This window comes from Heterocephalus glaber, unplaced genomic scaffold, assembly GCF_053883595.1.
Source record: "Heterocephalus glaber isolate CG9 unplaced genomic scaffold, H.glaber_assembly_v1.0 deba00000738, whole genome shotgun sequence".
NCBI classification, from domain to species: domain Eukaryota; kingdom Metazoa; phylum Chordata; class Mammalia; order Rodentia; family Bathyergidae; genus Heterocephalus; species Heterocephalus glaber.
In genome coordinates, this window is record NW_028258161.1 from 8,774,351 (window position 1) to 8,846,439 (window position 72,089).

Genomic DNA, 72,089 nt, shown 5'->3' on the forward strand with positions numbered 1-72,089 from the left:
ATAAGTACTAGACTCGCTAAAAGACAAAGTAATAATATTAAAGGTAATAATGATAATATTCACACTGATAATAACACAGTGTCTCATTTAATCTTTTCAACTATTGTTTGGAGTAAATATCGTTAAGCCATATTACAGAGCAGGAAACCAAGGCATAGAGAAGTTAAGCAATATACCAAGCAAGGTTCATCCAAGGCAGAATGGGAATTCAAGCCTATACTTGTAGGACTGCAAAGCTTGTGTTTTTAATCACTATGCTCTATGCTCTGCTTCTTCTCCACAATGATGCAAAGGCAGAGGGATGGTCTCCTCGTGGTGGCTGGGATGGGGTGGGTGGAATAAATGAAGACTGGAGGGATTAAGACACAGACAGGGCTGACCTCCGTTAAAACAGAGCCTGTTCTTGATTTCTGAGTAACAGAGATGGCCTGGAAACCAAACGTATCTCATGCTTTTCTCCAATGATTTAATATATAGTGTGTGATCTAGTCATAAGTTCTTACTTAAGATTAAGAACTCAGTCTATAATAATATTTACGAAAGAATGTTTACCCTTCAGTTGCTGGGCTCTCATTCCATGGACCTGTGGAAACAGAAGGCAGAGGATTGACCATAGTTGCATCTAAGTGCTTTACAGTTCCAAAAGAACTTGAGTTTTAGTTATAGTCTCATATGAAAAAGACACATTCAGGAAGAAACTCTTAAAAGAGATTTCCTGGACGACAAATGTTCCCTCTTTTGGATAGTTATGACCTTCACCCTCACTTTGAATTCTAATTTTTCAGAGCAAACAAGAAGATATAATCAACTCATGGTCCAAACCTGCAAACCATGCATATGTAGATTTATGTAAATATTCATGCAAATCAGGCACCTTTCCTGGGCTCCTGGGAAGTTGCAAATGGAGCCCTTGGTACAGAAGAGGTCAAATATCCTTGGCTTAGAGATCAATTCTACATGCAGAATTCACAGGACAATGGCAGCCCCTGAACACAGCAGTCTTTAAATGCTGTGATAATTCCATGCTTGAGTAGTTTTCTGTCATAATTAGGAAGGGGTGACCTGGCTCAGAGAAAAATGAAGAGCAGAATGAAACTGAGCTCTCATATTCAGGTTATCTCAAAGACAGCTGGTAGCAATGGGTTCTACTTTACATCACTATTTATTATTTTCCCATCCATGGTTTCCTAAGTTTTTCATATGTCCATTAAGGGATTTCAGCTGGTATGAAAAATGGGTTTTGTATTTTCCTTTGGCTTTGCTTGAAAGCTGAATTTCCCAATTTACCTAAAAAATGAGATAGTCCAGGACCACTGGCCTTGGGACTGCCTCGATGTCAAGTAGCCTTGAGCCCTGAAATGTGAGCACCTTGCCTGAAATGCTGCAAGAACAATGCCAACAAGGTTAACAAAGCCTGCAGCAACAAAGGAATCTGCAATGGCAGCTGCCACTGGTATCATTAAGATACCAGAGATATGAGATCTTAACTCCAGGGTGATCCGTGGAGACAGGATTACTCACAGAGACCATTAGACTTTTCAATACCCTTGTGGGAGCTTACTGGGGAATCTGGGATGTGGGGGACAGACTGGTCCCTCTGTCTTGTGGCAGACAGGGAAGGAACTGTGGAGTGTGCAAACTGACCACACCAAACCCAAGATAGACATGAAGAGATGACACGAGCCAAAAATATTCACAGCTATCCATGGGTGTGCCTTGGCTATTGAGATCATGGGGAAGGGCTTCATCCTCGTCTCCTGCTACTGCAAGTTCAATTCGTTGTACTGAGTAGTCAGACTCTGAATATCGCCAGCACTTCCTGCCCACCAACAAATCTCAGGCAGGAAAATGTTAACAGTTTCCAATGCTGGCCACATTAAAGCTACTGCCATACAGAGCAGCCTCATTGTCCCCCTAAGCATTTCATCCTGTAGCCTGACAAAGTGCGGATGTTCCTGTTCCCTTAACACATTTCCAGGACTGTGGCCAATGGCAGGCACCAGGTCATTAAACACATTCACAGCTGAATGACTACAGAGAGGACATGGTAGTTTTAATTAATTCTTTGCACTTGAGCCTTGTGTTCCTTGGATAAGATGATTATTTCTGTGTTCCTCTGACTCCTCATCTACAAAACTGAATTCAAAATGCCATTTTCCTTCAATGAAATGGTTTAGATAATAAGAACAAGAAATATCTGAAAGCACTTACAAATATCTATTTTCAAGTAGAGTAAAGAAAATTGGAGAGTTTAAAATTAGCCAAATTCTATGAGGAAACACTTAAGGACGAACATGTGAAAATGAAATTAAAAGAGGCTGAGTGAGCATCTCAAAAGTAGGATGACATTTTCTCCAGTTAGTACAGAGAGCCAAGGACTGGGGGACAAGGATAAACTGGGGTGGGGGAGCCTTAGATGAGACAAGAAAAGCAAACAACTTAGGCCATCAATAGGGGAATGGGTCAAAATCCAGCTTTTAGCTGAACAGATCCATACTTTCATTTAAACTATAAATAATTCTCACCTGCAGTTAGGTATAAGCCAGGTAAGTAGTACCAATATTTGAAAGAGAAAATTGTTCTTGCTTCTAATTAAAAGATATTATATTCTCAGTCGGCTGTGTTGTCCAAGAATCTATTAATCAAAGAAACCATTATATCTCTACTTACATTAATTCCATTATTGTATCACGTGAGTTATGTTCAAACATTTATTGCCCAATAATTTTCAGAGAAAAATGTAATAACTCGGGTGGAGATATCATTAATGTGAAGAGAGTTTTGGCACAGGAGTTAATGAAGTGCATGAACTAACCCTCCAACCCCAATTATAATGAACTTTCCCAAATTCCAAAGCTAATGGGTAAATTCTAAATGCCGTAAATGAGATGGCTAGATTATGGCAGCACTCGGTGAATGTTGATTTAGCCCTAGACTTTTGCAAGGATAATATCAGAAAAACCGAATCAGGACATCTTTCTCATCCCCCAAGAACATTCAAAGCTATTTCTTACATGCCCATTAATTTTTCAGCAATGGCTTCCATTAAACCTTTATATAAAAGGAAATGTTTATATGAAAAAATTGCATTCTAAAACAGGCAATAGGTTGTTCCTTTTATAACATCTCATACAGTAAAACAATATCATTACAAAAATAATTCTAACAAGACTTTATAGGTGATTATAAGACAGTTTATCATGTGTTGCCTTTTATCACTGTGCTTGTCAAACCACAGGATTAGGAGATAAATGGTAATGGTAGCCACGTAATATTTGCTTTAGGAAATCTGAGCAGTTGGAAAAGGACACTGTATTTCCATTTAACACCTTTGGTATAGACTCTTCAGATGCCAGAGGTTTACTGCAGGTCTGAGGTAGGAAAGTGGAGCTGCTTATGAGAAATTTGGATTTAGGAGCAGTCAATCACTGCATCTTCATGAGTGCCAGGAACTCAGGAGTTATTTAGACCAGACAGGTTTTTCCAGTCAGCTAAGAAGTGTATCCTGAAGCCGGGCGTCCAATTACCCAGCCATAAGAACAAGTAGGGATCTGTTGTATGGGAGCCCTGCAGGTCAACACTGAGGAGTCTTCAGTCATTAGAACGGAGTATAGGTGAAGTACAATAACACATGACACCCAATATATAAGACACAGAGAATGGAGGTGCATGGGCTGAAGGCAGAGGTGGTGTAGATGCATCCCATCATCTGTCCCTACTTCCCAGCTGAGTTTCTTGGTGGGGAGTTGTTAGACAGTTAGCTCTCTGGCCATGGCATGGGTTAGGACTTTCCAGTGGCAAAATAAAAAATTTGATCTGAGTGAGAATGAACCTCAGTAAAGTCACGATGATGATGTTAACAACACTGTCCCAAACCCAGAGGGACAACATAAGGGGGGGACTAGAACTGGGAGGGTGGTCTTTAGGTCTTTCCGCCTTTAAACACGCAGACAGACACACGGACACGCAGACAGAGACATGGACTCACACTTCTCAATCCCGTGGGGAGAGACTGGTCCAGCTTGAGGAGGGCCCAGCAATGATTAGGGGCAGGGGCAGTGGTGGGGGGAGAAAGGAGAGGCGCAGCTGGCTGTGAGTGGAGCACCAGTTCCTGCAGGGAAAGTGCTGGCTGTGCACAGACGCATGTACTGAGATGGGGCGGGACTTGGAGACCCCTGAGCTGCAGGAAACACAACTGACCAGGCCGGGCTTGTGAGTTCAGCACTGAGAACCATGACTCCGGGGTTTAGTGAGGCTACTGTGCTGCTTTGCCATCTAGAAATGATCCCGGGCATGGGTCCTTTGACTTAGTGATAACAGAAATTAAAACCCAGCCAAGAAGTGTAAGAGAGCAGGCAAAGCTGTCAATGGAGAAGGAAGAGAAAATGGGGAAGGGACTTCAGCTTGAGGGAAGAGCCGAAGGGGCAGAGCTCTGATGGAGAAAATTAGTCTGGCCCATTAACAAAGGAAAGGGGCCAGCTTGCATTTGGTTGCTAGGGTGGGCTAGGGCCCGAAGTGGCCCTGAAGTCCTTATCACTTGAGGGTGGCCCGGGTCCCTTGAGACAACCACTTCTGCTTAGGAGGGCCACCCCCTCAGGGGGGCTCTGTCTACCAGGCTCCGCTGGAATCCAAGATGACTTCAGGTTCCAGGCAATGACTGGAGACGAGGCAATTCTGGAGTTCCTTGCAAATCTTGCAAATACCTTTCTTGCTCTTACGTTGGTGTCCCCTGCCTTGAAGGGGGATAAGATAGGTAAGGTAAATTCAGGGCTCATAAGCCAGGTTTCAGACAGACACTCCATAAGTGATTAATGTGCCTCCATGCAGCTCTCAGCAGGAATCTAAAATAAAGTTTAAGGTAATAAAGGAGACAAGTAGAAAATGAGGGTGGAGATGTCAAGCTTTGTTCTGCATTTAATTACCCACTGGGCATCTGCATTCCCGGCTTCTAAATCCCTCACCACCTGCGGAAGTCCACAGGGTTTGGTAGTCGGTCTCCAAGAGGTCAGGCAGGGCCAGCAATGAAAACCTGAGGCAAGCAGCGCAGGAATGCAGGCAGTCAGCCACAGAGAACTTTGGAAGCAGGTTCCTGGGCCCTGGTTTCCAGCTAAGTCTGGGTCCAGGCTCCAGGTACTGCAAGCAAGAGGACAGCAGGGGCCCATCCTGGAAGAACCAGAAGCTTGGAAAACAGCCAGCAGTACAAGTCAGCAGTCCAGCCCTTGGCCTAATGGAACTCTGGGGTCAGCCGACAGGGGTAGCATGGGCCACTGACACAGGTCCTACCACTCCCTGCCTGGTGCAGGATCCATCCCAAGGGCGGGGACTAGAGGAGCCTGCAGGAACAGGTGAAGTTTTAGGAACGTGGGCTCTGGGAGATGAGAATCAAAAGGGTCAGGAGAACTTCCCACTTGCTCCGAGTGACGTCTGTGGAGAGGGGACAGCTTGGTGTCTCCTGATTGGCAGTAGTGTATCTCTCTGGACTCTCCCTAATATAGTGAATTGATCCACAAGAAGAGAAAACCATCTGGTTCCAGCAACAAATATTTGAGCCCAAATAAGCAGTGAGGTGTTGAAAATACATGTTCTCTGAAAATGAACTAACACAATGGCTAAAACTTTTAAGAGTTCTAAAGAGAGATCCCAGGAAATAATTTCAAGAGATCCTTATATGCATCACCTTGTGACACTGTCAAGCATCGAAGGAATAATAAATTAAGCCTTCATCTCATTGTGGTACATGTTTTACTCATTTGTTTAATTTGCAAAAGATTTTCATGTCACGTGGCTGCCAGAAGAAAGACATGGAAACATTTAGAAGTAGGACTCAGGGTATTAACTTCAAACACCCACTCCTGATACTCCTGCCAAGAAATAACAAAATATTTGTCTCTGAGATAGTTAACCTCTCTTCAATGCACAATCCACAGCACATTGCTTTGGCAGGCTTCGTGCGATTCCCAGCTCTCCACGGAGGATGGTAATTTTTCTGCTTAGGATCTCAGCTTTTCCCACAAAGATGAGAAACACCAGGAACACGCACCATTTTCCAACATATTAGCTTGTCTTGAGACTATTTTTCATCAAATTTAAGGCTAAATGTCAGAGACCGTTTCACTATATTGGAATGAAGAAGCTAAAATTCCAAAGGTAGAGAAGAAATACAGTTTGTAACTCTTATGGCTACAGGGTCTTTATCTGCCCTGATTCTCTTCCAGTCCCTGGGATGCAGGCCTCGGAGGGAGAACAGACACCTTTGTGCGGAACCCTAGGGTGACAGGGTTGAGCATCTTCTTTTGTTTTTCAAACCCCCCAAAGGACTCTGGGCCTATTGCATATAAAACCAACCCCTGGTTTTTCTGACACATTTTGCCCCAGTTGGAGTTATACACATGCGCCAGTCACCAGTAAAAGGTGATTACTTATTCAGTAGAAAGAAGCTTTGAAGAACAGCAGGACACAGTTCCATATAAATGACACATTTTATCTGTTTTTCAAATAATTCATGGAAAATACTGACATAAAGTGCCAATTATTTTTTCCCCATGAATAGGGCTGGCAGTCTTATTGTATACTTTAAAAGTCACTTACGATTTGCTCATATTTTTTTAATTCCCCAGGGAAAAGGATGTATTTTCTTCGCTCTGATGATTAAAGTTCAATTTGACTTCTGATTTTGTGAAAGGGTCTCTTAAAGACATCACATTCTCATATCCTCTCAGATATCATTACAAGGGGTGAGTTTGGTGATTAATGTCTCTTCGGATAGCCTCCAGAGGTTGTGTGCCAGTTAAAATAACAAAATACTGCTCCTCCTCTCCAGGCATTCAAGAACATCGCAGGTGGCCCTTGTTTACCATGCTCAAGTGAGCCACTCGGTTTGATACAGCTCATTTTGGACCCGAGCTGCATGCCCTGCCTGAGCAATTCTACTAACAAAGCCTCCAACAGACTCATTCTCATTGTTTTACTCGAATGAGAATTAGCTGCGGCTGCGTGCAAGCCCAAGACCCTCTATTAGAAAATGGTTCTCTAGACATTCTTATTGAAGCCTGGTGGCTGTGGAATTTGGGGGAGCGTGGATGATCTCGAATGGACACACTTTTGTTCCTTACCAAACTGTTGTACCTTACACTGGAGCAGACATGGCGGGGAGATGAAGGAAAGGCAAGGTGGCAACATCCCTTGGCTGCTGTCAGGGGCAGCTGCATCACTCAGACACCCAGGGGAGGATGCAGGCTCTGAAAAAGCAGTGGGTGAAGGTGCAAGAGACTCTCCACAGGCCACCAGCGCCACTGGCATTCAGCATCTTCCAAAGAGCTCAGGGCAGCACCCGCACAGAGCATGGTGGCTGCACTTTCGATTTTGAGGGCCAAGAAGAACATAAGAAATACACAAAGCTGGGATTTGTGAGACACTGCTCCCCAAATAAGTCTTCTTGACACATTTGCACAGGACTGTTTAGGATAGGCAGCTAACTGTACCCTGAACACTTCCCAAATCCAGCTGTGTGCGATGTAGAATACTGTAGCTTCTGTGCCTTTATGGTTTCTTAACCTTTCGGCTAAGATCAAGTGGATATGTGCTCTATAGAGTTGTCACCGGGCAGGGTCTCAGGAGGTTCCTGAAGCGGACGTGAAGAACCTAACCCACTCTTTGGCAGAATAAGTTTATGGGTTCTCAGACTCCCACTGTGGAAGAAGAATTTTTAGGATGCATCAGTAAGAGGCACGGGAAGGTTTTATTAGGCAGAGCTTTAGGATATGCTCAAGAGAGTACAGGTGCTCATTGAAATGAGGCGCATCATTTCCTGGAACAAGGGACATTTGTGCTTCTCTTGGAGGGGTAGAAACCCCAGGAGAAGGCGCTGGAAGGGTAGTGGCCCATTCTCCAGGTATGCACTCAGTTGTTTTGCTTGTTTGAATAGGTAATTTGAACATTCTTTGGATTTTCTCAACCGGTTCCTTTATCTTAGGCTCAGACTCCTACTCTTTACTTTCTCAATTAAGCCAATTTATGGTTTCTGTATTCCTGAGGAACTTTGGGTGTCATGGGTCTGGAAGAGGAGGAGTCTAAATTTAACCATAAGAATGCTGATATGAGCAGTCTTGGGTAACTTCAGCTGGGTCCTGGAAGCTACAGTCTTCTTAAAAGTACAATTTTTAGTTATGATTTCCTTGTCTCCTTTTTACTCATCTTTTATTTCCTGTATCCTCTGTCAGTGTGATCTGGAGAATCTGAGTTCCATGCACAGTGTCTGAGCACTGCGGAACAAACCCAGCCAGTCCCGGTGTAAGCTACAAGGCAGAATCAAGAACCAAATCACCTGCATCTGAGCAGCAGCTCCTCTCCAAAAGGGCTGGACTCCTTGTACAGATAGCAATTTGTGGTGATATTCAGGATCTCTGTTCAGGAAACGGCCAATGTCAATTTTTTCTTTAAAGAAGGTGGACCTTTAACTAAGATCAAATGAGCATCATAGAGTTCAGGCAGGTACAAAAATTATGAGAGTAACAAGACATTACAGCTGTCGGTATTGTTACTAGGGGAAAAAACAGATGCCGTGGCACTGGTCACTATGATCATCCTTATTTGCTTGTTAATTCATTATCACTTCAGTGTTTTCCCATTGGTTAATTTAATCCAGCCTGGAAAACATCTATACTTTGTTTCTCATGGTGGTGATTTGTTCATTCAATGATGTTTTTCTTTTTTTTTTTAAACAATAATGTTGGGTATTTTCAAGGTTTGAGTTGGACAAGCTCAGTTTTCTCCAAGATTTTCTCTTCTGCCTGGAAAGATGCATTTTCTCACATTGTTCAGCACATGGGAAGCCCACCTACTTCCTTTAGGAAACCTGCTGGAGGTTCCTTGCCATCCAGGGCAAATGGCCTTACTTCTGCTGTCAGACAGTATTGTCCAATCCTTTTCCAACCTGATGACTGTCCTTGAGATTCTTACAGTCACCATGTAAAGGGCACACAAATTCTTCCAAGTTGGTGGCAGTTTGGGGTAATGGATTGAAAAATCCCTTATATTTTCTGGAAACATTGTATTGTGTTTCACAGATGTCACTTTTTGCAGAGTCTGTCTAACTTGGGAAAACGAAAACAATTTCTGAGTCTCAGCTGAGAACAACATGAAGATGATCTTCCTAAAGAAAATGCAATATATACAATAACAACAGAAAAGGCATTTTTCTCCCCCCTCTCCCAAAGAAAGTAGCTACTTATTCTTTCTCAGCAAAGTCTCTGACTTCTGAACTCTCTGGCTACTTCCACAAAGTTTAATGTAGTTCTTTTTCCATTGTTGTTGATATAATTGTGAACCCTGGATAACAGTGTGCCTCAGACCAGAGGAAGTAAGAGCCTGAAATTTGTCAAAACAGAGCCTTTAGAGAGCTATGCAGTCTTAATAAGAGAGAAGTCAGCAGTCAGAATGCAAGGGTAATAGCATGAGAAAAGATAGAAGCTCAGTAGCCAGGAAAAAACTAAGAAGTCCAATCCCATAGGTTGAAAGGTCAAAGAAAACAGAGGGTTAGAAACCTGTTGGACATGTAGAATTCCACTCATGAGACAGTGGGGCAAAGCTTGCAACTCTGACTTTGCAAAATGCCCTTTCCATGGTTTCTGCTGGGGAAGGAGTCCCTTTCACAGTATATCGAGCCCAAGACCTGAAAGCGAAGGCTGATGATAAAGAGGTTAAAATGCAGTGTTAAATGGCTCTATTGGATAAGAATTTTTCTCACAATCCCCATTACCTAATATAGACCCCCTTCCTGTTATTTGTTCATTTTTAAATGCCTAGAATAGATTATTGCATGGTTTCCAACTTCTCAGGCCATCTGGAAGCTTTGGATATAAGACATCTCTAATCTTAAAGCACATCATCTATATTAACATATCAAGTTCTGAAAAATGGCTACTCCCTGCCTAGAGCTTTTCCTGGCAGTGAGTAGTATGAGAACAGCCCTTCCTCTTTAAAGAGATAGCTGAGAGAGGAAAGAGGGTGAGATGGAACCTGAAGGCAAGAAGTAGGTGCAGATGGACAGCTAAAGTTTCACTAGCATAAAAGCAGAGAAAAATTAAAATGGACAATAATACATGCATGTACTTATTCAAACACTTGTAATTCACAAGCTTTCGAGCACTGCATATGTTCACAAAGGGATCCAGTGAGAGAAACAGTGGTGGTTTCTAACCCTCTTCGCTCTGAGGAAGCAGAAGAGTTTGGGCAGAAACCAAGAATTCTAGCAGAGGACCCTGGCAGTTTGGACAGCATCATTTCTGCCACTTCTTTCAGGAAGTGTATGTGCAAACACAAGACCACGAGATGGGGGTCTGGGTTTCAGTTTTACTTTAGCATTTGGAGCAAGTCTCTAAATTTCGCTGGCTGTCGATTTCCACCACCACAGGACAAGAGACTTTGTGATCCCAGCTCGGTGGGAAGGACTTCATTATCCTGTAGGCTGCTGGGGACTGTTATGGAGGGCAGAGGGGTGGCTCAGAAGGCAAAAAAGGCAGATCAGGCTAGGGGAGAGATTGGAGCAGCTCCACAAACTTTTGAGGTGGGCTTTGAACAATGAATGTAAATTTTCAGGCAAACAGGGATGGTGAATAGGTCTTTCTAGCAGAGGGCAAAGGAATTAGCATTTTTCAAGATCTTGAAGAATCAGTCTGTCTACTTATCTATCCACTCAATAAACATTTAGTGAGAGTTTATTACAACTATTAGTTGTTATATTATTAGTTATTTTTAAGTAAACACAGCAGTCAGTCTCTGCACCTTCAAAGTCTACAGTCTAGTGGGAATGAAAGAGAATAGAGGAAGTAAGAAAGCATCATTATCATAAAATAATAACATGATATAATAAAATACGATCCTAATAATGTTAAGTGCTACAAGAAAAGTAAATCAGGACAAAAGAGTATATACCGTGGGGAAAGGTAGTATATATTTTGGATTGGGTCATTATGGGCCTCTACAAGAAGATAACATTGGAACAAAAATCTAGGGGCCAGGCAGATGGACATTAGCTTGTATAGAGACACTGAGTTGGATACAGCAGGAACAGGCTGAGCTAGGGGAAGATTAGGTGGAGGTGAACTCAGAAAGTCAAGGGCCACATCTTATGGGGTCTTGTAAACATAATGAGTATCAATTTTATCTGCAAGTCAAGAGACAGCCAATGGAGAGTTTCAGCCGGTGAATCATACGAGATGATTAATAGATCATTTACAAAGTGTAGATGTGTACTGGAAGGCTGGGTTAGAGAGTGGAGAGGGTGAGAATAGAACTAATTAGGACAATGTCATCCTAATAGTCTAGGTCAGAAACAATGGTGACTTTCATTATAATGTCAATTGTGGAGATAGTAAGAAATAGAAGATTATCTGAAATATAGTTTTCTATGGAGTCAATTGAGATGTAGAAAGTGAGAAACAGAGGAAAAGGAAAACATGACCCTATGTCTTGGCCTAAAAAAATAATGGTCCCTCTTTCTAAAATAAAAAAGCCTCTGAGTAGACAATGTTTTAGGGAGATAAAGGCAAGTTCTGTTTGGGGATATGTTGAGTTTGAGATGTGAAACAGTTGGAGATGCCTCATGGGCTTATATAAAAGCAGACATGTTCCTTGGACAGTAACCTGTGCATGGAGAGGAGCCGTACAAGTCCAGGTGGGAGTCTGGCCCAGGTGGGTTGAGGAGAGATTTGTATAACACACATGAGTTCGGTTTTATCCTTTAGGTAAAGAGAACCTCCAAGGACCCTACCTGGAAGCTTGTATTGTCAGTTCTCAGGTACAGAACATTCACTTGCCTACAGCCAGGATGGCTTGAAGGCTGCAGGACTCCAAGAAAAAGTTATTATTTTTAATTCAAGAGAGTGCAGACAAACCGGCAGGAAGGCAGTTTAACAGTGGGAAGGCAAAAAGGTTTTGGATATTTGGGGCTTAATGTGATCCTTACAAGATAGAGACTCTAAAAGCCAGCTTGAGTCAAAAGCCTGAGCTTGTGATGTTGGTTTGGAAGTCTTCAATGTTCGGGTAGATGCAGGAGTAGGTATGAATGCTGTGGATGGATTTGCAGAGTTAGATAAGGAAAGCACTAAGAAGAGGTTCTTCAAACAACCAATCTTAAGGGCTGATGGCAGATGAGAAACATGGGAAGGAGAATGCACAGGGTGAGATTGCTTATAAGTTGACTGTCAGCTTCTGTGCTCTACAATTAACTCTAACTTCAAGCAGAAATAACAAATCAGGCATTGAGGAATGCAGATAACAAGAATACAAGAATATGGGTGTTCAACCCTGTGGGATGGAGGCATAGAATTCTGCAGGAGCATAACTGCTGAGCCCGAGTTCATCAGAAAATCAGAGCCTGACAAGAAGCTCATTTGCCTTTCCTTCATCAGAGAATGCACTCCCAAGTTGCAGAGGAGAAGAAAGGGGGTGAAACAGAGAAAGAGGTACCTTGGGATATAACACAACTGGTCACCACCAGCTGGGACTGGCTGCATTCAGGACAATATAGCTGGGGGAATATTATCCACCATCTCCATCTCCTTCTCATCTCATCTCATCTCATCTCATCTCATCTCATCTCATCTCATCTCATCTCATCTCATCTCCGTCCCATCTCCATCTCCTTCTCCAACCTGTCAGGGCTGTGCCTTAGGGTGCATTAACCCTTGCACTCTTTAGGGTGCATATGTGTGGAACCTGGGCGAGGGACCCAGTATCAACAGGGAAGCCCCAGGGTAGAAGGTGAGAGACACAGGACAAGAAAAAGGAAGGTGAGATCAGGTTGTGCAATGTGAGTCTGAAACTGTGAAGAAAAGGAAGATGCTCTGTTGATGGCTGAAAGCATAAGCAGGTGAGAGTGAGATTCAAAGGAGTGATCCTTAAGAGGTGTCTGATTTAGCAAATAAACACAAAGGTAGTAAGAGGTTCTGGGGGTTTCTATTTATTCATTTACACATGCTTATTTAGCACTTGATGTTCCCGACACTCTTCTGTTCTTGGCATACATACTTCTGAGACAATCTTGTAAGAATTACTACACTGTTGTTTTAAAACATTTGCAAAAGAAACTGATGCTGACAGAGCCAAGTACCTTGGCTAAGGTCATACACTAGTAGGGGGTAGGTCTGTATCTGAGACCTAACTCCAAAATCCTTTCTCATTCCTACATTGGAAACTCACACTAGTCTGTATTCTGTATCAGAATGTATTGGGAGGAGCTCATAGACCAGATTTTTGTTTTAAAAGTACCCAAGTAGTTGTAATAAGGGTCTAGGCTTGGGAATAACTGCTCTATTTAAATAAAATAAAACAGACTTCGGGATTACCCAATGATTTAAAATATAAGTGGGCATTGATTAGTGCCTGCTTATTTCACTAGTGTAAAGACTTCCTTGGATGCTAGAGCTGATAGGAAAATGGTTCTGTGAAGTTTCGATATTTAAGCAGCAGTCAGTATGCAGGCAGCATGCTCATTAACCTCCTAACATTCAGCGCCCGCTGGAGATCCCATCATTCCATTTGATAACACTGTCTTTCATTGTTCTTTTATTGCAACGTGATCTCTTGAACTGAGTTCCTCCAACTTCAAATAAAAAGACATGTCTCTGGATTCTCTCTGGTAAAATATAAATCTTAAAAAAATAATCAAACCTCAACTAGAGAAATCTGGTTTGGATCAAAGTAACTAAATCATTAATCTGGATCTTTCTCCAAAACTGGAACCAGCCCAAATCTAAGCCATGATATATATGTAAGAGGCCAGCTATTTAGAGGGATATTAATTTTTCCTTGTTGTTGATGTGTTCATGCTGACAAGCGGAGACAGAGACCAATGGCAGAATACCGAAAGGGCCATGTTTGGGTATTTTTAGCCTGATTAAAATAAGATATGATTTAAAACTATTTCAAAGCATTATTCCCATAGAGTCCTCCAAAGTGTCCAGTCCGATTTCTGGACTGGAGCAACTTGGCTGAGGGTGTGGATATTGGGGATTGAGCCTCCAGCGTGCAGAAATTTCACCCTTAATGTCCAAACCACATTTTTTTTGTGATAGAAAACCAGACCAGAGTTGGGACTTGTATTTTAGTATCTTGAACAGGAAACCCTAAGAGTTCTCATGAACCACTTGAAGACTTTAAAAATCACACTACAGGACCAGGGGATAGCTCAGTGGTAGAGTACTTTCCCAGCACATAGGAGGCCCTGGGTTCCATCCCCAGTATTTCAAAAATAAAAAAATCACACTGAAGTTTATGATGTGCTTATTTGCCTGCTCAGGAAACTCCCAGTGACAGCAATCATGGGCAGGCTCAGAGTCCCAGGCAATGCTATGTACACCAAGCTTGCACCTTCAAGAAAGCTGATTTCCCTTTCCCCAAGCCCTCTTTACCAAAGGATGGCTATTCTAATCCCAGAGCCAGGGCAGAGGAGGGGTGAGGCTGCCCAGGAGCTTGGTTAGCTAAGAGTTCTGCCTCCTTAACACAAACCCACACCTTCTCCCCTGGATTCATGGGGAAGCTGGGCTGGTGAGAATTTCAATGCTGATGAGGCAGAAAACCAATCACCCTGCTGCACCCCTTGTATTTTTCAGGATCACCTGGACAGCCTACTCATTTTCCTCTACCTGAAGGTGAAACAAGGACTCCATGGGCAAAGGGTTTACCTCTCATACACAATGAATCTGGTAGTTCTTCAGATCCTGGGAAACTTTTTTAGTGACAAACCCTGAGATCAGTTCTTGGCTTCAGGTGGAGTCTGAGTTTTATGTCAGTGATTTGGTTAAATGTCTTATGTGAAAAAGAGAATCCAGATAACTTGAACACACACACACACAAGCAGGCACACACACCCTACATGGTTGAACAAGATCTCTCCTAACCCAGGAAGCAGCCCACAGTACTGTGATACTGCATACACCAAACTCATCTTATTTAATACTTATTAACAGCTGTGGCCTGCTAATATTTGCACACTTGGCCAGGCAGATGGAGAGCTGAGCAGATTGCTGCAAAAAGAGACCAGCTTCGTCCAGACCTGTGCCTCAGCTCGAAGAGAGGCTGTCTCTAACCGAGTCAGCTCATGGCCCAGGAACCGGAAGGCTGATCCCATACTTCCTTTGGCTGTGAATTCATACATTTGGTTTAATGCTGACACAGTAGTGATTCCCAAGGGCTGAATTCAATGAAATTTTCTCCTTTCTAATGGATATCCTTTCCTGAAAACTTGTATGTTAATCTCCCACATTTAACCTTCTCTCTCTTTAGTCATTTCTTCTGAATCAATTTGCAACTTTCCTTGGGGACAGGAAAATCTGACCAAAGATTGTAGTTGGGGTGTTTAAAATATCACTTGTGGGTACATTTGGAACAGTCAGGCATCCCATCGGCTGTGCTTAGAGTGGCACGATGAGGCATACAGATTGAGGAGTGAGACTCCAGTCTTCAAGTCTTAGCTTCACTAGGTTATATCTGTTTGCAAATTTGTTAAGCTCTCCAAACATCAGCCTCTTTACTTAAAAAACAATGATAAAGACCGTTGGGAAGATTGGACGAGATCAACTCTGCCAAGTGGCTAGAATCCTGTGCACCACACTTGGTAAACTTGGTTCAACGACGATTAGCACACATTCTATCCCACGTGCTTACTCTTGACAGGATGTTGCAAAACTCAGCGGCATTTCCAGGGTTGATTTAGATTTTAAAAGGAAACTTCTCAATTCTCATTGTGACATTTAGGATTGTTTTTCTGAGGCTTTGGGAAGGCCTCCCAGTTTCCTAAAACAAACTAGATCATTTTTATTTTGCCTCGACCACCAAAGGATAAGAACTGGGGTTCTTTACTGTTCTGGAGTCTGCATGGGTAACGACAAGAATTTTGAACTGGGACAAGGGAGCTAGTAAGGGTGCTCCACAGCCTACAGCTGTATTTTCAGGGTCCAGGCCCCTGTGATCTGCACAGTGTCTGTTGGCTGCAGATAAACCAAGAGGTGGCTCATGGGCCACATCAATTGTGTCCTCCTACTTCTGTCCTAAGGTTGCCCAGGGGATTCTGGATGCAGAAACTCTCAGTTTCACAGCTAATGGATATAACTGAACTGAATTGATTTTGTCCAAGTTACGGGAAGGTGAAGAGTCAAGAATGGGTTGGTAGAAAGAGGAAACTTTAGGCTATCAAAAGGAGATAAGAAATCTAAAGACTTCCATTGTTCACCAAATGATACTTGAGTTAGAGTCACCTCTTAAAACACACACACACACACACACACACACACACACAACAAAACAAAATTAGAGGGCCAAAGGACAAATCTCACTGAAGACAAGTAAGCTAAGGCATGTTGTATTTGAAACACTTGATTCTTTCTTGGCAAGAGATGACTCTCATCTCACCATTGTCTCCTCCTCCCTCTCAGCTCTCTTTTATTATAAACAAAGATTGCCCCAGACCTGAATCTGTTTCGTCAGGATACTCCCTCTAAAACATGTTGCCCCTTTCCATATCTTCTGTTGTCTTTAGTTTTGTAAACCACAGGTATGTAATGGAAATTTTATTCTTGAAAGTAACTGATTTATTCGTGCTGACATCATCGAAATGCCTCAACATGAATTTGATTTCGTGTGCAAGACGATTAAAAATACATATTTCTTACCCTTAAAAACAGAAAGTCATGTTTTTCTTTTAGTAAAGGAACTCACCCCTGAAAGACTTGAGCTCTGCTCAAAATTCCCAACATGATTTTGAGGATCATCCAAAATGGTTTGTTCTTTCCTTTCACCATAATGTTCCCATGGTAAATGCACTAAAAACAAAAATGCAGGGTAGAAGGAAAACCCTGCAGATTTGACTCATATTCTAAACATCTCTATGTATTACAAAACTTCTGTACTAAGGTTTATGCCCCCTCTTTCTTGAAAAAAAGAAAAGAAAGAAAAAACACCCCCACTCATTCATTTACGTCCTTACATCTTAAACAAAATGAATTGATGGCTTTTAAACCCTTTACACTAAGAAAGGAAAGTGCTTCCCGCTTGACAACTTAAATGATAAATTGCAGCCCAACGTGTTTTGAAATGGACCAAACATAAATCCGTCTTCAATGGGACGTTTAATTGGAAGACACACTGACCCTTCGGTCCAGTGTTGCTGCCACACAGCTTGTGATAATGAAGACTGATAAGTTGTCTTAGCTGGATGGAGCCTCTCAGTATGCTCCATTCACCTCCTGGGCCTCACCAGGCATCAGGAAGGAGATGTTCCCAGGTTAGAAAGAGCGCTGGCTGGACCTGCTGTGTGGTGGAAACAAGTGTCCCATGGAAGGAAAGAGGGCTGGAAGAAGCAGAGCTTATCTGAGCAGCGGAGGCCCAGGAAATACCTCTGAAATTAGGATGCAGGAGGAGGAGTAGGTGGGAAGAAATGAAACCATTTTATAGAGAATTCTATCTGCTTGTGGCCTGTTTGGGAACTAAGTTATAGAATCTTCCTAGAGCTAGTGTAGGAGGGGGCTGCAAACCTCATGTGGAGCTCTCATGATTTTTTTGTTCCTGAAGAAAATCAAACCAGAAAACAACAGGAGTTTCTAGCTTAGGGTATGGTGTTGAGCAGAGATTGCGCTATTGAGACCATTCCAGGAGAGGAAGTTTTAAGGCCAAAATTAAAATAGCACATTTGTTCCTTGCAATTTGACTTCAGAATCCCCCAAGGCTCCTTCCCTGAGAAGCCTTATTTTTCATTTGAGAGATGTTGTGCACCATATGGATTCCTCTTCTTCATCTTTTTTTTTTTCTGGTTTACAGTTTGCATTTGCCAAGAATGTCTTATGAGACACAGCACCTCATTTTCCATGGGCATCCCAAGAGGTAACAGGTACCTTCAGCGCTCTCTGTATCTGCTCTGCTAAATGTAAACATGCAGAACAAAACAACACTATTTAGCAAATAAAATGATACTCTCATAACTTTTAAGCTGTGCAAATCATAATTACAGCAATCGCAATAATTATTATCACTTAATGTTTAAAGAGCACTAACCTTCATTTAGAAGCAAACTAAAATTGGAATTCAGCCTTGACATTAGTCTGTTACAACTCTAAGCCTCAACCAAAGACAAGCCCGTTTGAACAGTTTGACTTAATTTATAGGTGAATTCAATCAATGTGCCAATGCCCCTTCAACTTCCAAGTTGATTGACTGAACTGATTGAACCAATTGATCTACTGTGTTGTTATATATGGACTTGGCTGCCACAAAAATATGGAATTGGGGCTCAGCGATGGGTCAGACAGGAGGAGAAACAGGAAAATTGAGGGTCATGTTATTCTCTTTGCAGTTCACCACATTTGTTGCTGGTATATTTTTGGATATATTGGCAGTGCTCAAGGGAAAGACTGATCCACTACCGTGCAGTTGAAATGGAGTTGTAGGAGTGTTGAATTTAAGGGGAAAGTACTCCCCCTACACAGTGATGAGCTCCTCTAGACATCCCTGGCTGTACTTCTATATTGCTGGCAGTCCTGGAATAACAGACTGTCTCATGATCTTTCAGCATCTTCTCTCTGGCTCACAGGCTTACTGGATATTGCAGTTTGAATCTGGAAGACTCTGAGTTGTCTGAGTCTTGGTTAACTAAGAAGTCGTCTTCTCTTCACTTCCTAAACAGTCTTAAAGTTGAGAACAATTACTGGTCCTGTCTGATTTCATCTGCTGATTCATGGAAATCTCATCCAGTGCTCACCACACACCCATAAATGACAGAATATGGAGACAGTACGGGGATCCCCTTTGAAGATCTTGCATTTTGTTCAATAGGGTTTTTGTTTGTTTGATTTTATAACTTATAGGGTACTCTTGTCCACATGATCCCTGAATAATATTTCAGGGAATATCAAATATATGTAAATATCCATGTGTAAATATGTCTCTGCAAACATGCAAAAATTATCTATATAAATAAAAATATAAATTGTCTGATAGTAGCCACAGTAAGTTGTCAAAGCACTCCAAAAGCTTTTGCATTTAGCACAACTCCAGGAAAAGGAATGGGCACCATTCACACCAACATCACTAATAGCTGTAGAAGCAGTGGCTCAGCCAAAGCGAAATGCTGACCCTACCAAGTCTTGCAGGAGCTGTCTCCCAGTGCAGTACAGTAGTGCTCTTGGGACATGCCCCATCTATTTCTAACAAGTTGGCTTTTGTAACTATTTGTTTCATTAACCTCAGAAAGGGTAGTCATATGGACAAACACCAAGCAAAAAGAGCATCTCAAATGAAAGGAGTAAATAAACGGTGGCATTCTAAAACATAATCATAGTAATTGTCACCTATTGAGTGCTAATTAGGCACCAGATGTCATAGCAAGGGCTTTACATGTTTTGCCTCAATTAATCCTCTCTGTAGAGCCTAGCTTCTGGGGGTCAGGCAGAGATGCATTCATATCTTAACTTTGTCATTTCACAGGCCGAGTGAACATGGAAAAGTTACTTAAATCTCTCAAATTTCTGTTCAGTCCTAATCAGAGGCTGAGTCTCAGCTGATGATTTCTGAAAGGTGATGTTACTAATGAGCAGTGAGGTGTGTGGAATTTTCAAGTATGATGTTGTAGTGTTTGTGAAGATCGCTTACCACCGAGGCAGGCCTTGGCCTTCCCAGCTATCTTTCTATCACCCAGATACTCCCAGTTTCTCTGGTCTTTTCTTGCGAAGCTAATTTCCCAGCACTGAATCCCCTTCACTGTTCTTTCTGAATCATGTCCAAATACCCCAGAATTCATTTTGGTTCTGCTCTAAGCAAAACACAGCTCCTTCATGAGGGCCTGCCTGAAGTTGAGTTAAAGAGAGGGATTAGCATGTGATTCTTGCATGTCATATGCCTATGCTTTAATCCCTAACATATCCCATAAAACAATTTCAAAGACAGAAGCAGAGGCACGGAGGCGATAACACCTTGTGGCAACATCACCCAAAACCCAGTGGCAATTTGGCTTTCCCTTCTCCAGCTCAGTCCACATTCAACCCTAATAGGCCTTCTCTTACTTATTTTCCCAATGAAACAATAGCAACATGCTCTTTGAAAGATCGGAATGAGTAAGATGCTGGCTTTTTGTTTTACAAGTACATAAATGGTGTTTGACTTTTTATGTAGTGAGGGCTAAGCCAGCCTCGGGCAATGTATTGTAAGTGTAGTGATTAGAACCACATTATAGCGAAAAGAAAGCACAAATGGGTTTTTGCGAGGGAAACTTCTCAGTTCAGGTTTTTTGGTGAGGACTGTTTTCTGGTTCACTTGGGACTCTTAAATGAATAGAATCAAAACTGAAAAAAGAAGAAAGGAAATTAATTCTTTCACTGTGCTGTGTTATGCTGTGGGCCATGTAGGTTGAATAAAGAAAGACGAAAGGGAGCAGGGGTTCTGGAAGATTCTCTGTATGCAGTTCCTCCATGATTCGCAGTGTCTGTCCTCTTCATCCCAGTGTTGCTCATTCTGGTGTGAAATGTCCCCTCGTGGGCAACTTACCTAGTAAAACCTTCCGTTCATATTAGAGTTTATTTTTGAACAAGGAAAATGAAAATAAAAGGCATCCCGTGTCATCCACATCTCACCTATTAGCAGAGGCTCTGGTCTTTTCCCTGATCATGCCAACATTCTGAGCGCGAAGCCATGCCCCGAAGACAATGATTTCACTGAGATTTTGAAGAAAAAAGCTCCCCTCTGGCCAGCTTTCTTCTCTGTCTTTGCTGTTATTGTCTCCCACCATCCACTGTAGCCCTCGCTTCTGCCTTTGGTATCTGGCTTCTCCTCCCTCCCAAGGCATTGCTCCCCAAAGGCTGTGTCCAGATGCTGCCCACTGTGAGAGAGAAGGCAGCGGTTTCTGATTGTAGAAGACATTTCTAAGGTTTCATCAAATCTGTCAAAGACAAAGCCCTGGAGGTGAAACCCTTCCTCCCCCGGCAAGCAAACTAGTATCTCCCCATCTCTGGCATCTCAAGCTTCCATTGGAAGATAATAGAACTCAGTTCCTAGAGAAACATGCTTGTCCTCAGAGAAGCCCAGAGTGCTTTCGGGGTCAGGAGAAAGGCTGAAAGTTCGGCCTCCAGCTCCTCTGAGCACTTTGCCCTTGTGTCGAGCCTCTCAACTACAGTGACAGTTAACAGCCGGATTCTTGGTGACGTGGAAACTTGATCACCACATCAGTACATGGGCCATCAAGTCTGTGACCCCAGGGTGAAAGTCTCCATGTTGGGTTACCTCCCCGCAGCCAGGCCAGCCTCCCAGAGCACCGCTTCTCAATTTATATTTTTACCCTCCCCCTCCTTCCTGCTCCTTCACACGAGGCAGCTGACAATGGTAATAAATGTGGCCCTCCTCAAGGATGGGGCTGTGACAGGCTCAATAAGGAGCGGACTGATTTGTTGCTTTGGGGTTGAAAGCTCAGACTTTCATGAAACAAAAATATTATATTCAGGGTAATGATTTATGGCCTTGACTCCTGTTTGATTGTAGACCATAAATACTAGCAAACGGTACTTACAGCCTCTCTAGGGGACATTAGGAACATACTCAAGTTTATTTTATTCGGCAATTACAGATTCAGCAGTAGCATGGACATTATTTGAAAGACGTTATTTGCCCCCAAAGAAGTCTTTGTAGATGATGGTGTTCAACAGTGATTCTCTGACGCTGCAGCCTTCCTCCCATGACTCCCAAGAGCTGGAAAACATCCGATGACAGACCAACTCTTGAGGGAGAAGCTGTTGCTGATCGATACTCTGACAAGGATGTCATCTTTTTTTTTCTTTCTTTCTTAATCCTGTAATGAGCTTCTCAGCCTCAAAAGCATGGCAAATGACTGACTTTATCCCCTCAGAGTTCAGAAACTACTAAGTCATCTCATCCTGAACTTACTGACTGATATCGTGATGGTGATGTGAACCTCATTCAAATGTTTTTCATTTCCTCATGCCTAACTGCTTAGGCTGTAAAGCAGACACTCCTTCTTCCATAGCAGTTTTAGCCTAAGTCCCTTCCTCCTTTCTTCTTTGCTTTCTTCTTTCCTCCCTTCTTTCCACCCTTTCCCACACCTTTTTCTTCCTTCTTCCCTTCCCTTCTCCTTCCTTCCTTCCTTCCTCCCTTGCTTCATCCCTTCTTGTTCTGGGGATTGAACCCAAGGCCTCAGGCATGCTAAGCACAAGCTCTACCTCTGAACTACAATCCTCAGCCACATCATTTCATGTTGCCTCTCCTGATACAATCTTGTTACCATATTCTCACCCTAGAAGATGTCCTCATTTGTCTTGCCCATCTGACTACCCTAAAGTTTTGTAGCCACATGACTGAGACACCATTATCCCTTATAACAGATGCCTGTGCCTGCCAGAATGGGGAGGATAGCCTTGTGAGTACAATGCTTCACTTACATTACAAAAAACATTTCAATCCTCGGAGGAATTTATTTATGCTTTCTATGCTTAGTGGTCAATTAATCAATTTGAGGCAGTGAAATATGTTTTTTCATGATACCAAATTGATCCCCACATAGAAAAGAAAGGGACTTCTCTGAAAGCTTCCATTGAGTTGCAGGAGTTGGGTCCCAAGGATGTTCTTTGATACGGCATTGCAGGCAAGCCTGACTGCAGGTAGGATATGGCTGAGCCGCTGCTTTGTGCTCCTTATTACAGTCAGCAGCCCCCACCCATGTTTTTCCAGACTTCCCAGAAGATAGAAACCAATTAACTCTTTCTTTTGGCAGCGATCATTCTAGGTATTCTTTTAATGGGCATTATTCTTGCTAAATTATAGATGAGCTTGATAGTAAGACAAGTGCCATTATCTGAGTTATTTATTCATGGGATGTCGTCTGTAACATACTCACACTAGTTTTTCTCGAAGTTTGGTATTGATCAATTGCTTTAATCAGTTGTACCAAGGGATGCTAAAAGACTCAGCAATCATAGCTCTGAGAATCAGCATCTCTCGCTGGATCTCTGCCAGGCTGGGAGTGAAACTGTGTCTATTTTCAAACTCCGGGTACCAGGACCACAGTCTAGCAGAGGATGGACGGCTTCTTCCATTCAGATGGGTGAATATACGTCATTCCTCTCACTTCACTCACACAGACAGCACTTGGACAGGATGGTTGTGTTTCTATTCAGGCATTTTGTTCAGTTAGAGAGGACCCCAGACACTCAGCTTCCCCCCTTCAGTTAATGATAGCCACATATCTTTTCTGACTTTGCTTTCAAAGCAGGGAGCAACTCTGTTGGCTCCCCAGAAACACATGGCCAAGGCTTCAGTACATAATCAGCATTCTGTCTAGAGGCAATTAAAGATGATATAGTTGGGGCTCTGTTTTTATTTATACTGTGTAATGAGGCTCCAAATTAAAAAAGTTATATCCTAATCTCCATTAATGTAAAGAGTTGCAGTCTTGCAAGTGCAGTGGTCCGTGTGAGGTGACAGATTTGTCATTTTTACAATTTCTTTCTGTGCCAAGATTCAGCATTTCCTGAGGACAAGTGCTGATGCAAATAGCAGGAGCTCTACTCCCTCTCTCCTCATCCTACTGTGGAAGTGGGTTTTATCTGAGCAGTAAGACATGACAGACCATGCATTTGTGAGCAATTACAGCACACCTTGGGTGGTATTAGAAAGCATAAGTTCAGAGGATGGGGGCTTTAACTTCCTAAGAAGTGCAATAATGACCCTGAAATAGACAACTTTGGCCCCTTATTACAATTGTAAGATGGAATACATTAAAATAAAGAAAACAAGGAACAAAGACAGAGTGGAAATTAGTAGATGGGGCTATGAAATCAATGTCAGATGATCACTGGGCTCTGTATTTCTAAAGGTGTTTCCAAAGGGTTATCCCTTTGCGAAACTACCACTTTCTCTCGCACAATCAAAGACTGGTCATCTCCAAAGAGCTTCTGCCCATTTTCTCTACAGTTTTAAATGATGCTGCTAAGTGCGGGAAAAAGTCACTTGGTTTTGTTGGAGAAGATTACTTTCTTAAAGCTGGTGGTTGGCCAGAGTCTGAACTGATTTGAGAACTGGGCCAGTAGTCTAAAGGGGGCAGGAGCACTTGGGGAGAGGCAGGACCCCTTAGGGTAAATAAGATTTCTACTGAGTAATGGCTGAGAAATTCGACAATCTGTACTTTCAGCCCTGTGTTGGGCTGAAAATGGCTTCCTAAAAAGATGCTCACAGCCTAAAACTCGGAACTTTCTATGGCAAAAATTAAATAAATAAAAGCAAAGCGATTAAATTGAAACCATTGGGAAGGAGGGACGATCCTGGCTTGTCCACATGAGCTTTTAATGCGATCATATGTTCCCTGATAAGAGGAAGCCACAGAGATTGACATAGACTCACAGATATGGCCAAGGAGGAGGCAGGGACCAGCGTGGTGCAGCCCCAAGTCACAGACCCCAGCAGCCTCCAGAAGCTGGAAGAAGCAAGAATGAGTTTTCCCTGACATCTCTGGGGAGAACCTGGCCAGGTGCCATCTTGATCTTGACCTGGCTATGCTGATGGTAGGCTTCTGGCCTCTGGAACTATGAGAGAATGAAATTCTGTTATTTGCAGCCTCTCACATTGAGGCCATTTATTTTAGTGGGCACAGGAAATGAATTCAAGTCCCAGTGGGTCAAGGGCTTCCAGCCTCTCAGGCCCTCTCTCTTCCACTTCCATGAGTTCTCTTCAGGGTACTATTACAGAGTTATTTCTCTGTAACATGCAGGTTTTCAAAGAACCCCAAAGGACAAACTGCCTTGACTGCCACTCAGCAGCTCTTGTGCCTCATTTTCTGAGGAAATCAAAGGCTTCCACAGGCTCCTCTGCTAACCTCACACCTCTCCTCCCCCTCATCCCCTGCCCCAAAGAGACAAAATGCTACTTCTCTTCATAGGCCAACTTCTCTTAGAGATCCCTTGGGGCTCCTGTCTGGGACCCCTCCCCTCTTAGGCCATCTACCATTTTAAGCCTCTGTGCTATTTGTCACAGAGACACCTGGTACCGCAGCCACCTACCTGGCTAGAACAAAACTCCCACGGAGGAAACAGCCTTTGTGTTTGTGGGGACCCAGCAATGCCATCCATCTGCTGGTGTAAATTTCTCTGCAGAGATTTCCCTTGATTGAAGGACATCGGAGTTCTCTATTGTAGAGACCCTGACCCTGTGCTTCTGCCCAAAACCAGAGTCCCATGTCATGGGGAAGTGGGACCTAGACAGCTCCGCAGGCCAGAACTGGAAACATGAAGCTCCTATACTCTCACCAGATTCCTGGGGAGAAGCTAAGGATCAAGAGGAGGTAGAAGCTAAAGGAATAAAGAAAGGTACATTGAAGAGGGTTATGACTCTGTGACAAGAGGTAGAGAACCCATTTGTGTGACTGGAACAGGCCATTTAACTGGGGTCCTGAGATCCATGTGTGTATATTACGTCAGCAAGCACCAGCATGCTCCTGTGCACCCCTGGAGGTCATCACACTTTCTTCCATCCCACCACCAGTGTCACATCTACCTAGAAAGGGACAGTCACCAGCCACAGCGCCCTTTAGTCACTGCCCTCATCTGGGGCTTAGCGATCAAATCTGCACGTGGTGTATCGAGGGCTGCCTGCAGGCCTCTGTCCATCTCAGATCCCTCGTCACACAAATCTCTTAATTGTTTTATTCACAACTGTAAGGGGAAAATGACCTTTCTTTACACTGAAACTGAACATGGAACACTTCTGTAACCATATGTGTCAGGTTTTCTCCAGGCACCAAGCACATCTTCTGGGGACACCAGCTGAGTCTTCTATGACTCGATTCAATTTGGATTCTATCTACATAGAAATAGGCCAAGGGCTCAGTCTCGTAGGACAGACCAAATTGCAGTCGGCAGTTGCAAGAAGTGAGTTGTCATCTATACTTCTGAGTGACCATTTGTAAATCAGGGGGCTCCAACCGCCCCCTCCTTAGGCTCCTTTAATTTGCCAGGACAGCTCATAAAATTCAGGAAACAACTTACATTTACTGGTTTATTATAAAGAATATTACAAAGGATAGGCTTAAGCAGCCAGAAGAGCTCGGTGGGGCCAAACACGGGCGTGTGGGGCTCCGGGCCCTTCTGCATTACACACGGTCCCCTCTCACATGTCCCCTCTCACCTGGAAGCCTATCAAGTCCTGTTATTCAGCGCTTCATCTCCAGCCCCCAATTCCTTCCCAGAGGTCGTGGGTGGGGCTGAAAGTCCCAACTCTGACCCTGGTCACTCGGTGTTTCTGGGGCCCCATCCTGAGGTCCTCTAAGAACCCTACCCTAAGTCAGCACATCAGCTTAGATTCAGAGCTCCTTCCAAACATAGTAACTGTTCCATCTGAGGATTTTCTCTCTGTATTTTCAGTTACCTATGGTCAACCATGGTGTGAACGTATTAAATGAGAAAACTATAAAGGGAACAATTCATACACAGAAATGTTACAGAAATAAACTTCAGAATAAATTCATAAATTCTAAATGCATGCCGCCCTGAGTTGTGTGATGAAATCTCATGCTGTCCTGCTGGTCCCACCTGGGATGTGAATCATCCCTTTGTCCACCATCTGCCTGACTGGCCCCCCAGTCACTTCCAGCAATCTTGGTTATCAGATAAACACTTGAGGAATCACAGTGCTTACAGCCTTCATTTTATTTAATAATGGCGCCAAAGCACAAGAGTAATGAGGCAAAGTAGGCACCCTGGCATGAGACATGGAAGGGCAGGTTAATGTTGGTACTATGTGGCCATGCTGCAAAGCATAAAGAAAAAAGCATGGTATTGATAAGTGTTGGTACTATCTGCTGTTTGAGGCATCCACGGAGAAACTTGGAATGTCTCCCTTCAGAGAAGGGGTGATGAATGTAACAAAAGATGCTCCCACCGTTAAGGAAAGCTCAGGCCTTCCAGAAGCTCTGTGACAGAAGCTAAGGACAAAGCCCAAACACATTGCCTATCGTAAGACAAAGACCATTAGCACTCGTCACAGCAATCTGAGGATAAGGAGGTACTTCATACAGAGTCAGTCCTCTCTGTATAGTTTAGTGATAAATGTCTGTAGACTTTCGTTCCAAACTTTGGACACAGGATTTTCACAGAATTAAAGTTGGCTACCCCAGGGTGCGCCAATGTGTGTTTTCAGTATGAAATATAGCAGTTCTCACTCTTCCCGCCCCTTATCTCTTATGCATTCCAAGGCCCTGGAGAGCGCATTGGATCCTTCAGCTTCAGAAATCCAGTGAATGCCTATTTAAGGAGAGCACGCAGGGCTTGCTGGACTCTCTACCCATGCCACTGGCATTCCTACTTCACAAGGAGTGGCACTCCCCCTATTTCAAGCCAAACAATTAGCTACCTAATATATAGGGAAGATTCCTTTCTCTTAGGAATGCTTAGCCAAAGGTGTTTTATTTCATATGCAATTTGGTAGTCGCTTAAGGACCAACACAAGAGAAAGGTTTTTGTTTATTTCTTAGGGATATTGTGAGAGAAAAATCAGTGAACAACTAGGCCATTGCTATTGTTTGAATGGGTTTCTGCAAAGTTCATGTGTTGGGAATTTAGTCCCCAAATACATAAGTTTGGAGATGGGGACTTTGGGAGATACTGAGAATTAGAAGAATTCATGGGGATGGAGTTCCATGATGACATTATGGCTCTACAAGAAGAGGAAGAGAGAAATGAGCTCATTGGCTTGCTCTCTCTCACCATGTGAGGTCTTCCGCCATGTTGTTGTACAGCACAAGGCCCTCACATAATGCTGGGCCATGCTCTTGGGTAGTCCAGTCTCTCTCCAGAATTGTGAGCTGAAGAAATATTCCTTGTCCATATATCACATAGGCTGCCGCTTTTTGTTATAGAAACACATAAGGGATTAAGTTGGATGTCACTGGGCAAAGGGCTACTATTTCAAATCTATAAAGAACTGAAAAAAATCAGACCTCCCAAATTCAAAGACCCAATTCAAAAATGGCCATCTGAAATGAACAGACATTTCTCAGACAAAGAAGTAAAAGCAGCAAATAAACATATGAAAAAATGCTCAACATCACTGGTCATTCGAGAAATGCAGATGAAAACAACACTGAGATTCCACCTCACCCCAGAAAGAGTGGCTGCTATTAAAAAATCAACCAATAACAAATGCTGGCGGGGGTGTGGGGAGAAAGGAACCCTTCTCCATTGGTGGTGGGAGTGTAGACTGGTGTAACCACTGTGGAAATCAGTGTGGAGAAAACTCAAAGAACGAGGGCTGGAGGTCCCATTTGACCCAGCTATTCCCCAGCTAGGTATCTTCCCCAAAGAATTAAAAGAATCATACCACAGTGATATATGTGCACCCGTGTTTATTGCAGCACAGTTTGTAATAGCTAAAGCTTGGAAACAGCCCAAGTGCCCATCAACTGGAAACTGGATAAAGAAGATGTGGGTTTTTTTATAAAATGGAGTACTACTCAGCCATAAAGAACGAGAAACTAGAGACATTTATAGGTAAGTGGATACATATTGAGGCCATCCTCTTAAGTGAAATAAATAAGACACACATGTGTAAATACCAAATAGTTTCTCTGGTGTGAGAAAGTGAGTGTAAACAAGGATTAAAAGGATTAATAACTAACAATTGATACTTTGAAATAGGAAAAGGTCCAAAGGGGTAGGGGTGGTGGGAGGAAATGGGGAAAAGGAAGAATGGAAAGGAAAAATTATGAGAAAAGAAAAAAAAGTGGAAACAAAGTGTGTAAATAGGGAAGGGTGGAGGGGTGAAGGGTTCACAGGTAATGGGGAAAAAATAAGAACCAAGATACATCATGTACAGGTACAAGCACCCAATGATAAATGTAAACATATGGTATACCTAAAATGTACCAATAAAAGAATTTAAGCAAAAAAAAAAAAAGATAGATGTCAATGGGAACCTTTTTTTAAGAAATAGAACTCTTTTTATATTTAGATAATGACTCTTACATTTAGAAAAAAATAATAATGATTATAATTGTTGATAATGACCAAGTCTTTGCCCTGTGTCAAAGAAACAGAATATCTCATCTCATACTTACAACAGCCATATGAAATTAATAGTAGTATTCATCTCAGTTTTACAGATGAAGACATTGAGGTCAGAGAGGTGAAAAAACTTGCTAGGGTCACACATGGCTAGTTAGTGGTGTGAAATCCAAACCCAAGTAATCTGTCTCAGCAACATGTGCTCTCCAGGATAAAAAGATTTATACTGTTGTGGCAGGTATAAATCTTGGTCTATAAACTCAGGTGGTTTATTTTTCATAAATCAATGCTCTATCATCCCTAAGCCCTTCTCCCCCTGGGCTGGAGGAAATAAAAGCTTAGCTCTTCTTGAAGGGGCTTCCTCCCCATCCGTGCAGCAGGTTTGAGGAGATCTGGGGGATCTGACCAGCGTCTCAAGGGACTGGGTAGGCACCATGCCTGGTGGCTACTGACTGGCGCATTGTCCCAGCCCACACGAGGATCTCTGCTCTGTAGCTTCTAAACCAAGCTTGGGCCTTGAGTCTGGAGGCTCTGCCTCCCCGGCGAGGCTCTCCTTGGCCTCCCCACGCTACCGCGGAGCAGGAGCAGATCCTCCTAGTGTTGGGCCTGGGCACTGTAGGTCATTCCTCTCCCTCCCGCCCCTCTTACCCTCCCCTTCTCTCTCTCTTCCCATGAGATGTGCACTCTGAATTCTTCTGAGCCGCTTCTCTTCTCAACATTGGACAATTTTTGCAGGGAACAACCCTGCCACAAATCCCCAGCAGGGCAGACCTTGATATCCTCTTGGATAGTGAAGGTCAAGGCAGAAAACAGAGTGAAAACTTAAGTACATGCTACAAAACATGCTCCTGTCCCACTGCCCTTCACTTCTTTGCACATCTGCTGGCTGTCGTTCTCACACTCACATGCAAACACAACCCCACCAACATCGAGTCACCATCTTTCCATGTTTAATAACATTCACTTGCCCTCTCTGGCAAAGCTCGCATTATCTAAAGTTTATCTCTAGAAATACTGACATTGTTATGGAAATACATGAAAACATTCTTAACTAAAATTCCCAGTAAACTGTACATTATAGTTGATGCACATGTGTTGGGCGGATGATGTACTCATTTTTCCCAGTATGTCAGTTCAGCCTGCAGTGCTTTTTAATATGTCTTATAATTTTACGCTAATTTAGAAATTGTCTTGGAAAACCCCCTGGTCTGGTCTAATATTCCAGTCATTTAAATCTTTAGAAAGATTATTAAAGGAAGATTTAAAAGTCTCATTCTGTGGAAATTAGAAACACTGAATTATATCCTAAATGTATTCATTCAGAAATTTGGGGAAAGCCACATAGGGAAGATACGGTGCTCATGATTCACGTTGGTTTCCATGCTGCCTAGCAGAATTTTTAGATATATATGTTGCTTACATTTTATCATATATATCTATTATATATATCTATAAAACTCACTGGTAAATCCTTGGACTATTAGTACATCCAGGACACGTGTAGGATGCTCTCTGTCAGTAGTCTTCATCTTTGGAGATCATTTTGTTTCCAGAGTTTAGTGCCTTCTTACTAGAATAGAGCACTCCATAATTTTTTCTAAAGATTCTGTCAGTCTTGATCCAGTGTGATAAATGACTGAAAGTTGGCCACGGAGGAGAAGTAAGCAATGAGTCATGCTGTCTCCTAGTAACCAGTCAGTAAATAGCTTCCAGCAAGTATTTTAAACCCCTGAGCACGCTTACCTTTGGTATTATCCTTAGGCAGGCTCTCCTAATCTATATCTGTGTCTTCTTCCTTCTTTTAAAACTTATAGGAAGAAAGGAAAAAAAAGAGATCAAGTTTGCCTATTACCTCCTTCAAAACTCAAATGAAAGCACACTTACAACAAAGAAATCTCTCTAAAGAGACTTGAGTCCTCGCCTTGTTCCCCTGTGTCCTGCTTGCCCTTAATAAGTTTCAGGAAGCAGTTCAGGCTTCCTTCAGTTTGTGGGTATGCTCCCTTATAGCACTGTTAAATTTGTTTGTATTGGAGTGTGCTTCCACAATTCAGAAGGAAGGTCAGCACACTTTCAGGTTGGAATGCTATGTGTATCTTTCTTACATAGTCCATCAATGACAGAGTATTTCAGTCTAGTTAATTTAATTTATTGAAATGATGTAAAATACAAATCTTTCCCAAATGATAGGTGGGAAGGGGGAGAAGTAAGCTTATTAATCTTATTCAACGTATTCACCTATTAGACTAATTTCTTCAAGTATTAGGGATCAGGTGTAAGAAATGAGAATTGTTATTGGAGATATGGGCAGGGGGACAAGACAGCTAGTGTGGAACCTGGGACCTCATAGGTTGTCCCCAGATAGGCTAATATCAAGGGGACTTTAGATGCATACAGGGGGGCAAGAGAGCTCCAGGCACTAGCAAAGTAGGGAATCAAAGAGAAGTAAGCAGGCAAGAAGGACGGGTGGCAGGGCCAGGCAGGACCACACAGATCCTCTTCAAAGAACCTCTAGTGGAGGCAGCCAGCCTCTAAATTCAACCTTAAGTTCCATAGAGCTATGATATTCTAGTTCCTTGTTTTCCTCTCAAACTCTTACTCTATCCAGAGTAAGTGTGCAGGAAATGTCTGCTGAACAAACATACTTCCACTTTAGGGGAAAAAAACAGATGATCCCTAGACAGAAAAGAAACACAGGAATATGAACTTTTGGCAAGGTTGTAAGAGATAACTGAGATTTTTACCAAGAAAGCATTGGGCCTTTGGAAAAGTCCCTAAAGTGCCCACTCTTTTTCATAAACTGAAACCCACTCTTCTTGATGGCACCTTTTAGTCTGCAGTTTCATTTTATTCATGGAAAAATGTCCTGTAGTGGCCAAGGACTTGTTTTACGGCCACACAGAGGGTCAGTAGGGACCATGGGGATTGATGTCACTGTCATCAAATTTCTTCCCCTCGAGGGACTTCCACCAAGTTTTGGAAAGCACTTACAAAATCTTTGGCTTCTGCTCTTTACTATCAGCAATAAAAAATTGTCCCTGTGTGTGAGAATCTGTTTAGTTTCATTTAATTTGGTCTTTTTAATTAATAAAACAAGCACCTTGTTGAGTGCTTATTTTACATTTCAAAAATAATATAAGCTTTTGAGAGATGATCATTTTAATCCTGCTCCAAATTCCACGAAGTGGAGGTATTTGTTCTGCATGTACAACCCGAGCCATAGAGAGTTTGAACAAGTTGTCCAGGATCAGAAAACTAATAAGATGCAGAACTGAGATTTGAACTCACCATTTCCTGGTTCTAAAGTCCGTCATCTTAACCACAATGTGACCCAGTTTCCTTTCTGAAAACCTCAAGCCTGAAAAAGATTGTAAAAGAAAATTTCAGAGCTATTAATCTGGCTGCAGAATAGCTGTAGAATTATATGTCAACCATACACATGTAGATCCCCTAGGAGTATCAAGGAGCATTTAATCTTGTGGTTTCCAGACTATAATTCCAAGATTCTACAGAGGTCCTCAGAGCTGCCCAAGGGGAAGAAGACAGTGTGTGGAAGTTGGAGGCTGAGCGGGAAGGGCTCAGGACTTTCAATTCCCCTTTCTAGAGACAGATGCTTCCCTCTATCCTTTTTTCTGTTGGAGTTCTATGTAAGATTTATTTAGGGGTGAGGATGGTAAAGGGGGCTTACTATTGTGGAAAAAAAAAAGCTTGATGATTGCTGAGTTAGCCTAAATCTGCCATTTCGCAATATGAGAAAATGAAGACCCAGACAACAATTTAACCAGAGTCACTCCCTTAAAATCATGCTGAGCTGGGAGCACTTTTGAGGGTCCTACAGTCCAACCATCTGCCAGGATTGGCCTCTCAGGCCTGTGGTCACCCACATCGGGCCCAAACTCCTCCATAGCTAGGGGCTCCCAGGGCACTGAATGTTCCCGTCTTGTGGTCCTTAGAACATATCTCCTTATAATAATGAGCTAAACCCTGTCCTTCAATGTCCCTACGAGCTGCATGGAAAGAAGTCATTCTTCCGCTTGACAATGCTTCAGGTATTTGAAGACATGTGGTGTACCCCTATTCTCTGCAGTCCACACACCTCCTATTTCCCTAACTATTCCTTAGGCAACAATGGTTTCAGGGCTGGGGATTTTGCTCAGTGGCACCATGCCTGCCTTGCAAGCACAAGGTCTTCAGTTTGAATCCTGGTATAGGAAACAAACAAACAAACAAAAACAACATGGTTTCTTCAGATCTGGTTAATTACTCTAGAAAAGCTTCAGTTTGTTTGGTGTAGAATTAAGTATTGTCTTTAGGCTTTCATTCCTAATGCAATATTTCTTTAACTCCCTTAGGTAGGCAAGAAGACATGGTAAAGGTAAGAAATAAAGTGGAGATACTATTATTGTGAGACCAGGCTTTCCCACACAGACAAAAATCCATACACATACTTTTCCTCCTGTTTCTGACAAGGAATTTCCTATTCTGTCACAATCACCTTGTTGTGCTGGCAGGGAAAGTACCTTCCCAAAGCGAGCCTTATCCATTGCCATTAGCTGTCTGTGCTCCACAGTGGATTTACAAGTTTGAAGCAATCCATTGGCTATATGCTGAGTCAGATTTAGCATGTGTTCTTTAGCCTCAGCCATGGTGGCGACTTACATGTCTATTAATAGCTGTCATGACTGAGCAGTTGCCAGTTCATTGAAGATGGAGAATCAATTTGAAGAGTCTTTAAAGATATATTTGCATATGAGAAGATAAAGGGGAAAATAGTTTTAACACATGGAAACATTTTTTAAGTTTTGTAAAAATACAAAGATTTAGCTCAGTGGCACCATGACTATGCAAGCACAAGGTCCTGAGTTCCATCCCTGGTACTGGGAAAAAGAAAAAGAAAAAAAAAGTTTTGTAAAAATGGAGAGATAGTTATGTAAGTAACTTAAATCAGCAAGTAAAATAGCAGTATAATTCTGGAGTATGCTGGAATTTCCTGCCAAAGAAATACAGATCACATTTTTAGTGGGTTTTTTTGTTTTGTTTTTTGTTTTTTGTACCAGGGATGGAACTCAGGACCTTGCATTTGCGAGGCAGGCCCAGTGCCACTGAGTTAAATCCCTGGCCCCTCACATTTTTAATAATAAACTTTTAAAAAATATTAAAAGTGACTAGTGTGTCCTTGAGTTCACTTTGGATCCCCATCATTCTGAGGGACAGAGGACTCAAACTAAACCTGAACATTTGCTAGAAATAATCCACCAAACAAATAATTACCCACACACACTCAATCTAGGGACTATTATATTCCATAGTTATTTGCTATTTTTGAGCTCCTGTAAGTAGTTTACTGTGCATTTTCACATCCTATTTTATTCAAGGAATTAAATGTGCTTTATGTGTATTATCTTATTTACTGTCAGCACTGCTTGGCAATTATTAATAGCTCCAGCTCGTGTTCGTGGAAAAGAAAACTTTAGGATTGTTCAGAAGCACTATTTCAGGAGAGGAAAAGATCAAGTGTCACAGAATATACTTAGCAAGGCTTAGAATTCTTGAGTCTTTCAGTTGGAGAAAACCTAGAGATCATCTGGTCAACTTCCTTATTTTAAAAAATGAGGTTGGTGACATTAAAACCTCTTCAGTGTTCTAGTGAATTTAAATACTTTCCAATTTCACTTCCATTTCCTGAGTTTGAAATGCGAATACTGTTTTCTAATACTAGAACTCTTGTAAGCACTGATGGGAGTGTGCCAGGATGAACTGGATATCTCCCCGCGTGATTCGGAGCTAAGGTATACACTGGTCATTTGGGTAGGGAAGGGGCGAGGCAGGGCGGGTCTGAGCCTACACCTGACGCCCTCAGTGACAGGACCTCTGCTTTCAATAAATGGACCGACTGGGGCCTCTGCGCCTCTGTCTCTAAAATTAGGGGTTGGATTCAATGTTTCAGGCATTCTTAGAGGTCTAACGTGTCACTACTCTCAGTTTCTTTATATACATTTTTCAAATGCATAATATAGACGTATGTTATAGATACGCAAATTCACAGACGTCACAAAGAGGGGAAGAAAGCAGAAATTAGGAATGGAAGATTATATTCCATTTGAGTGTATTTCAAAGGTAAGTGATCTCCAAGGAGCAAGAGGATTTGACACTTCCGAATGCTGTAATTCTAATAGACAGTAGATGTGGAAGCACCTGGCTCATCTTCCATTTCCGCATGAAGTTTGGAAAGTTTGTGGCTTCAAGTACACATCAAGTTCTCCTAATACGACATGCTGTGGTCACCCTTGCTCATGAAAAGGCTTGGACACTCCAACTCTGGTAGTCAAAGAAGAAAGGGGAGAGGGGCGTCTCTCTGAATGAACCCCTTGTGGTTCAGCTGTATGAAGCTGTGACTCAGCTGGCAGGCAGTGCCACCGCATTCCTCAGTAACCGATTATGTCATCACAAACAGAGATTTATGAGGCCTTGCTGTAAAGAAACAGAAGGCAGGATGAATTATGAGAAGTTCCAGGCCTGCAAATACTTTCTCCAATAATTAGCCTAAGGTGGGGAGGAGGGAGAAATTAACCTCACTAAACTCCCATTTTACACAACCCAAATAATGCATTGCCAACATCTGGCTGAGCACAGAAATTCATCTTGAGGTGATCCAGTTTAAAACCCCATTTATAAACTCAGTCTGAAGGGCTTCGAGGGAAAGGGTGAAGGGCTGCAAAGCGGTCCCCATTACGAACAGCCAGCCCCTCATCGGGACAGCTTGGGCAACCTAACAGGGCCTTTGCAGCTCCAACGGATGTAGCTCGGAGATAGCCCACCGGTAAATACGGAGTGGTTTTGTGTACCAAGAGGGAACCGCGGAGACCATCATCACAGACTCAGACTTCGGTGCTCCCGGATGCAAGCACAGGAGCCGAAGCACGCAGGCGGAGGTGTGCCCGCCACACCTTGCTGAGGCAGCGTGTTCGCAGACCGCTACTCGGTGCCTTCTACCAGCTCTGCAACCAAACACTCAACCCGGGTTAATTTATATTCTCTTACAAAGAAGCTGAAGGAGAGGCATCTTGGAGAAAAAGGTAATAGGAGTCCATTAACCTACCAATCAATATTTACAGTGCATCTACTCTGTAATGAGACCTGGGAGAGAGTAAGAGCTAAATAATACATAGGTGGTTCCAGCTCTCGGGGATCTTCCGGTCTAGCGCAGAAGCGGTGACGCATGCGCTGGACTGTGCGCGCAGAGCAGACCCAGGCGGAGTATGGGAAGTCGGCTGAGAGCTCCAGGTGCGGTGGAGCCTGGGGGCTGCGAGGATCAGAAATGCTTCTAGAAGTTGCCTCTGACAGAGAGTAGCCTGGCGGGTGGAGGCCTGCGGGGAGCTCTGCGTGGGACTGTGGATTCGCCAGGAGCGGAAACTGGCAGGAAGACAGGACCAGGTGGCAGAGAGCAACAGGACAGACAAGGCACTTCCTTGGAGAGTTTCTTAAGAGAAAAGCACTGGGGAGAGAACAAGGGACTCGAGGGTGAGGCTCGAGAAGGTGCTGCAAAAAGAGACAGGAAGTAGTTCTTAAGCACCCACGAAGTACCAGTCTCCAGGTGTCATCTCGTTTAATCCTCCAATATTCACACGACCAATATTGTTGTTCCTACTTTACAGATGGGAAACGAAAAGCCATGATGTGAATGGAGCCAGAGGTGCAAACCTGTCCTCTCTTCACCCCTCACACCTTTTCTGTTACTCTATTCCGTGTTCTCGTCCCCGCTGTAGGTGCTGATTTCCTCACCTGTTAAAATAGAGAGCTGGGCTAGATAAACTCGAAGGCCCATTTTAACTTCAGAGCACTCTGAACCTATCATTCTAAATATAAAGAGAAAAAAAGTGACAGCAGAGGCACTTTAGGCAAAAGTGGGACACGGGAGAGCTACATAGAGACCGGAAGATGAGGACGAGTTCTGACAGAATCAAACCCACTCACCATCTCTTCCTGTGCACTTTCCATGAGCTGTTCTCTCATTAGGGCCTCAGGAGTCCTGCCAGGCAGACCCACCTCAGAGGGAGCGCTCTGGAGGGACCTGGCCCTGGGAGCTGTGAGGGCGATCCAGGAAGGAGCAAGGCCCAGCCTCCCTTGCTGTCTTAGTCCCTTTCTCATTGCTGGGACAAAATACCTGACATGCACGACTTAAAGCAGGAGGGTTTACTTTGGCTAATGTTTTCAGGCCATGGTCAGCTGGCTACAAGCCAAGAAGGGCATGGTGGAAGGATCTGGCAAAGGAAAACAGTACACACAATGGCTTCCAGGAAGCAGAGAGAGAGGAGGAGCCCAGTCCCCACCTCTGACAGCACAGCCAGGTTTGAACCCTTCAGTGGGTCAATCCACTGATGAGTGTAGCACCCCATGATCCAATTACCTTCCAAATCCCAATGTCCAAGCACATGAGGCTTTGGGGAGGCCCTTTGAGATGAACACCACAGCCAAGTCTGCTGCCGGCCCCAGCCACAGCCTCGCGGAGTTGCTCGGAGCTCAGCAGCCTCTGCAAACAGAGAAGGACAGGAATCACTGCAGCCTTGTCTCAAGCACACAGCGGTCCCCCCTTATCCATGGGGACACAGCCCATGACCGCCAGTGGATGCCTGGAATCAGGCATAGTACCAAACCCTATATATACTGACTTTATTAAGATTTGTTCTTACCATAGATCTTAGCAACCTCAGCATGTGATTTTTCCTTTCTGCATTATATTGAGATATTTCTCCTTTTCAATTAAGGGAAACACTTTATAACTTCTCTTTGGCCTGTTTTAATTGTCATTATCACTCCTCTTGTGCCCTGGGCCATTATGAAGGGAAATCGGGGTGACTTGAGCACAAGCCCATGGTTGATATCCTGACAGCTGATCTGCTCACCTCAGTGAGGAGCTGGCAGGTAGCCCGTGTCCGAGTCATCCCTTGGACACACTGGACTTGTGTCCCTGGAAGGTGGATGGCATCTGATTCCATCATGCCCCTCAGAATGGTGTACAATTAAAACTGATGAATTCCCAATTTCCAGAATTTTCCATGCAATGTTTTCAGACTGCAATTGGATGCAGAGAGCTGAAAGAATAAAAAGTTCAGCCACAGATGAGAAAGAGCCGCTGTCTTTCTCTCCCAGCAGATGAGTGGAAAGAATAAGAAATTGCTTTATTAGTACGTATGTACAGTATGTAAAGTTTACACTGATCTTAGGAGTCGGCAGAGGTATTTAATGTGTGTTAATTCTTTGAATTCTCCTTTCTGTCTCCTCTTCTTTCTATCTCTAGATCTCCTTCCCATTTGCAAAGGATCTATCTCCCCATTTCCCATTGTCTAGCTTTTATTTTGTTTTATAAATTATTTAAACTTCAAGTTTCTCACATAGGAGAAGCTACGTGATATTTAAGGTTGTGTGGAAATTGTAATGAGAACATACGGAGGGAAGAAACATGTGAAATGGGAAATGAAGTACAAATCCTGAGCAGAGAAAAAAGGCAACCATAGAAAAAGAAAGCATCATAGGAAAACCCACGTGTCAAACCAACCAAGGGCGTATTTCTATCAGCCTTTGTAAACATGTCAAACATTAGACATTGGTTCATAGTGGGAGTGGATTGAATCAAGAGCAAAAAGCAGAGGTAATGTGGGTTGCTGTCGATGAAAAATGATGAATGCCTCAGAGGATTTTGATGCATTTCAGGCAACTTCTGACCACTCTTGAGCAACTACTGCACTACCTGGGGCACTTTCCACTGTACTTGCCCTGTGTTGATTTCTTTGTTTTTCTTTCTGGAGGATCTGGATTCTACTGTAAAGGAAACCCCCCACACACACACACACACCCTCAAGATTGCAATCTACTGTCTAGGATCTTCCATTGGAATGTAGAGGTGGGGCCCTCGAGCCTCTAAAATGAGGCTATTTAAAGAGTGAGACTAGTAAATCAAAATGAAGGATTAATCCATAATCTATCCCCTAAGTGTTTTAAACTGGTGGGGCAAATAAAACTCAAGATTTGCACCCGGTGCAGGCTCAGTGCTATCCATATTAGTTTCCTAGTCCCCCTCGGTAGCTTTGGAAGTTGGTACCAAGAGCAGAGATGCTCAGTGCAAAGAAACCACGTTCAGCCAGGACCTGCCTTAGTGCAGACAACTGAACTCCTTGGAATTGCTCTTCAGCTGTAATTTGTCTTCACAAAAGGTTTTCCCACTCGGCTATTTCATGAGTCAGAAAAAAAGGCCCAGGGCAGACTTTTTCCCATGAAACATGCCTGCCCTCTCATCCAGCAAGTCTCTCTCTTCCCACCCACAGAGCTGGTCAGTCCCCACTCTTCCAAGTACCACAGGCACGCACGGTGATTGGTGGTGGCCGGGCTGTGGTGGGGACAGGCTCACTGCCACCCAGCATCTGCATGGCTCTTAGCCCGGAATAGCAAGCAGCAGCAGAATAACCAAGGCTTCTTTGGTTTCTGGGCAGAATGCAAATAATGCCTTCTCCAGACATTAGGTCAGACCCACCACCAACCCAAACACAGCAAGAGAAAGAAGTTTAACAAGAGCAAGCACCACTGAGACGCTTTAACCAGTTTTAGGGCAGAAACTCTGTCAGGTTTTGAAGGCTGAACACAAGGGATGCTCCCTTAACCGAGTTGCAAGTTAACATCAACAATATTTGGGCAAATTGACTTCTAGAGAAGCCTGCTATGATTCATTGCAGGACCCCTGGTATGATTGAATGATTCATTGAATACCACAGCACTTCCGTGGCATCCCTGCCAAAAGTTTATAACAGAATCTAAGCATGAAGGGTATTCTAAGAATAGTGGATCTGAATTCTTCAAAAAGTCAAGAAAGACAAATAAAGGGCAAAGAAACTGCTCCTGATTAAGGAGACTAAAGAGACCTAGCAACTAAATGAAATGCACGATTCTGAAGTGGATCCTAAAGCTATACAAGGCATTAAATAATTGAGAAAATTTGGATATAGACTGTGGATTAGCTAATGGTATGTCAATACTGTTACTTTGATAATTGCACTTGAGTATGTAGAAGAATATATTCTGTTCTTAGCAAATACACAGTGAAGTAGTGCCTGATAAATGGACATAATGTCTCCAACTTAGTCTTCAGTGATTTGGGAAAAAATTATATGTGTTTATCTATCATCTATATAGAGAAAGATGATAGAGAAAATGGGACAAAATTTTAAGAATTCCTAAGTCATAGAAAAACCCTACAAGAGAATTTCTTGTAGTAGTCATGGAACTGTTCTGACTGTTTGAAAATATATCAGCTAAAAAATACCAAAAAGATCTCCTCAATATTAAATCTAACAGCACCGGATCTCTAGTTACAGTAGACCCTTGAGTTATGACCACACTGACATATGAACAACTTGGGTTACCACCGAAATTTTAGTTTTAACTTACGACCAGTCTTGAGTTGTGACCCGAATGCCAGCCACTTGTGCTTCCACATGGTCTCAGATACACATTTAACCCTTAAAGAGTTCTGGAAGGAACGTGACAACATCCTTTCCTGTGTGGGGTTAACTGAGAAATCCTGGGCCAGGGTCTCTCTAAGGACACTGAGATCTGCCTGTGTACAGGAGAGACTTTGAAGGCTGTGTAGAGGGGCTGAGCCTTCAATTGACCAACTTGAGTTACAACCGGCTCTTGAGAAAGAATTGAGTTTCATAAGTCAAGGGTCTACCGTATCAGCTTCTCCTTCAAGAACAAAATACAACTCTGATGTCTCCTCACTAGCCAGATACATAGAGCAGCTGTGGAGTGTAAACAGCAGCAGACGGTGTGGGGAATACTTCTGAATTCCAAGTTCCACCTACCTGGTGGGGAGTTTGCATCTTGTTTCCACACCCCAGGCCTGAAATCCTGTGGCTTTTAACCAGGAAGTGGCTCTTGGCACAAAGACACAGCTCCAGGAAGTGACTTCCCTTTTTGACTCCAGAAGCATGAATGGGAAACTCAATTCTCTTTTTATTCCTCTCCTATGGTACCAGGAATGAACCCAGGGCCCTTGGACTGAGTTTCATCCCCAGTCAATTTTTGTTCTTTTCTCTTGAAATTTTTGTTCTTTCCTACGTTGCTCAGACTGAGCTCGATCTTGCAACACTCCTGCTTCAGCCTTCAGAGTACTGGGATTACAGGCTTGTGTGACTCCACCTGGCATCTCTTCCTTACTCGTCTCCTTACTTACTAGTTTCCTAAATAAGAGAAATGAACTATTGCTATATGCACCAACTTAGAGGAATATTGAAGCAGTATGCTGAGTGCAAAGAGACAGGCTCAAAAGGCTGCAACTGTATTATCCTATTTGTAACATTCGTGGAAAGACAAACTTCTACTGAGAGAGAAGAGATCAGTAATCACCAGTTCAGGAATGCATGCTGGTGGTTATCCTGCAGCTATCCCGAGGGAGTCCCGGTTCCTGAGTAGATAGGACTTCCAGAAATCCATGTGCTCAAATTCGAGACCTGTACACAAAAAGTCAGCATAATTTTTAAATGAAGCTTAACACAAGGGAAAAATCAGCTGTGGCTTATTTAAAAATAAGTTTACTTTCCATATCAATCCTAAATGATTCCTGAGGACCCACCACAGTGACATAGGTGCAGTTCATTCTGTGGGCAGCTTGGCTTGGGCCATACGGAGGAAAACATCCACCCGCAGAAGTCATCTAGTTCAGAATTCAGCTACTGGCCTGCGTCCCCAGTTGCCTGCCGAAAGCAATCATCCTAGCAGCTTGCCAAAGAGGAAGGGTTGCTGCCCAGTTTGAGCACCTGGGCACGCTGCTGGCTTGGGGTGTCTATTCCCACAGAAGAAGGGACAACCTCTTGTTACAGAAATGTTTCAAATGATGGCAGGTGTTGAAGGTAAGACGTTGGCTAGCAAGAACGTCTCTGAAGTTTCCAAGTGTCCTCACAAGACGGAAGTTTCTTCATGAATTCACCACAGTCTGGAGAATGACCCTTGCCCTTTTGGGGTCAAAGATTGGATCTTGTCATTGCATCTGAGTTGACTGGATGCACAGAATATCATGAAGATGCTTCATAACTTCTATGGTTGCTTCAAATTGTGAGCTGACATTCTTTCTTAGAATCCTCTGGCTCCCTTTGCCAGGGTGCATGGTGAGGCAGCTGCCTTCTGTGGTTCATGTATTCACCCTTTCCCTACACATTCCCAAGCACCTTCGAAACGACAGACATTACACCAGGTGCTGGACGTACAGAGATAAATTATTCACGTGTGTTGCTTCCAGCCTCTAGTCGCCTTCTCAGAGGTCTTGCTGCAGGCTAGGGAATGTGACAACCAGCTGACAGGCCTTCCGGGCCCTATGGCAATGATTTTCCACATTGTGATTTAACAAAATAAAGTTAGATGGAATCAGTCACTCTCTTGTGAATTCTTTAGCAAAAATCATTATTCCTGACTTTGACTACATTGACAAAAAATGATAAAACCCCAAGATTACAAAAAAGCTGATGAGTCCAATAAGGAACCCCCTCACCCCATGAGATTCCAGCCTTTATCATAATACTAATGATCCACTTTGGAAGCTAAAGGGCAGTTACTTTGATTCCCAACCCACACCCAGCGAACTTCCAGCAGCTCCCACCCTCTGTGTTTATTCTCTCCTACTATGCATCATAGTGCCCTCAATCCGGCTGCTGACTGACTAAGGCCAGGAACTGAACCTCATCAGGGTTTTATTACACCCCTTGTCCCCATGTGGAGCAGTTAGTTCAGCCATTTGCAGATATCTTGCAAATCATTGTAGTTTGGGTTTATGAGCAAGGAGAGATGGGGGAAGTGGGAGAGGGAGAATGACAGACAGACAGGCAGACAGACACACACACACAGAAAGAGAAAAGGGTGAGGTGGGGCTTGAGCTCCTTGGAATTTGGAGTTTCTTTAACATCCCTTAAGTGGAACATATTTTAAATAGACTAATATAAGAATTACACTTTTCAATAGGAAAAAAATGGTTTCTACTCTTGGCTGCCACTTGTTAGCTACGTTATCTTCCTAGGATAATTATCCTCTCCGGTCTCCGTTTTCTCAATGACAAAATGAAATGTCTGGGCTAGAGAAGTTCTAAACACTTTGGTCTCCATTTGTTCACATACAAGTGTTTCTTGAGACAAAAACTCTGCCTGTGAGAGTCGTCACTGTTGACTTCATCGTTTGTTTCACCGTTTTCTTTTGCCGCTTAAAGACTTGGTGAAAACTGCTAGTGTGAGAGAAGATTTCCCATTCACACCCTATCATAGATGTTTCCTATTAGGGCTTCCGACATCCCACATGTTCTCAAAAGTAATTGGAAATACTGGAGACAATTTAAGGGTCGTTATTGTGTTGGCCAAGAAAATAGCTAATGATAATTTTAGCTACTGGGCTATTTAGCTGATCATAGAACCCATTAGCTTAACTAAGTAGATCAAATAGGAAAAAACATTTAGACTTAAAAAGTCACCCACCACTACCTACTACTGGACTATGAAGCTTCTATTTCATGGGGAACTGGGACTGTTTGCTCCTTCTGTGTAGAAGAAAATCACCAGGTCTTCTGATTTAGCCGATAACGCTGATCCACAGTCACTTAGCCTTTATAATTATAAGCCTAAAATGATGTTAAATAGCAATTTAAGAAAAAGCTTATGACTAGGAGAAGCTTTCGGTGTAAATCAGGGCTTGAGCCTTTCTGGAGTGGTTTATTTCATGGTACTGAGGTAAGACACAGGGAAAACATGTGGACATTTCTTCCCTTAAATTTTCTTCGATTGTGAGTGGTATAGAGGTTGAAATTATAGGAAGGCAAGGGACCAGCATTGGGATGAACACTTATGATCCCAGATATTCTAATTCCAGGTATCCAAGGCATTCGGGCATTGAATCGGCACTTCTTTGCACAGACCAAGCCCTGGAGAGTATGCTGAGGCTAGCTCGTAGTTTTACATCATTCAAGCGGGTAGTTCTCAGGATGTTTGAGGTGACTGTTGGAGGGAAAAGAATACCACTACTTGCATTATTAATATTTATTGTATAGTTATATTCAGACTATGCTATTGCCAGAGAGTTGGTCCATGGAATGATTGCTCAATTTTGATGGAGCACTGAATATTTCCTCCAATTAAAAATTCAGCAACTGATGTAATCAGTGGTGTGCTGGTAAAAGGGAGCATTTGGCTTTCCAACACTGTTTAGAAGCTTTTGCTGATTTTTATGGTGTAGACCCTTCCCTCGTGGCTGATATCAAGCTACTGACATGATGTTATTTGGTTTTGCACAAACTGCTGGGAATTTAACAATAATCGGCTTTACTAGACTGATACAGGCTGCTCCAGCAAGCTGCTGCATGTGACTTAAACTAACCCTAAAGAGTACAGAACAGAATGACTTTGCCTGAAATGAGGTCCTGGGACAAACATTCTTAGACAACACACCTAAGTGCTTACTTGGTTGTTCACTTCCATGCCAAGTTGGGAGGAGCTTTATGGAGAAAGTCTGGGCCCCAGGAACCCTCCATTCTGTGGGCCAGCCACTCCTCACCAGTCTGTGACCCTAGGAAAATACACAAAATAAGCAGATTTCACAACTGAAAGGTGGAAGTTCTCTTTCTATTTCTACTCACTGTGCACCTCAGCTTCAAATCAGCTCCAGTATGGGGTATGAAATGGAGTGTGCTATAATCCGGCTCTGAAACATGCCCATCTATCACAGGCTTGGTCCCCAGCTTGGTGCTACACAGGGAGGTGGTAGTAACTAAAACTCGGGACCTCATGGGAGGTCTTTAGGTCATTGGGGGTGGGCGTGCAAAGGGATCCTTGACTCTTCCCCTTTCTTCTTTCTCTTCAGGTCTTCAAGGGATCAACCCTGCGAGTCAATGGACAATGGGTTATAAACATAAGGGATCAGATGGGAAGTTTCTCAGGCTTCTCCAGGGACTTCGAGGACCTTGTCTTTCTCCCAAGAGAGGCCTTTTGACTGACTCAGCATAGGGAAAGGGGCATATCTGCTGTGTCCTCCCTTCTGCCAATGGCCTCGGCCTTGCCTCAGCCCACCCAGTGCTGTGTTTAATCCTGCTTTTGCTGTTAGGGCCTAAGACATGTGGCTTCTTAGCCCTATTCCCACTTCTCCTCTCTGCTGTGTGTCCTGCATTGGCCACATATATATTCTGTCACGTTCCTGTTGAAAGATCTATTGCTAGAAGCAACGCAAGAATACCCAGCTGGAAAAAGCCCTAAATATGATTCATTTCTCTAATATAATAGTGCTATATAATAAAGCCAGTCACTTATGGATGTCTATTCAACTGTACCCTGATATTCATTATTTTTTTGATACTTAACTATTTAAACATCCCTTTGGTGCACAGTCTAGCCAATGGGAATTTGTTGAATGAAGGGATGGATGAAAGGATGGTGTGACATCTTTGTGAACGGATGAGCTGGCTTCCAGCTCATCTTCAAGCCTCTAGGACTATGATACCTTTTCCTGATCCCCACATTTTTCTTCAGGTTTTCTGTTTATTTCCAGAGAATGGCAAATAGCTTCGTGCACTGCGAGGGGCATTTTGGCAGGAAAATCCTACCCTTTACCAGTCAGCTCCCTTCCAGAGACTCACCAGCAGAGAGACTGAAAATGCGACAAACACGCCGTACCGTTGCTAACAGTTGGTGGAACAGCAAGTGAACCCGAGTGGGTGGCATTTGTCCCGAGTTCTATGTGCCAAATCGAAGCTTGTACAACAGATGTACTGGGGGCTGGAGAAGGTGGAGCTCATTTGTGGAGGTGAAAAGCTAGGGACAAGTGCAAGCCACATCTAGCAGTGGTGGTACAGTGCCGTAGGCAGTTGAGCCATCCTCGGGCCTGCTGAGTGGTTTTGCTTCAGCAGCATTTTAACTATTTGCAAAGCTAGAAGCAATGACAGACATCGCTAATTTCACATATTTTACAAGGCAAGAGTGCCAGAACTAGATTGTATGGAACTTTTCACAAATACTGTGGTTTTATGTTTATTCCTGCGTGTATTTTAACCTCCTCCTTTAAAAAACTGGCATTCTAGAAACATTCTGTGTTGCTGCTTTTAATTATAAGAGTGGTATGAGAATACTATAATTCAAGTATTGCTTTTTTTCTGTAGTCACTGTGTTTTTTGTGTGTATATATAATATTTAATGTTTTCTCTTATCCCAGATTTTTGTTTCTCCCTTGTTTTTTCTTTATCTCACAATACCTATTCTAGCTTTTACATTTCTCTAAGTAAAACAACAACAGCTCAGGAAGTTGGAGATATAATCATCTATTTAATGTATCAAATATGCTCTTCCCACGATCTTAGGATATATTTCCACAATAAAAATGGTTGTAAAAAACTCTGGTGAAAGAGTGATTTGCCTTCAACTATTTCAACTATCAAATCAGAGTTAGTCTTTAACTCTGTAATTTTAATCAAGATGCATCTGTGGTTAAAATGGAGGTGGTAACCTCAGGACAGAAATGGGCTTTTGGGGTTTCATTAGACCAACTAGAGGTTGAAATAACATACATTTTAGTCCTCAAAATTAAAATCAAAAGGGAATCTATAGAAGATGAAATATTTGATTTTGAAAGAAGTTGGTGGAGATGATGTCTGTTTTTAATTACACAAACTGGTTAAGAAAAGGAATTTAAATCAGCTGATGTTCTTCCTTTCATTATTTGTGATGTAAGCCAGCTCATCTTTTTCCTTTCATTACTTACACAACATCTAATAAGTGTCTGATTGAATTTAAACATTTACGGGGGTCACTTCCGGCTCTGTGTATGTAGAACCCATGTCTAAAAGAGTTATGTGCTTCACCAACAGGAGATCTATGTTTTACATGAAACACAGCACTTCAAAAGGCAATTTCCTTATTTCCCCATTTTGATACTCTGCTTTTCCCCACAAACTAATGCAGATGATGTCCTTAGTCATTGACAAAATCATCAATTCCGAGAGCAAAGCAGCTCAGTGGCACAGGCCTGTAATCCCAGTACTCTGGGAAGCTGAGGCAGGCAGATTGAGAGCTCAATTTAGAGACTTAGTGAGACCCTGTCTCAAAACAAAAAATAAAAAAGGGCTGGGAATGTAGCTCAGTGCAAAGACCTTCAGTTCAACCCCTAGCACTGAGGAAAAAAGCAAAAGGAAATTCATGCCAAACTCTACTTGCCTGACTTCACGGTACTTACACACTGCATTTTAAGAAAAATGTTTCTTTCATGATAAACCCATTATTTCTGTTTAGAGCCTGGACGCCAAATTCAGTGAAAGGATTTGGGTACAAAGTCTTGATATGAAGAGAGCTGGACAGCACTGTCATTATCATGACTGGTCTCTGTTACTGTTTAAGTGGGGACATCACTGAAGGCAGTGCTCTTGCACCCAGAGGACAAGGCCTTGTTCTCCTTTCCGCAGTAACTCCACTGGGGAGAGGGAGATGCTACCAGCAGCGCGACTGTGAACGGAAAGGCTGAGGCTGGCCCCAGCCAAACAGCTGCTCCAGGTTGGCTGGAGAGCAGCACCTTCTTCAGAATTCAACACACACACAAGTCATTCCCTAGGGCAGGCCCTGGGGTTGACTCAACCTTGCACTTCCGTGCAGCCATGGATTAATTCCCAAATGCCAACGTGAATGTTTTCTTCTTCACACGTCGTATTTGGGGAAACAGCTGCAAAGAATATATCGCTGTGTATCACGCCTACCCACGCAGCGCAGTCTCTTGTTCCTAAGGTGGAGCGAATGGCTAATGAAGTCATTCACCCACCCTCTACCCAAACTGGGGTGTGAACAACAAATTGCCTCAAGTTAGTTCAGATCACTGCATTCATGGAAACAAAGAGAAAAAGGAAAGGAGAAAATAAAATCTGTGCTTACAACTATACCTCTGTATTTCCTCAGTAATCACAAAATTTCAAAGCTGAAAAGAATGTCAGAGACTGTAAACTAAGGGTAGGAATGAAGACAAGGGACTCCAGTATAATGTAAAGATGTTGGACTTGGAATCAGCAGACTAATATTTCATGCACACAACAGGAACTATGAGGGCTGAGATGACTTGGATAGGTCACCTTCCTGGACACCAAATGGTGTTTTATAAGTGTTCCATAGGAATTAAGTTTTGAGAATGAAGGACAGGTATCACCAAGTTCTTGGAGTATAAACCCCAATTTTATCTAACTTGCAAATGTCTGTAATAAAATAAGAGGTGCTGACTAATAAATTCTAAAATATGTGACTCAAGTTAGGTATATATATGAATATATATAATACACATACAAAAATATATATGATGTATATGTATGTGATATTTATATATATCATATATATATGAATCTATTGGGATTGGGAAAAGAAGTTAAAAGCAATTTTTATTTTCTACTCTGATTATAAAACATTTGTTTTAAAAATAGTAAATAAATATTCAAGTATAACTAGTGTAATAAAAAGCACTATTAAAAAGAAGAAAGTGGGCTGGGAATATAGTTCAGTGTTAGAGTATCTGCTTAGCATGCACAAAGCCCCTGATTCAGTCCTTAGCACCACAAAATAAGTAACTAAATAAAAATAAAAATGAAGAAAGGGATTCTTTGCATGATAAAATGCTGTGATATTTATGAGCCTTTACCATTATCACCAAAAATGACTCTGAGTTAATCTTCAGAATGAAAAATAAATACAGGAATAATATTAAAAAAGAAAAATCAGTTTCTTCAACACAAAAAATTAACACTATTTTAAGAATTTTGCAACATTCTTTAGCAAATTAAATCCATCCTGAAAAACTGGAAATGTCTGCCTTAGGAACTAATAAAATAAAATAAAATAAAAATATGAGGCACATCTGTTCAAAGAAAAGGTCCCTGATTGAACAAGAATTTCTTTTTTTTTTTGGTTTTGGGGATCAAACTTGGGTCCTTGTGCTTATGCAGCAGGCAGCAAAACCACTGAGCTAAATCCCTGGCCCAAATTGTACTTTTTTTTTTTTTTTTTGGTACTGGGGATCGAACTCGGGACCTTGCACTTGTGAGGCAGGCACCGGAACCACTGAGCTAAATCCCCGGCCCTAAACAAGAATTTCTGAACTCCCCATGCTCTTGGATAGACTGACCAAGAGTGTTTTTATTTACACAGGTGATTTACCTGATTATTCACTGAAATCCCTCTATAAGAACCCAAGTACTCCCTTTCAATCAGGTAGGCGAGGGATCAGAAGGCATCTACTGCTGCTGTTATTACTTTTGTTTCTGGAGAGGTGTAGAATTCTGGGGAGGATGTAGTTCTGCCATGATTGCTAAAGTAAGGCTGAGGGTTTAAAAATTTATGGAGTGTCCAGCAAAAGCAATTGGACAGGAGAAAGAAACAAAGGACATTTAAATTGCAAAGGAGGAAGTCAAACTATCACTATTTGCAGTTGAAATGATCTTATATAAAACAAACCAAAAGACTCCACCAAAACCTCTTAGAATTGATAAACAAATGAAGTTGCAAGAAACAAGACAACATACAAAAACTGCTAGTGGTCCTATAAACCAATAATGAATGAGCTGAAAAAATTAAGAAACAAACTTATTTTACAAAATGCCTAGGAATAAATTTAACTAAGGTGGTAAGAGAACTCTACAAAAAAACTGTGAAACACTGATGAAAGAGACTGCAGAAGACACAAAAATAAGTGGAAGGACATAACATTTTCATACATGGGAAGAATCAATATTTTTGAAAGATTCATTTTACCCAGAGGAAACTACAGTTTGAAAGTAATCCCCATCAAAAAATGCCAATGACAAAAAAACCCCAAAAAACAAACAAGCAATACTAAAACTGACATCGACAAAAGACCCTGAATAGCCAAAGCAATCCTAAGCAAAAACTAGTTAAAGGGATCACAGAAACATAATACCAACTTATTGCAATCAAAGCAGCATGCTTCTATCCATGATAGAGTCAATGGTAGCAGATTAACTGTCCCATTGTAAATAGATAAAATATATGAGGCTACTGGTTCAGGCACCAGAACAAGCCTTGCTATATCTGAGAAAAGCTAAATTTTCAATCATGTCAGCTCTCTCCCTGGGAATAATTTCCTGACTGTGGCACTAGGAGTTCGAACCCAATCAAAGGTGATAAATCCTGGTGGTCTTCCTTGACAGACAAAGTAAAAATCAAGTTCAAGATATTTCCAGTTAGTAAAGTCTGCAAGCCAGGGCACTGGAGAGAGCAAAGCTCTACCTTGGCATAGGTTCCAGAAGTCTTCATGTGGTTTTCCCACCAATCCGTGGCCAAGCATGCACAAGGTGAGTTATGGGTGGCTTACTAGAGAGAAGCAGTGGGGGAGAAAGTGGAACTGACTTACTAGAGTTTAGAGGTGCTGGAAGATGCTAAATCTTGAGTGGTAGCACTGGCTAACACTTTGACCTTCAAGTGACACACCAGAAATTCTCCCTTTTATCAGAAAAGGTCATGTTCCAAAGACCTACTCCAAACACGTCCTAGAAATGGCTGAAGTGAACCTAAAATCTAGACAAATTTAGCTTAATTAGATAGTAATTGAATTGGATATGAGACTTTACACTTTATAAAGATAACAGAATCCTTAACTCCAAGATGTATCATTTAGGCTGCTGGGGATGCAAAAAAAAAACTTGCCCTGAAGAACAGCTAGAAAAATGTATCTAATAGTTAAGAGAAAAGCAGACAATGGATATCAAAGTAGGCCAGATATTGGACTAGAAAACAAAATACTCATAATTCATCACTGTGAATTAGTAGAGTCACAGACTGAAGATACATTGATAAAAATTATCCAATCAGAAGTTTGGCTTATGTGGAGTCTGCTAACTAACTGGAGTTTTTTTCCAGATCATTATTTGTTCAGTGCTGGTGTTGGGGATCTTTCTGAAACAAATCACATCCTCTGGTGTCTTGTTGGTGCTTGAGATGCTTTCTTAAGTTATATGGAAAAATGTTTAAGTGCTTTTCAGCTTTGTTTTGGTTGAGTTCTACTGCATTTGAATATTATTGTAGTTTTTTTCCCCCTGCATTGTTCTTCTTTGAATGGTTTTAATTTTTTGTATGTGTGTGTGTTTGATAATAAAGTTATTTTAAAAAATTATCCAATCTGAAAAATGGAGAGAAGAAAGGAAAAAGAAAAAGAAAGATGTTCAGAAATCTGTGGCACAATATAAAATATCTAATTTGCATATAGTTGAACTCCCAGAGAGAAGAGAATGAGAGTATTTTAAGAAATAATGGCTCATTTGTTCTTTGATTTGGTTGACACATCCAAGAAACTCAATGAACCATAACCAAGGTAAATGCAAAGTAAACCACACCACGCCCATCACAGGCAAACTTCTAATAGCCAAAGATAAGGAAGTAAGCTTAAAATTACATGCAAGAGAGGAAACAATATAAATAATGACTCACTTCTCATCTGAAATAATCACACAAAAGACAGTGGAATAAAAATTTTTTAAATACTGAAAATGAAACGAAGTCTTATGTCTATCCAGGATTCAACATGAAGAAAAAACTCCAGTAAAAATGAGTCTGAAACAAAGACATTTTCAGATAAATGAAAACTGGAAGAAGTTATGTCAGCAGAACTGAATTATAAAAAAAAAGTATAATGGATATTCTTAGGGCTGAAGGGAAATGATACCATATGGAAATTTAAGTCTACCGGAAAGAATGAAGATCACTCAAATGGTAAATAAAGATATAAATGTAAAAGACTAGGCTTCTTTTTCCTCTTATAAAATCCTAAAGGACAACTTTTAGTTTAAAATTAAAATAATAATAAGGTAACATTTATTTGGTGTGGAGAAGTAAAAATATGGAAGTACTAGCACAGAGGTCGGAGAGCAAGCAGAATCACACTGCTCTGAGGGAACTGTATTTGCACATGATGAAATGTGAAGGATTAGAGTGAGGTGTGAATTGGAAAGTCAGGAGAAGAGGTGAACAGTATTAAGTGTGAAGTGAGACAACACTGGCTCAATATGGACTTTGAATCACACATTGGCTTTGGCTATTTTGTAAAATAAGTTGGTTAAATGGTAGCATTATCCTTGTGGATTATTACACAAAGATCGTTTGGCCCAGGTAGATTTTCATCATGTTCACTTTTCATCAGATACTTCTCTGAGCAATGTCTTGAGGGTTACACATCTGTCAGCACAGAAATTCAGGATGAAAAAAAAAGAGTGTACTTTGGGTAGTGTTCAGGATTGTATTTACCTGGCAAAAAGCCAAATGAAAAATAAAAGTATGAATAATTTAATTCTATACAATAGTCTTTGATAAGTTCAGGGTATATTGTTATCTCTTATATTAATCACCAAAACCCCCAGTGATAATCATCATTACATTTAAATGATCTAACTGCTCAAATAAAAAGTATGAGATTGTCAGAATGAACTTTTAAAATGCAAGATCCATCTATATGTTACTACATGTGACATATCTTAGATATGCAGTTAAAACTAACAGTATGAGGAAAGATACAGCATTAAAACCATAGGCAAAATAAAGCAGTCATAGTTATATTGATGTGAGACAAAATTGACTTCAGGAAGAAGATATTACTAAAGATAAAGGGGAACAATTTATACTAATTTTAAAAACCAATTCATCAGGGATATGTAGCTTTCCTACATAACTGAACTTAATAAGAGATGTAACCACAGACCATCAAAACACATAAAGCAAAATGTGATAGAAGTAGACAGAGAAATAGAAAAATCCACAACCTTAGTTGAGAATCTTAACACATTCTTATAGTAATTACCAAATCATGCATACAAAAACATCATAAAGATACAGAAGATCTGAACATTATCAGCTATTCTGACTTGACATTTATAAAACACCATAAATGACTTCAGAACACACATTCTTTGCAATTGTGCCTGGCTTGAGATAGATGCTATATTGAGCCACAAAATAAGATTTAATCATTTGCAAAATATTGAAATCTTACAGTACAGAACATCTGACAATAGATTAAACTAGAAACCAGTAAGATATATATATTCCTCAAATATTTGGAATGTTAATAAGATATTTCAAAATAATCCATGGATTAAAATTTTAAATTAAAAGCGAAACTTTAAAATTTGAGTTGACTGACAAGTAAAACAGCATTCAAAAATTGGTAGGCTATATCCAAAGATATGCTTAAAATAAAACTTATTTCAAATGTTTTACTAGTAAAGAAAAAAGCTTAAAGTTAATAACCAAATTTCTACCTTAGTTAGAATAAAAGGACAAGTTAAACTGGAAGTAAATAAAATAAAAAAGTAATGAAAATAGAATTTAATAGAAGCTAGAAAAATGATAGAAAATATTCACAAAGTAAAAATAGGTCTTTGAAAATGTCAAAATAGGATAATTTCCTGGGAGAACTAATCAAGAAAAAAGAACCTAGATATTTGCAAGCGTGGAATTCAAATATTACTACAGACCTCACAGCCATAACAAGCATAATAATATGATATGGTCTCAAATGTTTATAAACACATTTTATAATCTAGAAGTGAGCTAATTTCTTGACAGGCACAAAACTGATTAAAAATGAAGTAGAAAATCTGAATTGCCTTACATCTATGAGAGACATTGAATTTTTAATTTTAAAACATCCCCCACAAAGATACACCAAAATGTGGCCGAGATGGCCCCACTGGTGAGTTCTACCAAACTTTGAAGTAAGGAATTGTTACGACCTAGACCAAAAAAGTCCTCCAAATGCTTCATGTGCTCATAAGTGGGAAGGTGATTGGATTATGAGGCTGCTGGACTCATCAGTGGAATCATTCACATGTGAGCTCAGCATCTGAGTGTGCTGTTGGAACACCCTCAAGTGGAGGGTCACAGGGGGAGTGTGTTTCCCTCCCTGGCTCCTTCTCTCTCTGCTTTCTGTCATAACATCATGAAGAGAGCAGGTTTTCCTCCCCCATGCCTCTCCTCCATGCAGTTTTCTGCCTTGGAGCCAGCTGATCACAGACTGTAACAGTGAGCTACAACAAACCACTTCTTATTTAAGTGGTAAGTTTCAGGCATTGTGTTTCAGCAATGAGAAAGTGACCAATAGAGGAATGATATCTTCCAGAAATTAAGAAGATGGCACACCTTTCACCCTTTTAAAAAAGTTTATAATGATCCTGACACAGAAACCCGCCAAAGAAATTTAAAGAAAAGAAATTTTAAAAACAGCAGGCCTCATGAACATAAGACATAAGACAACCCCTCCTTTACAAGATGTTAGAAAGTGAATCAAATAATATGTAAGAAGAATAACCATTCGGACCAGTTGGAGTTAATCCCAGGAATGCAAATTGAGTACAACATTAAAAATTGGTACATAGACCTTCTGGCTTCATTTAAAAGATAATAGACCAATGACGAACATCATATTAGATGGAAAAGCTTTCCTTCTAAAATTAGGAACAAGATAAGTATGTCTACAATCACCAGTCTGCTTCAATATAGTACTCAAAACCTTAGCCAGAGCAATCATGCAAGAGAAAGAAATACAAGGGTTATGTATAGGAAAGGAAAAAGTCAAGTTATCATTATTTACAGATTTTTCTACATAGAAGACCCCAAAAAATTCCACCAAAAGGCTCTTAGAATTAATAATCAAATTCAGTAGCATAGCAAGATACAAAGTCAACACACAAAAGTCAATAGCATTCCCCAGAGCCTAATGTGCTCATAGAAGGGGCTTTTTGGAGCTGGCTAGATCTACGGTGTGTGATACTGGGATTAAGGGTACATGCTACTAAATTAGTCCACTGATTGGAATTAGCATAGTCCTGTGTGTGGCTGAATAGATTTAATGAAAAGAGAAGCACCTTTCTGGGTGCAACTACGTCACCCAAAAAGGTTGTAGCCTGTTTGAGATAAAAGGAAAAGGTAAGACCACTTCTGCTGGTGCTGATTGCTAATTTGCTACCTCCTGCCTGCCAAACCATGAACTGCTTCTCCTTGATGGTCCTCTGTCATAACACCCTGCCTTGGAGCGAGCCAACTATGGAAGGAAACCTCTACAAACTGTGAGTTGAAATAAATCTTTCCTCCTTTAACTTTGTGTGTTGAGTATTTTGTCCCAGCAACAAGAAAAGTAGGATAGATTTTCACTTTTATTCACAACAGCATCAAGAAAAATTAAATTGCTTAGGAATTAACCTAACCCAGGAAGTAAAAGACTCTACAATAAAAAGCTACAATAATCTGAAAAAGGAGATTGAAAAGGACATAAGAGACAACGCGACCAGCCAGCGCAAGGTGAGGACCCAGGCTGCCTAGACCCCCGCTCAGTCCCGGGCTCGCCCACCACCACCAGAAGGTGCAGGGTGAGGACCACCGTGGCTCAGAGCCCCAGCTCCATCCCCATGCTCTGCACAACACAACCAGTTTAGCCACACGGGGGCCTGCAGGGCCCGGGTCCCTCCTGTCCCCCAGCCTCCTGGCTCTGAGCAACAGAAAGAGGGTCTCTCTCAGGCTCCTCCATGAAAACTGAAGCCCACTGGAAAAATGAAGAGAATCTCTACAATAAAGGCACACCAGACCACCATACTTGGTAAGTTGGAGGGATCATCACCTCCCATTGGAACCTGGACTATCTTCAGGGGAAGGGCAACTGGAACCTGCAGTAGAACCTTGCAGAGTTCAAGCCTGCAGGAGAACAGGGAGCTCAACTTGGGACTAGCAGCCAGAAATCTACCTGAACCTCATAGGTCTGCTACTGGCTTGCTGAGACTTATTGACTAGTATATGCATATGGCTGCCTATGTTGTCTATTGTGACAACAGAGACACACCCTGAAGGAGGCCCTTCATTTTTATTTTTTGTTATTTGCAAAAAAAATTTTTTCTCTTATTTTTAATTCTTAATTTTTGTTTTTTCTACTCTTTCCAAATTTTTATTTTTCTCTTTTTTTTCTTTCTTTTCTCTTTTCTCTCTCTCTCATTCTCTTGCTGTCCCACATTGTTCTTCATCTCCCTTTTTGTTACTTTCTAGATGTAATTTGGATTTCTCCTTTATTTTTCTTTTCTTCTCTTTTTCCTTCTGTCAATTATCATTAGTTTTAAAGGAAAGTAAATACAGTATCTAACCTCCCTACTGCTGTTAGGTGGTTCTGTTCACATCTTTGTTCTTTCTTCTGCCTTTTCCTCTTGCCTTCAATAGTTTCTTAGAGTTTGCGTGATCTTCCTGTATCTTCTGGCCTTACTGCTAACCTTTCCCGATCCTTCTACCTATCTCTCCCTCCCTCCCCAACTCCTTCTAATTCCCCATCCTGAGGGTAAAGTTGCTATATTGAAGAGTTCATTCATTATAAACATATGTTGGATTTGTCCTCGACTTTGATTTAATTCACACAGTTAAAGGTGATAGATTAATAACTACCACAAATTGTCATTTTCTAAGCTGTTCTTGATGCTATGGTGTTGCTGATTGTATAATTTAGGCTAAGTTGTTGTGAATGCCTTCCTTGTATAATGAAAATAAGATAGCCTCAGAGTCATTAGAGACTCAAAACCTAAACACCAGCTATATCTGGAAGACACTTCTGAAGAGCAATCATTCCACAAGGGTTCTAAACACAAGCAACAAAGATACTTACAATAAGCAATTTCGAAGTATTAACTCAGGAATTAAACCAAGCACAGTTCCAAAAACAAAAATGAGAAGACATTTAAGCAAGGCACAAACTCAGGCTTCCACCCCACAACAGGCAAATCCTGGGGGAAAAGAGGTAGAAAAATATGATAATCAACCACCTGGACACCCTGAACTGATAGCACAGGAAATAATAAAAAAGATGAATGAGGCCTTAGAAAAATTCAAAGCAGAAATAACCTCCCAGATAACTACAGAGATAGTGAGCAGAGTGAAAGACATAATTAGAGGCTCTAGAACAGAAATAGATAAAAAAATAGATTAACTCAGAACCATGCTGGAAGCCATGAATGACCAGCATAAGAAAGAAATGGAAACCATGATCACCCAACATAAGAAAAAAATAGAATCCATGAAACAGATTCAAACAGATATCCAGGAGATTAAAAACTCCATTTAAAGTATTCACAGTAGATTAAGGGAATGTGAAGATAGAGTATCAGAAATAGAAGACAGGATTGCAGTTAAGGACCATGAAAACAGAGATTTCTTAAAAATAGTAAGGGACCATGAGAAATCAATCCAGCAGCTGCTAGATGATGCAAAGAATAACATAAGACTGATAGGAGTCCGTGAAAAAACAGGAGAAAGTACAACTGACATAAAAAAACTGTTCACAGAAGTAATAGTAGAAAACTTCCCAGACAGAAGTAGAGAATTGGACATACAGATAAGTGAGGCATATAGAACTCCAAATAGCCACGATAAAAAAAAAATCTACACCCAGACATATAATAGTCAAGATCCCAGAAACCCAACAGAAGAACAAAATTCTATAGGCAGATAGAGAAAAGAAACAAATCACCTCCAAAGGAAAGCCCATCAGAATCACAGCAGACTTCTCAACACAAACCCTCAAATCAAGGAGAGCCTGGAATGAAGTATTTCAAGCCCTAAAAGAAAATAACTTCCAACCTAGACTGTTGTATCCTGCAAAATTATCTTTCAAAATCGATGTGGAAATTAGATACTTCCAGGACAAAGAACACCTGAGAAATTTCATGAACAGTAAACCAGCACTCCAGACAATTCTGAACAATATTTTAGAAAAAGACAATGAAGATCACAACTCCATGAGGCCCAACAGAAGGAAGCCACCAAGCAAGGTAAGAAATTAAAGGGAAAGGGGGAAAAATATAAAATAAAAGAGCCAACAACAGTAAAACATCAAAACAAGGATGAGTCAATATCTATCAATTATAACTATCAATGTTAATGACCTCACTTCATGAATCAAAAGAAATAGACTAGCAGAATGGATTAAGAAGCAAAATCCAACAATATGCTTTATGCAAGCAACACACCTAACTCAAAAAGAAATCCATAGATGGAAAGTAAAAGGATGGAAAACACTTCTCCACATGACAGGAACCCAGAAAAAAGCAGGGGTAGCAATCTTATTTGCAGACAAAGTAGATTTCAAACCAAAACTAATTAAGAGAGACAAAGATGGTCACTACATCTTTGTGAAGGAAACAATCCAAAAGGAAGAGACGACAGTCATAAATATATATGTGCCAAATATGAATGCACCCACCTATACAAAACAAATATTAATGGACATGAAAAACCAAATAAGCACTAATATAATTGTAGTGGGGGACCTCAATACCCCACTATCACAAATAGACAGATCATCTAGACAAAAAAAATCCACAATGAAATTCTAGAACTGAACCAAGCTATTGAACAAATGGACTTCATAGATGTTTACAGAGTGTTCCACTCCACAAAATCAGAATACACATTTTTTTCAGTTACACATGGGTCATTCTCCAAAATAGACCACATGCTAGCTCATAGGACATGTTTAAGTAAATGTAAAAGAATTGAAGTTACCCCCTGTATATTATCAGACCATAGTGCAATAAAATTGGAGATCAATAGCACAAGAAACTGCAAAACCCCCACAAACACATGGAAATTGAATAACACTCTCCTGAACAACCAATGGGTCACAGAAGAAATTAGACAGTTTCTACAAGTAAATGATAATGCCAGTACAACATACAGGAATTTATGGGACACAATGAAAGCAGTTATAAAAGGAAAATTCATAGCAGTAAATGCCCATATTAGGAAAACAGAGGGAGCTCAAATAAACAACCTAATGCTGAACCTCAAGCTCCTAGAAAAAGAAGAACATGGTAAACCCAAAGCTTGCACAAGAGAGGAAATTATGAAGATCAGAACAGAAATCAATGCAATGGAGACTACGAGAATGATACAAAAAAATCAATGAATCAAAGAGTTTGTTTTTTTTAAGAATAAATAAAATCGATAAACCTTAGCCAACCTTATCAAAAAAAGGAAAGAAATCTCAAATCCATGCAATTAAGAACGAAAAAGGTGAAGTCACAACAGATCCAGCAGAAATCCAGAAGATCATCAATACCTACTTCAAGGACCTGTACTCTAATAAAATGGAAAACACAAAAGGAATGTACAGATTCCTAGATACATACAAATTGCCAAAGTTAAATGAAAAAGACACTGAAATTCTAAACACACCAATTACAATGAATGAAATTGAAAACATAATTAAAAATTTACCAACAAAGAAAAGTCCAGGTTCTGATGGCTTCACTGCTGAATTCTACAAGATATTTAAAGATGAACTAATGCCATTACTCTTTAAACTCATCAAGGAAATTGAAAGGGAAGCAAGGCTTCCAAACTCATTCCTGGAAGCAAGTGTGACTTTGATTCCAAAACCAGGGAAAGATCCAACCCCAGAAGAGAACTACAGGCCAATCTCCCTAATGAACATAGATGCAAAAATCCTCAACAAGATACTGGCAAACAGAATACAGAGGGTCATCAAGAAGATCATACACCCTGACCAGGTCGGATTTATCCCAGGGAGGCAAGGGTGATTCAACATATATAAATTAATAAATGTAATACACTATATTAACAGAGCCAAGGACAAAAACCATATGATCATCTCAATAGATGCAGGAAAAGCATTTGACAAAATCCAACACCCATTCATGATAAAAACCCTACAGAAAACTGAAGTAGAAAGTCTTTATCTCAACCTGATTAAGGCTATCTATGAAAAACCAACAGCCAACATCATACTAAATGGTCAAAAACTTAGAACTTTCACGCTAAAATCAGGAACAAGACAAGGATGCCCACTATCACCACTCCTGTTCAATACAGTTTTGGAAACATTAGCCACAGCAACTAGACAAGAGAAAGACACAAAAGGAATAAAGATAGCAAAAGAAGTTAAACCGTCATTATTTGCTAAGGTTATGATACTTTACATAGAAGACCCAAAAAACTCTGACAAGAGACTTCTAGACTTAAATGACATATTCAGTAGAGTAGCTGGATACAAGGTCAAAACTCAAAAAACAATATAGCCTTCTTGTACACAAATAACAGACTCACTGAGAGAGAAATTAGAGAAACAATTTCTTTTACAATAGCATCCAAAAAAATGAAATATGTAGGAATCAATCTAACAAAGGAAGCAAAAGACCTCTATAAAGAAAACTACAGAACTCTGAAAAAAGAGATCGAAGAGGATATAAGAAAATGGAAAGACATCCATTGTTCCTGTGTAGAAAGAACCAATATAGTGAAAATGGCCATACTTCCAAAACTGCTATATAGATTTAATGCAATGCCGATTGAAATTCCAACAATATATTTCACAGAACTAGAGAAAATAATCCAAAAATTCATTTGGAACCAGAAGAGACCTAGAATATCAAAAGCAATTCTAGGCAACAGAGACATGACAGGGGTAACACAATCCCCAGCTTGAAACTATACTACAAAGCTACTGTGATAAAAACAGCATGGTACTGACAAAGAAACAGACCTGAGGATCAAAGATTGTTAAGAGAGACAGATTTTCTCTGGGGAATCAGTACAGAAGGAAGACTCAAAGTCAAGAAAGAAAGTGATACTGAAGAAAGAACAGAAATATACATTATTTTAAAACCCTCTGGCAAATTAGCCCACACCACCAACACAATATAGTGATTAGAATCTGAGGCTTTTGCTCACTGGAGGTGATAGAGCAGCAACATACCAAAACCCAGCCTAACTCCTGTGAGGAGAAAAGTAAAATGTGTAATGAATATTGGAAAATGGGAAGAAAATGTTCAAATGGGAAGAGGAACAAGGGAGGAGGGAGGGAGAAAGGAAGGAAGGGACAAGAAAAAAGGGAAAATAGAAGGAAAAATGGAAACAAAGCTTTTGTACATAGGGAAGGGATGGGGCATAAGCTGGGAAAATGGGATAAAATAAAACTTATTTTTTTAAAAAACTACCTGTCTTTCTAGCCAGAGCCTTGATGTAGGGTTTTATATTAATGTACACAGGATACAGAATAGATTAGAAGATCCAGAAACAACTCCAGACATACTCAGTCACCTCATCTCTACAAAGGAGCCTACCACCCTCACTGGAGGAAAGATAGCCTATAATAAATGGTGTTGGAAAAACTGGATTTCAACCTGCCAAAGATTAAAACTAGACCCATACCTATCACCATGCACTAGACTAAGATTGAAGTGGATTAAAGATCTAAATATTAAGACAGAAACACTAAACTTGCTGGAAGATAAGTAGGTAGAACTCTTGATGACATTGGGATAGAAAAAGACTTTATGAACAAATCCTCAGTAGCACGGGAGCTAACACAAAGAATCAACAACTGGGATCTCATTGATTAAAAAGCTTCTGTACTGCAAGAGAAACCACCAACAGAGCTAAGAGACAACCTACAATGTGGGAAGAAATTTTTAGCAGCTGTACCTCAGACAAAGGCCTACTATTGAGAATATATAAAGAATTGAATAAAATCAGACCCTCCAAATTCAAAGACCCAATTCAAAAATGGACATCTGAAATGAACAGACATTCTCAGACAAAGAAGTAAAAGCAGCAAATAAATATATGAAAAAATGTTCAACATCACCGCTCATTCGAGAGATGCAGATGAAAACAACACTGAGATTCCACTTCACCCCACAAAGATTGACTGCCATCAAGAATTCAACAAATAACAAATGCTGGCGGGGGTGTGGAGAGAAAGGAATCCTTCTCCATTGTTGGTGGGAGTGCAGACTGGTGCAACCACTGTGGAAATCAGTATGGAGGTACCTCAAAGAACTAGGACTAGAGGTCCCATTTGACCCAGCTATTCCCCTACTGGGAATCTTCCCCAAAGAATTAAAAGAATCATACCACAGCGATATATGTGCACCTATGTTTATAGCAGCACAGTTTATAATAGCTAAAGCTTGGAAACAGCCCAAGTGCCCATCGACTGGAAACTGGATAAAGAAGATGTGTTTTTTCTATAAAATGGAGTACTACTCAGTGATAAAGAATGAGAAACTAGAGACATTTATAGCCAAATGGATGCATATTGAGGCCATACTCTTAAGTGAAATAAATAGGATACTCATGTGTAAATACTGAATAGTTTCTCTAGTGTGAGAAATTGAAAGTGTAAATAAGGATGAAAATGATTAAAATGAATAATTGATAATTTGAAATAGGAAGAAAAGGTCCAAAGGGTTAGGGGATGGTGGGAGGGGAAGGGGAAAGGGAAGAAGGGAAAGGAAAAATTATGAGAAAGAAAAAAAAATGGAATCAAACTCTGTGTAAATAGGGAAGGGTGGAGGGGGTGAAGGGTGCACAGGTAATGGGAGAAAAAATAAAAAGTAAGATACATCATGTTCTGGTACAAACACCCAATGATAAATGTAAATGTATTTTATACCTAAAATGTACCAATAAATATATATATAAATTTTAAAAAACTTCCGAGTTTCTTGCATGTGTTACAGGTCCCCAGATATAAAGATTTTGGGAGTAACTGTTCTTTTTAGTGAAGCCCAGCTATCATGTACCATTTTTTTCCTGCTTTTCTGATCTACTGACAAAGGTTTGGATAGCTATGTGCCAGAGACAAAGATGCCGGTCCTAGCCATGACAGCAACCGGACTGGCCAATGTCACTTGATCTTGGGGAAAATGTCTACCTGACTGGCAGGGACACCTGTAATATCATGACCAAAAATGGGGTGGGCTGCACATGCAGTGTGAATCCTGGGAAAACTGCTTGGGAGATCTGACTCAGGGACCTGAATAGGATACTCCTCCCCTGACTTCCACCACCTTTCTAATTTTTTTCTTTCTCTCTTTATCTCTTTTCAAAAATACAAAAGGGAAATCAGGAAGGTGTGCACTGCGTCTCACTGGAGTAGGGGTAACTCAGTATCTATCCCTGAAATAGGACTTTTAGGTTGTATTTTATAAAGTTGGAACTGTTTTGAAATGGCGGATTTAAAAAGGAAAAGACGATGTTTCCTTTGCAACTAAGTTTGGACTCGATATAAAATAGAAAGTGGGGAGATGTGGCCTCCAAACAGAACTTAAAATTTTAACGCAATATCTCAGCTTGTTTTGTAAGACGAATGAAAAAAAACGGACAAAATTCCTATATGTCCAGATTTTTATGACCTAATACAAAGGTGCAAAATTACGTAGAACTTGGACAATCCGTTATGCCCTTGTGCCCATAGAACCAGTCAGAACAGGGCCAGACCCGGTAGAAGATGAGCTCCCTAGATGTGGGTTAAAGGGAAAAATGACAAGGCTTCAAACTTGCTTTTATAATCAAAAGGGAAAATGAACAAAGCTCCCATCTAGCAACCTACACCTCTTTCCTCTCTTTCCCCTTCTAACTTTCATGGTTATAAGTTCATCATGTTAGCTAACATGGGACAAAAGCATTCAGAGTAGCTTACAGTGTTAGAGAAAATACTGTTATAACTTACATGATTAAAGGCTCTAATTTATACGCCCAAGGGAGAATTCTGACTAATCTATAGTTTTAAAGCTAAGAAAAAAAGATTATATTAATTTAAATTGGCCAATACATCTAAAAGTACACTTTGATTGAATGCAATTGTTGCAAGTATTCTATATGTTTTTGTGTCCATTTGACAATGGTTCATCAAATAAGAAAACTTATCTTCCTTAACATCAGTCAGGGTGGGATTTTTGCCTGGCTAAGCAAGATCAATCCCCTCCTCGGCCCAAGGCAGTTACAAGAATGTGGACTCTTCACCCTTCTGCATCCCTTAGGAACAAGGGATTGAAGTCTTGGAGGCAGAAATGATGTATGAGACTGAAGTGTAGACAACCTCAGGATGAGAGCAGAATTTATCAAGATATGAGACAGAGAGTAGATTCCCTCATCCATCCATTTGTGCAATATGTAAGAAATAAATCCTACTCTAAGAAGAATCATATTATAGTAATAAATGTTCACATTTGTGGGTTTAATTCCTTTGTCACTGAAGTTGTAAGGTCAAAAAGCTCAAGGTAGACCTGGAAGAAAAAGGAGCAGAGAGGAGTTGGAGATTCCAAGCAGATTTTGGCTTCAGCCTTCAGGTAAAATAGCTTGGAGTTATTGACTTTTTTCCCAAGGCCCCATCACTGAACAGGACGGAATGTCAGTGTGGAGCTGGGCTCCCCCAGGACTGTAATGAGCAGCATGCGAAGGCCAGCGGACAGGATCACATCTGCTGGAAGGATCTGGACCATCTGCAGATTCTGACTCTGCGGGGCCGTCCATGGCCAGTGCTGACCGGTACAGTGGAGATGACACAAAGATGTCTAAACTCAGGGGTCAGGGATCTTCCTAGAGCAGAGAGTGTCAGAAAAGGACAGAGCCTGAGCTGCATCCAAAAGCTGTTTGGTTGTAGGAGGGAACTTGCTGGATATTAGAGGAATAATTTAGAATATTTTGCATATGCAGTGGCTGCTGACCCCAAATCACCTGGTTGGGATGGATTTGCTCTCCTTGCTGTTGCTGCATATTTATAAAAAACTCTTCCATGGCTGTTTGATTCCTTGTCTGAAGCCTTTGAATTGATTTTAAATCAACTTCATTCTTGGCAATTTGGGAGGGAGGGAGGGCCTTTGAGTTACTCAAACTCCTGCCCACAGGTACAGCCTACCCTTTTGTAAATGTATTTTCCTGGTATTTATGGAACAATTTGTGCTATCTAATCAAATACATTCAAACACTTATTTTTGCTTTCCTCAATTCCATCAATTGTTAATAATCATGTTGTCATTTTTTTCCAGACTTCACACCAAAACTTTATTCATTCTCCTTAGAAATTCTGCCACCAACCTACTATAAAAACTGTCATTATCTCTCAAAGTCACAGTCCTGACATCTGTTAAGTAAAGGTTTATTTTACATTTCAAAAGTCAATCTACACAGCTGACTATACTCCTTCAGAATCTTACAGCTTGCTCTTGTCAAATATTTAGGATAATAAAATTGGCTTTGAGAAAAATATTTGGTTTTCATAGAAGAAAGTGCTCATTATTTATCAAAAATTATTTTGTTTCTTTCCTTGAAAAAAAACCCTCAACTTTTATTATCAATTGTTTTTCAGAAAAATAATTTGTGTGTCTCATTTCAAATGACAATTTCTTTGTCCTAACAACCCTGAAGGTGGAAAGGGTCATCTGAGTTCCAGATAAAGGATTAGAAAATCAGAGCAACGTGATGTGATCAGTCTTGGGGAACAGAGCCTGCTCTTTTCCTCCCTGCTCCCGTGGGCGCCCCTCTAGTCCCTGTGCATAGCGTGGCTGCTGTCTTACTGATTTGGACTTGAACCATCGTCCTCTGGGCTTCCTGTCATCTTTAATCCAGGTTTGGGGGCATAGACCCGTAATCCCAGCCCTCAGGAGACTGAGGCAGGAGGATCACACATTCATGGGCAACTCAGTGAGGCTCTGTCTCCAAAAGAAAAAGAATGCTCTGACCCATATTATCCATCTTGAGGACAGATCCCCACTGCCTTCTGACATCACTGGAAACAAACCAAGGGAACGGACATTTGACAGAACACCTACCCTCTGCATTGGGCTTTGTGTGAAGAGCTTTCCAAGAGCTTCCTTGTCTTGTCTGATCCTGAATAATCTTCCAAGGTAGCCACTGATGTCAGAGCTTATGATTTGACTCTAGATTTGAGCTGCTTAACAGCACATTGGAAAACACCAAGCTTGTTTGTTCCAACAAACCTTGTTTCTTGTTGTTTGAGATATTATAATTCCAAGCTTCCAATTTTGCTTCTCCAGTGAGTCCATGTCTTAGCAGTGAAGCACATTTGGGAGCCTGTAAATTCTTAACCGAGGGTGAGAAGTATTTGCAGACATGCAATGCTCTGGTTATTCAACTTTTCTTCTCATGTGCACCTCCCATCCAGTATAAATAGTGGGGTGTCTGAGCAGAGATTTTGCAGGAATTCTGTAGATGTTTTTGTGTATGGAACAATTCCCTGCTGCTTCTGACACAGGAGTCATGAAATTCACTCTTTAGCTTCCCACATGACAGGTGTTGCCCTCCCACCTGGGGTGACGGAAAGAGCAACTCACTAGAAATCAGGAGGCCTTGTCTCTGGTACTCACTGTACCATTAATTAGCTATTTCACATTGGAAAAAATCATTTGGATTCTTTCAACTCCATTTTCTTTTTGGTGCAAAAAAGAGAGAAACTAATACTTACCTCTCTTGTTGCCCTAAAAATCAAATAAATCATGTGGAAGTAATTCTAAAACTATAAAGAACTTCTATGGATGTTCAAAGTTATTCTTGTTATGCTTTGGGTAGAGCCCTTCACAGCTTCTGACGTGCGTCAGTGGAAAGCTAGCCTCTGTACCCTGCTCCCTAATCCAGGCTCTGGGTCGTAAGAAACCAGAATGGCTCTGATGATCCTAGACAGAAAGGGAGGCTCTTTGGAAGACCACAGTCGGCACATAGATTCCCTGAGTGACTTGGAGAATAGGAAGAAAAGAGGGGGTTCTGGGGGCCAGATGGAGGGAACATTCTGGAAGGACAGAGCACCAGATAATGCTCCTGCACTTTGCCTGACACCACATGAACCTGCGTCATGGAGGAACAGTAAACTCTTCCTTCCATGTTGCATCTCTTGCCCCAAATTCAGAGACCCAGGGAGGCTAGCGACTGGCTGGACGTAGGTCTCATGTCTGACTCTGAAGCACTGAAGATAGTTGTGCCTCCAATCGATACCATGTATAGTGGGAGACGCCCTCAAATGGTAAAGAGGTTGGACTTAAAATGGTGAAAGCCAAGCAACTCACCAACTCACACTACATCTATGACCTCCTGCATCAGCTGGCCCCACTTCTCTCTTTGGTCTCATTTGGCACCATCAACACTCTCACGTCCAGCACTTCCACCATATTTCACTTGCGCTTTTGTACAGCTGGGACACCTGGAGTTTTTCACTGTTCTCTTCCTTTTCTTTGGATGGCTACTCCTCAGCCTTCAAGTCCTGGCCTCAAGGAAACTTGTGTGGGAAATGCTTGTTTGCCCACCAACATTCCTGGCCATATTGAGTCTGCCCCCCCTCTCACCCTAGCATGTCCTCTCAAAGCAGCTTATACTTCTTCTTAGCACTTGTAATTAAATAATCACTGGTTTGACCTTGCCGATGTCTGTCCCACCCACTAGGATGCAAACTGCAGGAGAAGCTCTTCGTGGTGGCACATACTTATAATCCCAGGACTCTGGGAGACTGAGTCAGAAGAATTGAAAGTTTGAGCCCAGCCTGGGCAACTTAGCAAGAACATGTCTCAAAGTTAAAAAAAGAAAATTAAAAAGGGGCTAGAGATATAGCTTGGCATAAAAGACCCGGGTTACATTCACAGTACTTAAAATAAAAAAAGAGTTTATCCCAGTTGACAGTAAACACTGACTAAATACTTACTCAACACATGAATGAGTTAACAAAGAAGTGTGTGAGGAGGCGGTTAGCAGCTCCAAGACTCTCAAGGATTTCAGTCACTTCCCTGGATGTCACATGCATGACTTCTCCTCCTTCCTACCATGCTGCAACACCCTGTAGGACACAGCCATGCACTGATTCTCTGTGCCCTCTTGTTGGCATAATTCTAGGAACACTGAGTGACAGATCAGCAGAGGAGTGGATGTGTGAATACAGTAGCTGAGGCTGTCACGAACTTAATCTTTTTACTATCCTCCTTTGAGCTTCTCCGGTATGCCTGATGTTAAAGTCCTTTTCTTTCTTCAAGCTAGGAGGAAAAAGAGCATAAGTATATTATCAACCAATAAATATGGAATAGGACTTCTGTCTGGCACTATAAGTGTTAAAAGTATTTTGAAAATTTCATCCCCACCCCTCTTTAAGGAGCTTACCTTACAGTTAGAAAGACAAGTTGACGGCATATGAGGAATTGAACAGGAAGGCTGAAGACAATCCCAGTCTTGTATGAAAGTAGTAAAGGCAATGTTATGTGCCGGTGTATCATTAATTGCCAATAGCGTACAGACAAAAAGAGCTATTCATTCTGAAGATGATGAGCTCTTAGCTTTTAGCAGCGCCCTCCATCTTACAACCAACTCCCATTCACAGATCAGTAAACCCTTCCCAGAGGAACTGCACCTTTTAAGAAACGCTTTCCACACCCTTCTTCTCCCAGGCTTCCCTCCTTCTCCAACTTCCCAGGCACATTTGGAGTTAGGAGTCCTTGTTACAATCACCTTCCCATGTCCTAGGTTGCAGGCTGTGACTGTGTCTTTCTCAGGAACTTCTGTCAACCAGAGGCCTAGAGCTGCTGTCCTGTATGAGATGAGCAGGAGGTCGGCACAGGCATACACGGGGACTGTTTCGGGGTGCTCACTACCTGGTTTGACTAGATAACTCATCTATAACAAATGCAGAAGTTGTTGTTTTCATCTACTTTTGATAACTGGTGTGTTAGTCAGCTTTCTGTCACTGTAACCAATACCTGAGACAAATCAGCAAAGTAAGAAGGTTCATTTTGGCTCATGGTTTTGGGCCTGTGATGCAGCAGGACCACAGCAGAGAGCACGTGGTGAACAGGACAGCTCACCTCATGTCTGGGGACAAGAGCAGAAGGGGAGCCATCCCCATAACTCCCCTGAAGACATCCCTGTAATGACCCAAACCCCCAGTAGGCTGCTCTTCTCAAAGTCTTCACCAGGTCCCAGTAGGACCACGCTGAGGACTTAGCCTCCAGCACATAGGCCCTTGGGGACATTCTACATCCAAACCACAGCATCAGGAAATGGCCCCATCTTGAGGAATCTTTAGTTCTCCCTGTGCTCATTGGATACTCAACTGGAGGGGTGTTGGCTAAGATCTTGGTTCAAATTCTATGACCAGTTTGAATTCTGCTACTTTCCAGCTCTACGTCTTTAACTTCTGTAAGCCTCACCTTTTCTCACCTGGAGAACGTGAACCTTAAAAGGAGCAATCTTCTAAGTTTATTGTGAACATTAAAACAAGAGCATGCCTGGGAAACTTTAGTACAGTGCTTGGCACAGGGGCAGTGGTCCCTAGATTTTAGCTGTTATTACCATACCCAGAACCTCTTCAGCTGCTTTAGACATTGTATGCGTGAGTGGATTTCCCTAGCTTTTTGATGTTCCTCCACTTTTTTCCACCACACATTTCAAGAAGTCAATTCGTGATGGGGTGGAAGAGTGCTGTGAAAATTGTCCCTTTACATGGGAACATACCAATGTGTGTTAGGTTTGACCTCAACCCTATCAACAGGACTTAGTACAAGAACGCGTGTGCCCTTAGGGACAGGAAATGCTTCAGGAATCAGGCCCGGAAGTGTAAGTATTGTGGGGTGCACATCTTGCAGCAGAAGCAGGATAACTTCCAGAGTGGCTCTGGAGATCTACAACCTGGAGCCATGAAGGGGTTGAGCTAGAACCTTCAGTATTTCACCTCTGGGGCTCTGGTTTGTGAGGGGTCCCTTCCTCTCCTTGCACCCTTTTGCCAATTCAGGGACATAGCAACCATCCAGAACCATTACTCCTGTTGTTTCTGCAACCAGTAGCCTGAATTGTGTTCATCTCAATAAGATTAGGGAAAAAAATGCCACTGTATGGTGAACCACAGAGAAGGCTGTGTGAGCGCCCTAATCAGGGGAATCATTTCCACCGGGGCAATGCAGTATCCAGGACAAAAAACACAATGCTGTTTTCTCACAATTAGAGAGGGTCTCTCTGCTTCCCCTGTGCATGTTAAATTGTGTGTGTAGAGCACGGGGCAGACACTGAGTGGGAAAGAGAACCAGGGACCTGAGATCTTGCTTTTAATTAGCTTCTCCTCCAGCTTTAGTCAGGTCTGCCTCGGTCCACCCTTCCCGGGTCCTGTAATCATTTCTGACGATGGGCAACGAACATATGTCCCTCCATTCCATTAATAGGCATCTCTCTGCCCACAGAGGAGGCAGACTGGCCCCTGCCTCCCACTCCCTTCCTGCTCATGGAGATGTTTAAGCTTCAAATTTCAATTCGGCCCCTGGGTCTGTGGCCCAATTTTGAACAAGTTGGCATAGGGTGGGTTCTGGTGGTGTACTTTTTAATTGCATTATCCTGGGTGATGCAAATCTTTTCATTCTTCATGCATAAAGCACATACCACATGGGGCACGTACTTCCCACCGTGACTTTGAGCCCGGACCCAGCTCCCTCCCAGAGCCACTTTGTCAGCTGTTCTAAGATCTTTTGTCATCTCGGTGCTATTAATTGCCCTTGAGCAGCTCTAGGCTTTTTAATTCAGATTTTGCTGCAACAGCAGGAGGGAAAATGGAATGATTATTAAAGGGGGTTAAAGTTAATCGCTAATGTAGGTAGAGGTTTTGTTATTATTTTAAGATAGACCTTTAAATTTCTTAATCTTGAAATAAAGTAGATATTAGGAAAAGAGCCACAATCCAGGACACTTATGATAAACCACAGAAGGAATGAATATGATTTCCTTTGTTTCCTTGTTTTATTTAATCTAATTTTTCCATAATCAAGGTATTCAAAAGATCTTGCTCAAGTCAGAAATAGAGAGAATGCCTGATAGGGCCACACAGAGCCTGTCCTGATTTCAGAGACCCAGAGGAGTAAAAGAAACAAAGCTTCCATCTTGAAATAGAAAGGAAACTTCATATGTATTTCTTGGGAGATTTTAAAGATGATCTATACTGCTCATGGCAGCTGTAACAATAAAGTGTTGGGGAAAGGCACCATCACATGTGGGAGTTCACAATAAAGAGTTAAAGGAATGAGCCCTTGACATAGACTTTAAAAGAGTGGGAAGATATATATATTTTTTTAGCATCAGCAGGTAGGGTAATGGACTCGTCTTGATAGAAAGAAAAACTAATTATTTTTTTTTCTTTTTTTCTTTTAACAGAATTGCCACTTAATCCATTTCTTTCATAGACTCTATAGGTAAAGATGTTATAATTATATCCCTCAGTGTAGTCTTACCCATATGTTTTGGATAAAAACTTTTCTTTTAGGCTACATAAGAAAAGTTACTTTGTATTGTGGTGGATGAATGTTTGTCTTTCCTTCAACAATTTAAAGTAGGGCTGGGATGTAGCTCAGTGGTAGACAATTGCCTAGCATGTACAAGGTCCCTGGCACTGAAAAAAGACAAGATGAATCATTCTTTGTACTCCTCATTCCGCTATTGTTGAATCTTTGACCCAAAGAAGAATGGATGAGACTCTTAAGCCCCCAGTGGTATCTGCCACCCTTTACAGGCTACCATGCTTCTTCTGAGAAACCACTAACCACTGAGCTCTCTGAGCCTGGGGAAAGCCAGTTCCATCATGCAGAAATCAGAAGTCATGAGCTCTCTAGGAGTAGTTAGGTTGTGAAGCCTTGGGAAAGATTTCAAACAACAAAAGTGAGTTTCTGGGATCTGGGCTCAGCACCTTGGTCATATACAGTAATGTGTGCTTAGTCAGTGCTATCCACAGTTGGGACGCTGGGAAGCTAGGTGAGGACAGTTTCCTGTAGCATCTCAGCCCAGGCACGGGGTCATGTGTAAAATTAGAATGACACCTGTAGAAGAAGTAGCACGATTAATAATGACTGTGAGACAAAGGTATAAAGTGGGCAATCCCAGACTTAGGCTCAACTTCACTAAAATCACATTCTACTTTTTTTGGGCTATCTTGCCTGAAATCATTTGATGTGTCCCCTTTTCCTGTGGGTGCTATTTCAGCACCATTTCCCTTTTCTTGGTCAGATGATCCTGACTGAAATCTGTGTTTGTTAGCTTTCTGGTACTATAACAAAATACCTGAGGCATTTAGCTTACAAAGAGAAAAGGTTTGTTTTAATTCACAGTTATGGAGCTTCCGGTACAAGATCAGATGGTGCCACAGCTGTGTGATTTAGTGTGGGTACCAGATAGAAATGGCGGGAGCATGTGGCAGAGTGAACTGCTT

General features: G+C 41.5%; 1 long non-coding RNA gene across 2 annotated transcripts; it reads right to left on the bottom strand.

The window, feature by feature from the left end:
* Positions 1 to 29,323: 29,323 nt before the first annotated feature.
* On the bottom strand, positions 29,324 to 36,933 carry LOC110345263 (uncharacterized). Of its 2 annotated transcripts, none has more exons than XR_015449559.1 (3): positions 35,235 to 36,933; positions 32,328 to 32,397; positions 29,324 to 30,849 (listed from the first exon to the last, which is right to left on the bottom strand). It is a non-coding gene; the product is annotated as an uncharacterized LOC110345263 (long non-coding RNA). The 2 variants fall into 2 exon arrangements; XR_015449558.1 differs by lacking the exon at positions 35,235 to 36,933 and adding an exon at positions 33,535 to 33,748.
* Positions 36,934 to 72,089: the final 35,156 nt, after the last annotated feature.